Genomic DNA, 72,089 nt, shown 5'->3' with positions numbered 1-72,089 from the left:
CCTTGGACACCAGGTGGGTCAAGGAACTATCAGCCCCCTACAGGCCAAAGTGGATGCTATCCAAAAGTGGCCTGTCCCAAGGTCAAAGAAACAGGTTCAATCCTTCTTAGGCTTGGCCGGTTATTACAGACGATTTGTACCGCACTACAGCCAAATCGCTGCCCCACTGACAGACCTAACCAAAAAGAAACAGCCAAATGCTGTTCAGTGGACCGGAAAGTGTCAGAAGGCCTTTAACAAGCTTAAAGCGACACTCATGTCTGACCCTGTACTAAGGGCCCCAGACTTTGACAAACCGTTCCTAGTAACCACAGATGCATCCGAGCGTGGTGTGGGAGCAGTTTTAATGCAGAAAGGACCTGATCAAGAATTCCACCCTGTAGTGTTTCTCAGCACAAAACTGTCTGAGAGGGAAAGCAACTGGTCAGTCACTGAAAAAGAATGTTATGCCATTGTCTACGCTCTGGAAAAGCTACGCCCATATGTTTGGGGACGGCGTTTCCACCTGCAAACCGACCATGCTGCACTAAAGTGGCTTCACACCGTCAAAGAAACTAACAAAAAACTTCTTCGGTGGAGTTTAGCTCTCCAAGATTTTGATTTCGACATCCAACACATCTCAGGAGCTTCTAACAAAGTGGCTGATGCACTCTCCCGTGAAAGTTTCCCAGAATCAACTGGTTAAAATCGTCCTTGAGATGTGGAAAATATTGTTAGTCCTTATGTACTTGGTAGTATATTTAGAGATGCATGTGTCTTATTAACTCTGTTTTCCTAGAGCTCCAGGAAGAAATCCCAGCCAGTGTTTCACCCTAGCTGAGATTTGGGGGGCGTGTCATAAATATAAAGGGAAGGGTAAACCCCTTTGAAATCCCTCCTGGCCAGGGGAAAGCTCCTCTCACCTGTAAAGGGTTAAGAAGCTAAAGGTAACCTCGCTGGCACCTGACCAAAATGACCAATGAGGAGACAAGATACTTTCAAAAGCTGGGAGGAGGGAGAGAAACAAAGGGTTTGTGTGTCTGTGTCTGTCTGTAGTCGTCTTGGCCAGGGACAGAACAGGAATGGAGTCTTAGAACTTTTAGTAAGTAATCTAGCTAGGTATGTGTTAGATTATGATTTCTTTAAATGGCTGAGAAAAGAATTGTGCTGAATAGAATAACTATTTCTGACTGTGTATCTTTTTTGTAACTTAAGGTTTTGCCTAGAGGGGTTCTCTATGTTTTTGAATCTAATTACCCTGTAAGATATCTACCATCCTGATTTTACAGGGGGGATTTCTTTATTTCTATTTACTTCTATTTTTTATTAAAAGTCTTCTTGTAAAACACTGAATGCTTTTTCATTGTTCTCAGATCCAAGGGTTTGGGTCTGTGGTCACCTATGCAAATTGGTGAGGCTTTTTATCCAACATTTCCCAGGAAAGGGGGGGTGCAAGTGTTGGGAGGATTGTTCATTGTTCTTAAGATCCAAGGGTCTGGATCTGTAGTCGCCTAAGCAAATTGGTGAGGCTTTTTACCAAACCTTGTCCAGGAAGTGGGGTGCAAGGTTTTGGGAAGTATTTTGGGGGGAAGGACGCGTCCAAACAGCTCTTCTCCAGTAACCAGTATTAGTTTGGTGGTGGTAGCGGCCATTCCAAGGATAACGGGGGTAATATTTTGTACCTTGGGGAAGTTTTGACCTAAGCTGGTAAAGATAAGCTTAGGAGGTTTTTCATGCAGGTCCCCACATCTGTACCCTAGAGTTCAGAGTGGGGGAGGAACCTTGACACAAGGGTATTGGAAGAAGGGAGTTACCAAGTTCTTTATCTCATTTCTTATCTGTCATCACCATTTATTAGCCAGCAAACCTTCCCCTCTTACATTTTTTCTACATGCACCTAACTCATGCCTCAAGGAGCAGAGCTCAGAAAAAGGAAATCACAGCAGTACCAAAGATTCCAGGCAGCTGCACACCAGGTTCTAATAGCAGGAACGCCAATGCTGACCAATTCTAAATTGGGGAGGGAAGAGGTGTCCCTCGCAGAAGTTGTATGGAAAAATGGTGTGTTTATCTGGGACTGATTCTGTCGATATGGTGTAGCTCCAATGACTTCTGCGGAATTACTCCTCATGTACATCTTTTTGTGAGTCAGTCACTCTCTATCCCTGTAAGCCCCCTCCTCCCCATCTATAAAACACTGTTCAAACATAGACCAGACAGACTCTGTTTTTGATAGAACGTGTAGGGATGTATTCAAACGCAAATGATTACTTACCCTTCTGGCTTCCCACAGGAAGGGGCTAATAAAAAGAAATGTAGCAGAGAGATCACTGTGACCACAGCCACTGCAGAAGCTCCCATTAGCCTTACACAGAAGTGTTTGAATGACTCACCTCAGAGGTGTGGCAAAGTATTTTCTCCTGAACCTAAAGAGGGCCACAGTCCCAAAGATCTGGTGTTCCAAGATGAAGAGTGTGGAAGACACACCCTTTCCATTTTAGAGGGAAAACATTACTACACTATGATATTGTCCAGGCACAGCCTCCAGGAAGGGAGCATGAAGGAGGATACAGAGCACCAGCAGATGAGCCCTTGGATGAACAGATGCTTCCTGAGAGCATTAGAGCTTTCAGTCAGAGCTAGATTCTGCAACCCTTATGCATACTGATTACTTCCATACTCTTCAAATAGTCCCAGTGAGATTAGGGAAATAACTCAAGGCACAACTCAGTGTAATGATGGTGGAATCTGGCCTCTGTGTAGCTTAGTTATGGTAACTGGTCATCAAAGCATTCTTCTGGGGGGAAGGGCACTATTTGTCTTATACGCTAATTTTTCTGGACAGTGAACAGGAATTAAGCTTACCTCTTCTGGTAGCACCACGATACTCTTAAATTGGTGAGCTGATATCTTCCCTAGATGGGATGAAATATATCCTACTAAGTTCAGTCCGAGTCCCTTGCCTGAAGGCTGGCTTTATTGTCACAAAGAAAAGGGCAAAAACCACAGTAAAGCAACTCTAAACACTAGGCAACAACCACTGGTGGCCTCACCAACAAGCCAGGAGGGAAGATTGGTAGCCGCTGTTGCAATACTTTCCCCTTTCCTTTTATAGCCTTGTGCCACCTAAGTCATGCGATAGATAGAAAACCTGCTAAGACCCTTACATTGGGACATAAGGATCATCTTTCCTTCTTATCACACACTTTTTTTTTAAACTTTCATTAAATATCTTTTAACAAACTCACATATTGAATGGTTTGACCAAAGCTAAAGCAACACAAGATCATGAAGTTCCCTTAATTACCTGTTCAGAATTATTCCTATCAGTAATGAAGTGTGAACAATATAGAAATAAAATTAAGAATAAAACTGCTCTCTGCAGGTAATTGACAAATCTGTTTTATGGTAATAATTTCTGATCCGCAATGCTCAGTTCAACATTTAACTGACTGATTGTATTGACAGATAAATCTTGTTTGTTCTAAATAGTCTTTTACTCAGAGAAAAAGGTAAAAAAACCAAAACCCCAAATAAATTAAATATTCTATTTTTTTTCTAGCAGTGATGCTTGTTCACTTCCAGAGGCATACATCAGCCTTCTCCCAAGGTTAGAAGGCCAAGTGTATTACAGGAATATTAGCCTCCCACAATCGCTTACTGTTTCACCACTGAACCCACATAAAGATATTTTTTCTTTATTAAACATAACTTATATTTCATTTTTATTGACTTTCCATTTTTGAGAGAATGAAGATTATTACATTCAGATCAGTCCCCACAATGTAAACACAAGCAAAAATCAAAACAAAAAAAATACAGCAAGAAACCTTTTTTCATCTTTTACTAAGTAGCAGCACACCTGAATCTGACAAGGTACCCAACAATTCAATTCACGCTAGTCCAAAATTCTTATCATAATAATCTTTTGTTCTGTTCACCTATCAGACCAATTATTTTCTTTCAGCAAAGTTACATTTATTTGCTACATTTTTCTTCACCACTAACTTAAGGCCCAATACTGGGAACACCCACTTCCTAGCACAGGGTCCAGTCCACAGTCCCAGCTCCACTTGTGTTGCCTCAGCAGTGCAAAACAAAGAGCTGTGATTCTCTCCGACACAGAGAGAGTCAGGTCCAGCCAACCCAACGTAACTACTCAACCACCCAACTCCTCAGCATAGAGGATGGGGCAGGGAAGGGGCATGTCAGAGGGTGGGGTTGAGGCTGAGCACTAATCCTTGGCTGCTGCAGCAGCTGGCTCAGGTGGCATAACTTGAAGCAGCACCTCCCGGTGCTCTCAGTTATGCCAGTGGCCATTTTTGCCCATAATCAGCCCAGGAGCAGGGAAGTAAAAAATAACTTTCCCTCCAGAGAGTGTAAGATACCCCTGCTGTAGGGAAGTCTGTGTTTGTTGTTCAGCCACTATAGGAGCTTCTACCAATCCCCTTGCCAGCTCTGAGCAATGAGAATGACCAGTTGCCCTATGTTTGGGTGATTTCCCGGCAGCCAGAATAGCCCCAGTGGTGACTGGCAACCAGCACAACTTAGAGAATCCTTCAGGTTGCTCTAAACTCTGCCTGTGGACCAACCCAGTGCTCAGCAGCCCCAGGGCCGAGAACAGAGTTTAAATCCTTCTAAGCTGTGCAGGCATGAAAACAGAAGACCCTCATGAGCCTAGTTACAGGAAAGCAACACACTATAAAGGGTTGGTTGTGATAGGAGCTGTAATGTTCACCTAGTTATATCCATGCAAATTATTTTGTCTTTTAATTCAACTGCCACCTACTACTTAAATTTACAAACATAACTATGTTTTACCTCAGTCACCTGAGCAGAATAGCTCAATACAATCATACTCCTTAGATTGGCGGTGCAGGTTACCTGAATCTAATTTCACATCATCAGTGCACTTTTTTAAAAAAAATGTCCCCTGGGATTCAAGAGGTAAAAGCACAAAAAGATTCTAGGCAACAGTTAATAAGATAAGTATTTATTTAACTATAACATTACAGTCTAATTTGTTTTAAACTATAGCTTCTTTGAAAGCTCTCTCTCTCTCTTTTTTAAGAAACCAAATTGAAGTTGTCTAAATGTAATTAAGAATATGGTGGTGGGGTTTCTCTCCCCTTTTCAAATTAAATGTAGATGTTAAAACACTGGCTTTCTTTCAGGTCTATGTTCCTCACTGTATTTACCTCCCAAGTGCTCTCAATAAACTGTAACATGTAAGTCATAAGTACAGTTGTGCAGACACAAAACATTCACTTGCTCTCGTGTATCTTTCATCAGTCCATTTCACTTGTATTAATGAAGAAGAACTTATACAACACTAACTCAGCGGATACCATAGTAACCCCTGAATCAATCTAAGTTTTTTTTCATAGGTTCTGGTTCTGCAAAATAACTCTCTGTTAAGGGTGAAGTTGAAAGAAAATAGGCCTTGTCCAACAATGGGGATAAATTCCTATTACAGCCTTCAGTGCAAAACCCTAATCTAGTCAGCAAAGCTGCTATTTACTTTGAAGGAAGAGGCAGAGCTTGAAACTGGGGTAAACTGTACTCCTGGTGTAATCAGGATCTTCCTGATCTTGAGGCATCTAGCCCCTGCACACACTAGAGCAGGGGTTCTCAAACTTCATTGCACCACAACCCCCTTCTCACAACAAAAATTACTACATGACCCCAGGAGAGGGGACAGAAGCCTGAGCCCGCCCACACCCCACCATCCCTGGAGGGGGGCCAAAGCCCAAGTGCCTATAACCTGAGCCCCACCACTGAAGATTGAGCCCCGCCACCCAGGGCTGAAGCAAGTTTAACGGCAGCCCTGGTGACCCCATTAAAACAAGGTTGCAATCCGCTTTGGGGTCGTGACCCACCATTTGAGAACTGCTGCACTAGAGCTGCAGGGGAGTAGCTCTAACTTATGCTACACCAGTCAAGGACTAGGTATATAAGAGCTCTATTCCACCATGCCCCTTACTTGCTCCCCAAATGCCCCAGCATGCCTCCTCATGGCAGGGATGGAGGATTCAATTGGTGTATAAAGAGCCATAGCCACCTTAATCAGCGGTCTGCTATTGGGGAGCTCCCCTGGCATCTCTAACTTGGCACCAAAAGGATTTGGCAGCTTAGAACATTTGCCCTGAGGAGTTGCAGTAAAGCAGGTAAATTGGTTGGTGAAGTCAGTACAAATGTCCCTGTGTAGATGAGACCCTAGAAAAACTTCATTCAACTGAGGGCAAACTATTCTTAAAAATCCAATGAAGATTCAAACTCTGACCTTTGTGAACAGAATGGAGATCTCTTATCACCAGGTTTATGTTCACAAAAGTCTGATGCATTCTTGGACATGAATATTGCCTTTCCCATACAGATTTTTTTTACACTAGATGTTTTATTTCCTTATACACATTCTCTATGTTCATGTATAAATCATAAAACTGCAAATAGGCAGAAAACTTTCCTGCTCTGCTCCCATCTCATTTTTCTTTTGCAAAATTAACATGCTGTCAGATAAATCAAATATTTCCCCCAAGGAAAAGTTATAAATACATTTAGTTGATACTGTGAATTCACAATCATAATTGTACCCAAAGATTTCAACTGTGAAATCTTAGTACAGTACTAAGGGTCCAGTATTCAGAGGTGCTGAGCTCCCTTTGACTTCAAATGGTGTTGTGGGGGAGGGGGGGCTCTATACTTCCTAAAATCAGGCTCAAGATAGCAAAGGCATTTTCTCATCTATTCCCCTCTAATTTCTAGGGTCTAATCTTGTTTCCTCTTTGCTCTTAATCACAATTCTCTGGCCAGAAACTTTGTTTGGTTTTCAAAGCATGTATGGTTTTTATTCCTGTTTGTTTCCCTTGCAGATTTTTCCTGATACAAGCTGAAATGTAGTTGCTGATCCTTGAAGTGAACAGAAATTTTTCCTTAGCTCTAGTAGACCAAGAGGCTTTTACCGGTTAGACTATGTTAGCCAATCCTTTCCTGTGACTTCCCGTAGTGTAATTCCTTTCACTAACCCTATCCTGACATACATTTTTTTTATTCTCCTATGGTATTATCTCAGATGCTCACCTAGGACATTTGTGGCTTTGCTAAGTACACAACCCCTTTTTGGTTTCTAAACAAAGCCTCCTTGTTTCCCATTTGGACACAGAACTACTTCTCCAAAATGTTTTGCACTAACAGAGTCTTTCCCCTACGTTAAACTCCCTTTTTCTCACTACTTAGAGTATTATTTCAGAAGTAGCTTTCCGAACAGGTGTTACCAGGTCACCCAAGTGATCTTAAGTGTGTTACTTTCCTAGTCACTGGAACTTTATGGTCTGAAACCTTCCTTCCCCATGGTTATCTTTTCTTCTCTGTCTCTTCTGTTTCTCACTCGGTGTGTATTTTATATATATAGCTTTGTTAGCTGCTGGTCTTAAGGAAGTTCAGTGTTCCTTTGTTATTTGTAGCTTGGCTTTTTCTCTCTGGTGTTACATGCGGCTTTCAATTCCAGTTTCTAATTTCTAGGTTCCCTGTTTGTTGTTCATATAATGCTGCAAAACAAGAGGAAACCTGCACCTCTCAAGCACACACACATTTCAGTCTGGTCTTTGAGGGTTGTAGCTGTATGTGAATTATATTGCCAGTCTTCTAGCAGAAGATTGAAAAGGAATATGTAGCAATCTGTGACCCTGCACTAACTTCTCACAGCTGGCCCTTAAATTATCTCCACCTAGCTCTGCCCAGACAGGCAGCAAAACCTCTCAAATAAACAAATCTTGAAACAAAATCTTTACAACCAGGCATACCTGTTAGGGAGAGGGTTTTCCCCTGTGCTCCTCCACAGGTTGGAGATAGAATCAAACAGATCCATCTCATTCACCCCAGCCCAGGAAAAGCTAGCAGGCAACTAGTCCTCTCCCTGCTAGCATCTACCTTGTTATGAGGGAAGAGGAAGGTTATATGCTGGACTCCTCCCCAGAAGTTATCCTGATTAGCTGAGAGAAAGGGAAGCCCTGCCTGCCCGATTTATAATAGCTATTTTATATATTGTTGTGTCAACATTTTTAAATTAAACGTTTTACATTAAAAAAAAAAACTACAGGGTTCCTCGTCCTAGGCCCTGAAGAAAATAGTAGATGGGGGCTTTCCAGACACCAACAGTTACCCCATAGATTCATAGAGTTTAAGGCCAGAATTGGGCTATTGACCACCTACTCTGACCGCCTGTATATCACAGGCCATTAACTTACACCCAGTTATCCCTCTCTTGAGCCCAATAACTTGTGTTTGGCTAACATATATCTTCCAGGAAGGCATCTAGTCTTGATTTTAAGTCATCAAGAGATGGAGAATCCACCACTTCCCATGGTATTTTATTCCTGTGGGTAATCATCCTCACTGTTAAAAATTTGTCCCTAATTTCTAATTTGAATTTGTCTGGCTTCAGCTTCCAGCCATTGGTTCTTGATATGCCTGTCTCTTCTAGATTAAAAAGCTCTTTAATATCCTGTATTTTCTCCTATGAAGGTAATTACATACAGTAATCCAGTCACCTCTCAATCTTTTTGATAAGCTAAACAGATGGAGCTTTTTAAGTCTCTCACCATAAGGCATTTTCTCCAGCTCTGGCATCATTTTTTTGGGCTTTTTTCTGCAGCTTCTCCAACTTATCAACATCCTTTTAAAAATCTGGACACCAGAACCCTATGCAGTGTTCCAGTATTGGTCTCACCAATGCCATATACAGAGGTGAAATCACCTCCATATTCCTTCTCACTATCCCCGTTTATACATCCAAGGAGCTCATTAGCCTCTTTTGCCATGGCAAGGCACAAGGCACTCATGTCGAGTTGCTTGTGCAGTATGACCCTTAAATCATTTTCAGAATCATGCTTTCCAGGAAAGAGATTCCCATTCTATAGGTATGGCCTGCATTTCTTGTTCCTAGATGTATAAATCTGCATTTTGTTTGAGGGCCCAGTTACCATATTGCTCTGTATGACTGCCCTCTCCTCATTATTATTTACCACTTCACCAGTCTTTGTGTCAGCCACAAACCTTATCAGCTGGGATTTGATATTTACTTCCAGATCAATGATGAAAATGTTGAATAGCATCAGGCCTAGTAGTGATCTCTGCGGAACCCAACTAGAAATGCCCCCATTCAGAGATAATTCCCCACTGACAACTACTGTTTGAGAGCTGTCAGTTAGCCAGGTCTTAATCCATTTAATGTGTGCTTTATTGATATTGTATAGCGCTAGTCTTTTTATCAGAATGTCATTCAGTACTAAGTCAAATGCCTCACAAAAGTCTAAGTGTATTAAACCTATGCAGTTAACCTTTATCAGGTTTGTAATCTCATTAAAGAATGAATTCAGGTTTATTTGACAAAACCTAATTTTCCATAAAACAGTGTTGACTGGAATTAATTATATTCCTAGCCTTTAATTCTTTATCAATTGAAACCTGTCTTATTTTCATCCCTAGTCCATCATTTTGCCCAGGACAGATGTCAGGCTGGCCTAGAGTTACTTGCTTGCTCTTGAATATTGCCACAACAATAGCACTCTTCCAGTCTTCTGGGATTTCCCTAGTATTCCAAGATTTATTAAAAATTAACAGCAGGAGGGCCAGAGATCTCCTCACTCAACTCCTTCAGGATTCTTGGACACAAATTATCTAAACCTGCTGATTTAAAAATGTTTTTCCTTAGTAGATGTTGTCTAACACTCTCCGCATTCCCCTATGGACTGGAAAGTACTTCATCCTCCTCCAATTACCCCATGAGTCCATCATCCTGGTTCTTTCCTAACACGGTACAGAAATATTTATTGAATACTTCTGTGGTTTTTGCAGTGTTACACAAGAACCATTTCCTCTTTCTCTCTCTCTCTCTCAGTATATGTCTCTTTCATTCCCTAGGATGGAGTCTACCACAGAAATCCTGGAATGGCGTTGCCTGGTCTCCCATGACTTCCTCCTCTGGCCTTAAAAGGCCAGTATAGTCCATTACAGGATATAATTATTTTAAAGACATTTTAAAATTACTTTATTTTTAGTGTCACACGTAGAAAAGAAGAAAAATCAAGTGTATAGCTACATGATTGCAATAACTGAGCATTGTCCAATTACTGTAAACAATCCCATAACAATAGAAAAATTATTACAAGCGGGTGTGAAAATAGGAAAATGTCAACATACCAAAATGGGTCAATAAGGCATGAGAACTATAAGGTAGCTGCTTTGACCATATGAATATCAGCCTAATCATGAAGTGGCCTGTACTCCTCAACCCTTGGTAGTTTTCATATAGAACTGCAGGGAAGGTAATCCATACCACGAACTCATATGGTCGGATGATTTGGCGGCATCTGGTAAGTATGTGCATGCTGGTTTCCTTATGTGAATTCTGCATAGACATCATTGTTGTTCAAACCAGGAACAGAAAGAGAAAGAAGAAACCCCAGGGCAGAGAACAAGAAGATAGATGTTGAAATGATAACCTATGTGACTAAAGATAGTGAAAAGGAAATGAACAGATAAATAATCTTAAAATGTGCATTGTGAGAGAGGGCTGAGTGAACCCGGTGTTGATCACAGAAGTTGCAAGTCATATATGCTTCTGCTATAACAATTGAAAAATCCATTAAAATGTTGCAAAACCAAAACTTGGATCTTTTCGAAAGATCCAGATAAGATTCTAATTGCCCAAGAAAGAAGGGGGAAGCAGGAAAAGAGGGACGAACAAAACTGCAGACTGTAGTGCACCATAGTGAAAATAAAGAGATGAAATTCTTGGGCCAGCCTTGCTTCTCCACAAGGTCCAGAACCCAATCATTCTTCTGCAATCCAAATTGTTATGTTTCACAGCATACAAACAGAAGTAGATAAAAACATAAATACTCCTGCTGGAAGGTTGTAGCGCTACTTTATTTCTGAGAATTGAGAATAACAACACACAAGAACTCAAAAACAGAGAGAGGCCGAGAAGCACAACTCACCCCACCTTGCTTTCAACTGGCTCCTTCCAGACCTACTCTGCTCCCACACTTTTCTATAAAGCTTCCAGCCTGCAAGCTGGACCTGGAAGCCCCCTTGTTCTGAAAGGGATAGTTTGCAATTCCAACACAGTCCTCAATACGCCACACAAATCAACATGATTTTCTTTGCAAAGTAACTTGAAAATTCTTCACAAGAAAAACTTGACTCTGTAGCTGACTGGAGGCAGCACAGATTCATCAAGTTATCAACCACTTGGAACAGATCTGCATGATGAAACTTCATTAGTATTATGGCAGTGGAAAGGGAACATTTACTTGCCTCCTGAACACACAGAGCACGTGGGGTTAAATCCTGACTCTTCTGAAGTCAATTACAAAATTCTCGTTGACTTCAGCGAAGCCAGGATTTCACCCAACTTTTAACATTGTATGCTATGAGGAATCAGATTCCATTATTCTGGCACCTCAGCCATCTCCCCTCACATGTCATCTGTAAACTATGATGAACTGTATGGTCAAAGGTTGGGGAGAGGGCATTCTGGGACTACACTTTTAGTAATGGAGGAGGGCAAAAGAGTTTTGTGTGACTATTCACTGCTAAATAAAACTGAAAATTATATAAATGTCAAGAAGATGCTTTTTGTATCCTGTATTTGTGATTGTATGCCAAAAAATCAATTCAAATATTTTACAGGCAAATAAAATAAAAACACAAATCCACTTTTTCAATCTGTAAATAACTCAACATACAAGACATAGTCCCTTGTTCATATCACGTAACCTTACTTATGATTCTTCAGAAATATAAATAAGTGGCCTTGGTAAATTTCGGATGTTAGTATGCAGTGTATCTAAAGCAATACTGCAGTGATTGGTATTTCTTCTAATACCATGTAGCTGTTCTGCTACTGGAATTCAGTTTTATGCAATTCAATCTGCTGCTAACAAGGAGAAATAGTAACACACTAAGCAAATTCCGAGAGACTTACAAATCAAAATGCTCTGAGTTGTTGCAGCCGTTGTCAGGCTAGCTGCTGCATGTTTATTAGTGTCCCCTTTTCTCTACCTGCAGGATAGTAAAGAGCAGTTATTGCTGGACACTATGGCCTAACAATGTTTGCCAATTCTAATGCTTCTCATAGCAACATAATGCTTTGCACTGCTATGATACACTCCAAATTAGGATTTTAAACACTTTAAAACTATGAATTAATTTAGCCTTACAACTTTCCCCATTTTACAAGTGGGGAAACCGAGGCAAAAAAATTAAGTGATTTACTCAAAGTCACACAGGGCTCCTAAGCAGAGCAGCAATCAGAATGAAGTTCTCCTCACTCCCTGTCCTGTATATGAGCAACAAGACATAAAATAGGGTTTTTCTCTCTGAGTTTCTCAAAAATATTTGCAGTTGCCTTGAGTTAAGTTCCACCCTTTGGACCCCTTGTACCAATGATTCAATAAGCAATGTGGTTCTTTTGGAGCAAAGGCTACTCCAGGAATAGCTAGAACCCCATGAGTACAGGCAGCAGGGCTCTTCATTGCACTTCAGAATGCTACACTAGTTAATATTTTTGTTGTTTTTGTATTATTGCAATTAAAAAACATTTTTACTCTAGCAAGAACTTGTGTCGTCTGATTGACCAGAAACAGCCTTCTCATAGCCTGACCTTTGAGGATCAGATTCTGTTCTCAGTTACACCAGTGTAGAGCTAAAACAAGTCAAGTAATTTCTATGGAACTATGCTGGCTTTACACCAGTGTAATTGAGAGAGGCTAATACCCCGTGGGCCTGATTCTTCTGTCATTTAAACTGGTTTTAAATCCACATTATTGTACTGACTTCAGTGGAGTTACTCCTGATTTACACCAATGTGAGAGCAAAATCAGACCGGTTTGTCTACAAGGACAGCAAAAGTCATATGCCTGTAAAACACAAAGGGTCAATAGCTTTCTAATACCCTTGTAAATTGGAAATGGTGCTATTCAACAGTGGAAAACTAGTGTAAGTGAGAGGAAACAGGGCCCTAGAATCATGTAATGACTTGTTTTTACAGCAAAGAATGGGTCAAATTAATCCCTGGTGTAACTCCATTTGCTTCAGTGGGGTTACACTAGGAATATATTGGTCTTACTATGTTCTTCTTTTTAATATATGTTAGTTCTGATAGAAGCCACATTCATTTGTTGATAGTGACTGGAAATTTCAGCTGTTTTACAGCTTTGCTGTCATATCACTTCCATTACATCAATTCTATTAGCCTCAGACATTGCTAATATCAAGTTTTTCTGATCCTCCTGGCTAGCCACATGAAATGGATAATGAATTGTTATTTTTGGATTATGCAGTCTTAACAAAACAAACTGGCATTCCAACTTGTCATTTAGCTACCTTGCAAGTCTGACAGAGTTTTCATTATTAGTGCATTTCGATATTTATAGAAAATTGGCACTTAGATATTAAAATTGGCACTTGATATTAGCTACATATTTCTGCACAGTAATACAGTAATCAGCACTTGAAGTATTCACTCCAGATCTGAAGCACATGAGGGCCTGAATTCCTGGCTATGGCTGAGGAGCCCACAGTGCAGTTCAGGTTGGCGGTGAAGGCAAACGGGACTTCCTTGCCACAGGGCTTGTCCCCCAACTGCAGTAAGTTACGATGACAGTGAATAGCCTGAGGAGTCCAATACGGTATCCAGGAATCATCAGGCATAGGAACGCTAGGGCTACACTCCCTTTGACAGCAGCAGGGAGAGAGGAGTCTAAACACCCTGCACCAGCTTTGTGCCACTAGGGGATCCCATTAATGATCCTACTGTGGTCAATTACACTGGCTCTAAGGCCATAATCCGCAGGGACCGGGAGATGCATTAAACTCACTGCAGTGAGATGAGCAGAGTGAAGCAATAAACTCATTCCTATTCAAAATCCTGGTTAACCGTTAACAGACCTACTCCAGTTAAAGTCAAGGGTGTTGTGCCATTGATTTCAATGGGTGCAGTATAGAGCTGTGTCTCTTTAACAGGATGTATCTGAGCAATAAAAGGCAAATCCAGATCCACTGAGCCAGAGACAGTGGTTGCTGGATGTGGTGGGGCTATGCATGGGTGTGCCATGTTGTCCTGAGCTCAGATCAGTGGCACATGTAGAGCTGCATTCAGAAGGCACAGTAGGTGTGACATTGGCATGGTTGAGGGATGTAGGACTGGGGTAGACTCCACAGAGCCAATCTGTGACCAGGAACATTCCTCTCTCCATTCCTGCATCTGCCTAATATCACTCCTGGAAATTAAAATAAAAATAACAGTAAGAAATAGTCATACAATTTAGATTGTATGGACTAAATTCTGTCCTGGCATAAGTTGGCACAAATTCCATTGAAGTTAGTGGAAACTACGCCAATTATAGCTCTTGATTTTTTGTTACATATTTCATTTGGATTTTTTTTCCCCCACACAAACCAAATACAGGATACTTGACACTGCCTCTATGTTACCTTAAGAAGAAACAAGTACAAACAATATGAACCATATACTTTAAACAGATATTTGTGACCTGGCTTCATAATTAACAACTGCAATTTTTATAGAACCCTATTTTCAATAATGTCATGGGACAAGTTCACCCCATCCCCCTTTTGGGGCAGGGTAGGGGGGTGGTAGCCCCCACAGTTAAATTCACTGATCTACCCCCAGCCTCAGGACAGTGGGACCTAGTGGCCAAAGTCTATAAGGTCACCCTTCCTGGTAGGGCTATGAGGCCTGGTGGCCGAATTCAGTGTACTCTCCCTCAGGGCTGTGTGGCGCAATGGTCAGAGTCAATATAGCCACCCTCTCCTTCAGGGCTGTGTGGCCTGATGGCCAGGACCAATATGGCTGCCCCCTCCTTCAGAACTATGTGACTTAGTAGCCAGATGGGGGTGGGCCACCACCTAGGGGTGGGTTAGGACCAGGGTAGGGGGATCCGGGCCCTCCCTACTCCACCGGGTCCCAGTCCAGGGCCCTGTCGGATGTAAGCGTGTTCACCACTGAGTCAGCGGGGATCCTACCGAAACACGCTGACGTCCTTCAGCACAATGGCTAGTCCGTACTTCCTACTGTATCTCTCAAAGAAATGGGCATCTCCAGGTTTCTAGGTGTGGGTAGCTCCTAGCAATTCCAACCCCGCTCGGGCATCCACAGGCATCTGGTTATCCACCTGAGTCTTGCCATGGCTGGCTTCCACATTCTGGGGCTTCAGCAACTCCTAGACTGGAACATGCAGCGAGCATCTTCCCTCCTCAGCAGTCAGCCCAGACTGAGCCGCGCTACTCCCTTTCATACTTGTACTCCAGTTGGAGCAAACCCAGTAAGGGTGGAGAGGTGTGGCTTCCTCTGCCCAGAGTGTGGAATTAACCCCTTCTTGTCCAGTGTGGGGCAAGTACACCCATCACAAATGGGCTTATAACCAGACGTACAAAGTAAATCATTGTGGGCTGAAAATTAGCATGCAAGATTTTGGTCCTTGAAGTTGAGGGACTGGAAGTTTTTGTTTGAAGAAGACAAAGAGAACAAATTCAGTTTTGGTAGTTTCATGTCTTTTTGCTCTCTACTTATAAAAGTTATAGCTGGCATGCAAAAAAACCAAAAACTAATTTTATCAGCACTTAGTCTTTAATATATACCAGCAGCTGTTAATACTTTGGGCAAGGTGGAGGGAAATTTTAAAGAGGAAAAAATACATGAATACATATGCACATTAAGAAAGAGGATCTTAAACAATACTAAAACTAAATGTAGCTTTAAATGACCCTTTAAAACAGCTGTTGATGTTAGAGATTTAATTAAAATGTAATTAGTTGTACATTCTACCTTGAAATGAACAGGCATATTACCGCCTTCAACTACGATGAATTCCCTTTAACATTCATACCTTGCCTCTGCCAGTAAAAAGACAAGTCTTTACAATAAGTGTCATAAAGATAAGATAATTCTATGTAAAATTTTACAATCTAAGTGAACATAAAACAATTCTTTACACAATGGTTCAAAACCTTATTCATTATATTCAGGGCATTTTAATCTATTTTATAAGTGTTTTTGTATGTACATAAGAGAATAATGAATAGAGATAAATGCCTGATTCTATTACAAATAAATGATGGATTCTGATGTATGCAGTAAACTATTGTTTTTAATATCAGGACCTTAAAATAGGTCACCAAATTACAATTCAATCTCCCTCCTTTAATTTTCATTTACATGGCCCTGACACTTGACATACAAGTTCTTATCCTAAATGTATTTGTGTGTACGTGCAAATATATGGCCCTACCCTCTAGATAGGCCCTCAGCCATAGAGAAGGCTATGGATGCTCCACTGACATGCTTTGGTAGGGAACTTCAAAAGATTATTCCACTTCCCTCATGGAATTATTGCCTCCGTAATAGCCATAGAAATCTCTATTAGACATCCATGCAGAAGTAGGCATCCCATGGCTGCCAACAGGGAGGAGTGCCCAACCCAACTGGCATATAAGGGTCATGGGGAAAACACCAGGGGATGTTGCACTGAACATATCCTAATGGTGGGGAGGTCATTCTCTGTATGACTGAATGATGGCTAGCTGGGGAAGAAGTGAAACTTGAAGCAGTCTATTCTTGGCACACTGCTCTGTTGCTCAGCCAGGGAGAAAATGAAATGGGCCATTAGGCCTGAAGATCAAAAGTGGGGAAAAGGTAGTCCAGTAATACAATGGAGATATACACTGAGGTAGGAACAGAAGACCCCACTTCCAGGAACTTCTGATCTTTAAACTTGTGATGATCCTGGCCTCTAGCAGCTGTTTCCTCATCTGGAGTCAAGTTGTAACTGTATAGCAACCCTGTGACAACCCTTGGGTAGCTGACATAGATGGGCAGGACAAGCATAGACAGTAGAGCAGCATGGAAAGTGAGAGGCTCCAGTCATGTGCCGCTGTGCACCTCACTTCTGAAGGTAGGTTTGTTTGCTTTTGGATTCCACCACAAACCACCTTTTCTCTTCAGCAGGTTGACCTGCTGCAGAGCCATCCAAGAATAGTGTTACTCAGAAGGTTGAAGAAATATTTTGCTGACTGGGCCCTTAATTCAATTTAGCCATTTGTAGTATGGAAAATTGTATTTTTATGGCTTAAAAATGTTCAAATTCCTCAACTAGAAAGTGATTTAATAATTTTATATGACCGATCTTTTAGTAAATGACATATCTGGAAAAAAATAAGATGGTTGTTAGGTTTCAAACATACAATCTCTACTTGTGCAGCAATTAATTTTCCTAATGGTTTTAAATATTCCTTGTGGCCTCAATTTTCACACAAGCATGACCAACTGAGCAAATCAGACACGTGATTGGTCATGTGCATTTACCACAGTTTGTCACAATCTTGGTAATTATGCATGCAAAGTTACAAAAAATTTGGTTTATGTTGCACACTCTAGACTACATAATTATGGCAGTGACTCATACAAAAGTCCCATTGTCTACAGTAAAGCTTTTCATATTAAAAGATGCAGCATTAGGTGACCTTCAGAGCCACAACAATGTCATCTTTTCCCAAACCAAACCACAGACATGAAAGCCAAGAGCATGCCACACTGTCCCTATAAACGACTGACAGCATTATATTGCCAAAGCCTCTACCCTAACAACTTCACTTGTAATGTCAGACCTCAATCCTGCAATCCTTACTCATATAAATAGTCCCACTGAATTCGGTAGCACCAGCCATATGAGGAAGGATTATTGGATCAGGTTCTAATATTCTTCTCAATTTACTTACACTTTTACACCACCATTAAAAAACAAAACAGAGGAAATTAAATCAAAAAGTGCTGCAGTGGTATTATCTCTACAATAGCAAAAACTTCTGAACTCAAGATTCCTTGCCCTGCCCTTGGTGCAACCTGTTGGGCCTATGTGTATGATATAGCGAATGTACATTCTTCTTCGGTACTTCCAAGACCTAGCCATGCATGTCAGATACTTCATGGCTTGCACACTCAAAAGTCCCATGGAAGACAGTGGTAGTTTTAAGTGCGTAAGGAATGCAGGTTCAAGCCCAATATGATACTGTTTGTTGTATCCCAATATACAGGAAGGCTGAAATTCAATGTGGAGATGAGAATTTGGAAAACTGTTGATTGTAAGCAGCTTGTAATTATATGTTTGTTTACACTAGAGCAGTAAGATTACTGCATATTGATTAATTAGAAAACAGCAGTAACAATAGTTTCACTTACATCATGGCTTGCATCTCAGGATATGACACCACTTTAGAAACATCCAGCCTCTAAGCTTCACTATACCCCTATGAAGTAGGTATCATTAGTCCCATTTTGCAGATGGCAATACTGAAGCATAAATGAGGTTAAATGCATTACCCAAGATCTCAGAGTGAATCAACGGCAGAGGTAATAGTAATTATAAGTCCTGAAACTCAGACCCTTGTTCTAACTCCTAAAGTGGTGATGATGTATTTGCCCTTTTCAGGCAAATGGTGGAAATAGTTTCTAAATGCAATGGAAACTTTCATGACTCTCTCACAAAAGGATATTTCTAGAAAGTCATACTCTAGCTGAAATTTTCTTCTGACTAATGTAGCTTCCATGGCTCGGATTATCTCTCAAAATATAAAGAACCCTAACAATCAAATAAAAACTCCATATAGGCACAAATAAAATCTAGCATTTCCACCATTAATGCAGGTTCAAAATTAGCACCTGTAGTGATGGATAAAAGTGAATGAGACAAAAATACAAAGGGAAAGCTAAAGGACAAGATCTTCTATTCACCCATTCATGGCAGGTAGATTTACACAGGCAATTCCCATTCATGCTAATGTAAGTAGGCCACATTATTCCCCCAGATATGGGTGGCAGAAAGACCCTTACAGCTAAAAGGCAAAAGTACTTTACTGTATTTTAACTTTATCAGAGACTGAAAGGCAGTAATAGTAAATATAAAAATCTCTAATTTTTCCTCAATTTAAAGCTAACCAAGCCACTTTTCCTGGTACATTATTATAGAAGACTATAAAGATCTTCAGACAGCAAATCCATCATACCTGCAGCAGTAAAGTTACGGATACATTTAGTAAGACTTGTATTTAATTGATTTGTTTCTTCACTAATAATTACACCGTTTTTGTATTAGCAGAGACATGTAACAGTAACTCACTTACAAAAACATTTTGGGAACAAATATTATCTGTACACACTGGTTCAGGATTTATATGCAAACACCCTTTATTTGCCATAGTGAAATTTACTGAAAGGATCAAATCCTGCTCCAATGGGAATTTTGCCATTGACTTCAGTGGGACTGAAATTCAGCTATAAGGTCTAAATGATCATGAGTAGCTTCTAAGGCTCTGATCCTGATTTGTTCTCACAAAACTGCACACACAAATCCCATAATTGCATGTGCAAATCTTGGCTGAAATATTTAAAATACAGTTAAAGTAAGTAAAGAATGTTCTATATACCACACTGATTAAAATCTGAATTTTTCTTTTGTATAGTACATAAGAATATAGCTTGTTCCACAAAAATTAAGCAACCGTAACCTTTGTACTTTTAAATCAAATTTAGAAATTAGAGTCTATTAATTATTCTATTATACACAACTGCAAAAAATCATTGAAATCATTGATATTAAGCAATAAACTCTTTTATAGAGTTCAAATAGGATTTTAACATACATTTCCAAAAATCACTCTACTATCCATATTTTGCTGGACTCAGCTGAGATTTGCAAGCAGTCATCAGTCTATAATGACACACCTGTATCCATACAGTTATCTATGTGTATAGATAACTGCATACTCATGCATGTATTGCTGTAGACTTCAGAGGTCATAAACTGCTCTACCTGCATTGGAGAGAGGCATTTGGACTCATCACTGCCAGGTAGGGAGTGCCTCCTCACTTCAAAGTGATTTGAGGGCACCCAGCACCTTAACGAAAGTGCTTCACAGCTTGCAGGTTTGGGCCTTTTGTCAGTTGCCAGTTGGACTACAATAAACTTGTGAATCAGCAGTTCAAAACATTTGATCTTCTGAAGCATCAGATGTACTTTAACTGCTTTGGAGTTAAACTAGTCTTTGTTGCCTAATTAGAGCCTCTCTGTTAGGACAATGAGCACAGGAAACACTGATATGTAGAAGTAGTGTGAATAATCACGTTTTCTATTTCAAAGTGACCACTGAAATACAATACACAAGTGTAGGCAACTTGAGGATGGGGTTAGGGAGCTTTAGTTTATGCCTCTGTAATACTAGGGCATAGACCTCCTCCCAATTAATTAAACGGCAACGCTCCCATAGATTTCAATGAGAGCAGGAGCGACCTTGGTTAGGATTTCACATTCCAAAATGGAGTTTATTGAAGAAATAACCAAGGGAAAGTAAAAGAAAAAGCAATCCAATTACAATTCAATGTATATATATTTATACAGATTTTTTTGCTGTTAACTTTAGACTTTGCTGGTAAGTTTTATTTCAATTTATTGAAATATATATTTAGAGAGTAATTGGAGATTAAACTGATCATTATAATTTATAACAAAGTAATATAGTAGAAAAGACCTTTCTCCGAGGAAGCCTGCACTCGCTTTGAGGTCTGACTGATATACAAATTCTAGGGAGCACAAGATATGGACAGAGGAAAGAGTGGACCTTCATATATAATTATTACAAAGGTAAATTTCTCCTGTTTTCAAACTAATTATATGTGTACTCTCCATGTACTGTACGTTAGTAAAAACAGACAGAGGAATATGCACAGAATCCTTAATTTCTCTCTGGTTTCAGCCAACAAATTGGAACTGCCACCAAAAAGAAAAAAAAATCATTTCCCTTGGACATTAAAGGCTCAGTCCTGCCACCTGTACCTACACAAATAGCCCTTACTCTGTCATGGCTAGCCCAGATGTCTTCAGTAGAACCACTTGCCTGAGCAAGGTCTTTAAACCTTACCCACAACTCTCGGCCCCAACCACTCAGAAGCCCTTGAAAAACAAACTAATCATTGTTCTGCTAGATAAATATTGAAATATAGATTTCCAAGTACTCAATTACTATTTTATGCTTTGACATACCCCTGTACCAAACATACGGTCATATTCCAGTTTATTGTGTGTGTGTGTTTGGGGGGGGGGGGTGTCTCACTCCTCCAGGACAAATTCCTTTGGCAAATTGTCCCTCTTGGGCCAAATTCTGTGCTGATTTATAGCCCCTAAAATCCCATTGAATTAACTGGGGTATAAATCAGCACAGAATTTGGCCCAATATGCGTGGCAGTACACAGGTCATCTGCATGTCATTCTCTGCCGAATCTTTGCTAACACACAGTGGGGGCTATACTAGCCTATGAGCATGGATTTTAAACAACAAGCAGAGGATGTGTGTTTCGGGCACAAAAACTAACAAGGATCAACACATAATAGAGTGAACACTGTACATGCTATTATGCCTCAGAGACTGCCTCCACCTGTGAGTTATGCCCAGAAGCTGTTAGCAGGCATGGAGAACTGATGGTAGAACTGCTTAAGACAAGAGACTGCTGAGGCTGCCAACATAGGATGCAGAAGAGCTACTGCCTCCATAGCTCCTGCTGCTGTCAATGCACACATTTGAGAGATAGGACATCATCCCATGGCTAAATGAGGATAATCCAGACTAGTCCCTCCCCAAAATAAAGTGATTGTTGAAGAGAAATTAACACATGGTCACTGTCGGTGCTGTGGGCATTGCAAAGGGACATGATCCCTCTTCAAAATGGCACACACACATAGAACATGCAAAAACGAGGAGTCCTGGTGGCACCTCAGAGACTAACAAATTTATTTGGGCATAAGCTTTTGTGGGCTAAAACCAGCTCATCTACATCTCCAGACCCTGGAAATATTGCAAGGAAGCCAAAAAGGGGATCTTAGCCATAAACACAGGATTTCCTTTGTTTTACCTACAATAGATTTGATGAAGAAAATTACAAAATAAATCCTGCAAGGTGGATGTTGAAGGTAAGCCTGGTTACATTTAGTTAGATGGGAAGGAGAGGGAATCAAGTTAATCTGTGTTAAATGATGAGCCTGTCATACTGGCCAGGTCAGTACGAACTTCGTGACCTGCAATGCAAGTGCTGGTCATTAAAGAAAGATAAAAGTATAATTGATAAAATCATTGATTGTTGCACTGTAATATTTAAGTAAACATAGTTTTGTTTTTTAATTACTTATTTCATTTTGGTTGGAAAATTACACGGACTGATCAGATTCACTTTTCTTTATAAGCATTTTCACACTTTCTGACTCACATACACTAGCACACACAGGGCCCAAACACTGTGGAAAGGATTTTAAATCCAAACAGCAAATTGACTATTTTAAACATTTATATTATATTTTCTAAAACCTGTCATTGAGAAAACCTACACTTTGGGCCTAAACAATAATCCTTTCAAGTCTCCATTTTTCCAAAGTTTTAGAGTATTTGAAAATATACACGGGGGATGGCTCAAATACCCTGTATCCCCAAATCCTTCTCCCTGATCATTGTTTTTTACCCCAGCATAACTGTCCCGAGGAAATGTTAAAATAAACACACACGCACCAGAACCACCAAACATTTCACAGAAGAAATGGGCTGCATAAAAGAAATCAGGACAGTTATGGAATAAAAAGGTAATTATGTAAAATAAAAAGTCCAGCACATAAACTATGTTACAGGTTTTTTGCTATCCTGCTACAAAGGTGCTTTGGCCTATTTGAAAACAATCATTTAAAATGTAGCCATGTCTGCTATACAAAACATGCTCAAACATGGGTTCTGCACCAAGTTCAGGTAAACAGTTTGGATACAATCAATACAAAAATGCTGCAACGTTTACATGTCTGGCTTTGCTGATTAAGTCAGGAAACTTGTATACTTTCTTCACTCTTATGCCACAAGTTTGCATTGTTAAAAGTCAACAAACTTTACAAAGCAATAATTTGTTTATTCAAATAAACTTGTCAACACCAATTAGCCTGCACCACAATCACCAAATACCAGGAAGCAGTTTCAGGAATTTAGGAAAAGATCCTGATTTAAAACCCTTCTTCTGCTCAAGAAAATATTTTGTCATTCAGGGTCTGATCCTGGAAATACTGGAATTACTCTTAGGAGTAAGAGTTTGCAGGATTTAGCCCTTTATCAATGTATCACAACAAAGGAGTCTCTCATGTTACCTGGCTTTAGATTAGCAAATAGAAGTAAAGTTTAAGATATAAATAATTTGCATTTCCATGAATTTGCTAAATACAGCAGTTATTCTGAAATTATAAGTATTTTCATTATTAAAAAAAATAACACTTGAAAAGATACTTTTCTCCAACTTTTTGTGGATAACCTACAGACTAAAAATATAAATCAACTCTCCTCTTCAAATAAGTGGCATGAGGCATTTTCAATGGAAAGATTATTCTGGAAGCCTTCACAAAGTAAAGGTTTCCAGTAATATTAATATGACATGTTTAAAACTCTGAACTTGTTTCATTATAAGTGAGAAAAATAAATTTAAGTCCAATCTCTACTCATGCCCAATCAAATCACCACACAAGCTATTTTTTCTGTAATATTTTATTTTATTTATATAGAAATACTTAAAAAAACATGAAGTAGCACCATTACTTAAGTTTTACCTTTATTATGTAGAACTTTAAATGTCAGAAAAATAAAACTCTTGATACAATTTCAAATCTTGTCTCAGCAAATATAATATTAGTATTTGACCATGAGGTTAAAGGCCCTTTATCATAAAATAAAATATACTTTGTTTTTAAACTTTGCTCCGTAAAGTACATTTAAGCTCAAGTAACGTCACCTACATATACATAAACAAGTGGTAAACAAATGTATTAAAATAGAAATACTAAAACTATAGTGGTGCAACAGAATTTTTGTAATTTCCACTGAATTCTATTTATACAAATGTTAGAAAGCTTCAACAGTTCCTTTTGACATGTGTTTATACATTTCAATTTTTGTAATAATATAGAATAAAATATGCTTTATATCACTGAATAGAAAATATGCTGGGTGAAGCAGATTTAAAAGATTTTTTTCTGAACCTATAAAATCTCCATCCCAACAGAATACTGTTCAAAGCATTACACATTTTATGGTTTGTAATTCCGTCCACAACTGTGTGATATTAAAATAATACAGTGTTCTTTGCCATAAGGCCATACTAAAATAAAAAAGATTTAACCCAGCTACAAAAAGTTCACTGAACTTAAATTAAAATACTTGTAAACATCTTTGCAATATGAAATATAATTTTTCAAGTCAAAAAAGAATAAAATACTTCAATCTGTATTAATGCAATTTATCTTTAAAACCTTTAAACGTTTTTTTAATATATATAAGAGATATGTTACAGTTTCTTTTTACTTTGATAAAGCTGCAGTATCATGGTTTTCACAGGAACTTCTTGCCCTTTCAAGAACATTCAAAAAAGTATCCACCATAGATTTAATTATTTTGTAATAAGCATTCTAGGAACTACCAGCACGTTTTACTAACAGTCCACACACCATCATTATCATCATCATAAGCATTTTCTACTTTAAAATAAAATAAAATAAAAAAGTCTTAGAAGCTTCGTATTAAAGTACAGTGTAAAAACTAGTCTAGTACTAGAATGTAGTCGTTCGTTATTATTTATAGCATGCATCAGAGGTTACAAATATCCCCCTAACCCACCCTACGCTACAGTACACTCAATGCAAAAGTAATCCTGCAAGTTAGGTCCCTTTTCAAATGTGCGGATACTGCAGCTTTAAAAGCTAATCGGGACACCACGCAGTACAGACCCGGGCTCTGCGTTTGTGACCCTTTTTTTTTTTTTAGGAAAATATACGGATGGCCTGAGTAACTGCGCTGTGGCAGACGGGGCACTGGGGCTCCGTCTTCTCGCAGATGCGGTTGGCGCACTCCATGCAGAAGAGGTTGTGGCCGCAGGGGACCAGGGCGGCGATCACTTCGCTCTCGAAGCAGATGGAGCAGTCGCGGCTGCCTTTCCGCCTCATGCCGGAGGAAGAGCACGAGGAGCTGGAGGAAGAGCTGGACGAGGAGGAGGAGGAGGCCGAGGAGTCGGAGGGGAGGCCCGGCAGGTGCGCGCCCAGCCCGTTGGCGTACAGAGGGTAGGAGGCGGAGGAGAGCAGGCGCCCCCCTCCCCCGCCGGGGTCGCTGCGCACTCGCCGGGCCAGGGGATGCTCCGCCCCGCCCCCGCTGCCATGCAGGGGCGGGGAGAGCCGGGCCGGGGGCGGGGCCGCGCCGCCCCGCCTCTGCGTGCTCACCAGCAGCGCCAGGTTGGCGTTGGAGGGAGCCGCGGCCGGGAAGGCGGGCGAGGACGGAGGGGGGGCGGCGGCGGCGGCGGGGCCGCGCTCGAACTGGGACCAGAGCAGGGGGGCGCCGGGCGGCGGGGCGGGGGCCAGGTCGAAGCCGGGCGGGGAGTCGAAGGGCAGCTCGGCGCAGCAGTCCGGGGAGGAGAGCGCCTCCCCGCCGTACACGCTGTTGTTGTTGTTGTTGCCGTTGTGGGTGAAGCTGAGGGCCGGGCTGGGCGGGCTGTAGTCGGCCAGCCGGGCGCTGCCGCCGCCGCCGCCGCCCCCGAAGTAGGAGTCGGTGGAGGCGCTGCCCAGCGAGCTGGAGCTGTCGTTGCGGTAGCTGCAGAAGGGCTTGCGGCCCGGGCTGGGGGTGATGCTGGGCGGGGTGGGCTTGCTCCACAGGCTGCCCGGCCCGTTCAGCTCGAAGCCCACGTCCGTGCCGTTGGCGTGGAAGTCGTTCTCGTCCGTGAGCTCGATGATGCCCCCGGTGCGCATGGCGATGTGCGCCTCGATCTCCTCCCGGGCGCGGTCCACGTTCTCCGGCATGCCCGTCACCTCGAAGACCGGCTCCTTGTCCCGGCTCGGGGTCACGATGTAAGTGTGGGTCTGCTGCTGGATGCGCTTGATCGTGGCCCCCTTGGGCCCCACCACCAGCCCCACCACCCGGTAAGGCACCCGCACTTGGATGGTGGTCTGGCCGGGCAGGTTAGGGGGCCCCGGGACGGTGCCGTTCAGAGCGGTGTTCTTGTTCCTGGAGGCTCGGATCATGGAGAAATGCTCGGCCGCCGAGATGATCTCCCTCCTGGCCATGGCCACATCTTCCTTTCTGCCCGTCACAACAAAGAGCGGCTCCTCCCCGCGAACCGGGGTCTTGATGTAGGTGTTGGTCTTTGCCCGCAGAGCTTTGATTTTACAACCTGGGAACGAGAGGTGGAAGCGGAGAGAAAAGTAGGTTACAAGCCATTATGGGGGTGCAGCCAGAGAGGGAAAAAACCGCCCCCCATCAGGTTATAAATGGCATTTACTTCGCAAGCCCAGCCCTGATACACCCCCCAACACATATTGCAGTTGGCCAACAACATGTTTGCAGTGCAACTGACCAAATCCATACAACGTGCGGTTCAACTCAATAAAAACAATTCGTGTGCAGTGAAACTGGACAAGCAAAAATAAGCAGCCCCCGCCCCACAAAAATAAATTAGTAATTCCACCCTCCTGCTAAACACATTCCTCCGGGGGGGGGGGGATCATGGGTTTTTTTTTTCTTTATTCGTTAAAGAAGGTAGGAAGCAGTCGCTGTGCTGAATGAGCCAGATTCCCCAATGCGGATGCTTTATTCCAATCCTATTGTTCCACTTCCCCACTCCATTTGTTCCTTGTTTTAAAAAACCCCGTGATTTCTAAATTTGTGGGGAGATCAAGACTCCGATTTTTTCAGTGCATTTGCCACTGAGCTTTCTCTTTCGTGCAAGGAGAAAAAGACGGGTTTTATTTTTGCTGGTCGGTGAAAGTGCATCTTGAAATTGATGCATACTGCGCCTCAGAAGCACCACGTCTACTGCACTTTCTTTGTCTGTGGGGAAACCTAGTACTGGCCATAATAACACTGCAGCTTTACCGGGGACAGCCAGTGTCGCATCTCAGACACGGACCAGCCAGCATGGAGGGGAGAAAATCTTTCACACACACTCACATACAGTTACCCACCTTGCCTCCCCACTATCTCAGCGACATGCTCGGAGCTGGGCACCGGGACGCATTCTGTCATGTTCACGCTCTTTTTCCGAGGCTCGTTGTCGTAGATGGAGCTCGTCTCGTCGTTATCCAGCCCCAGCAGGGAGAGCTGATCCAGGGCTATCTGAAGGGCTCTTTGGTCATCCAGGGTCTCTCCCCCTCCACCACCTCCTCCGCCACCGCCGCTCCCGTTCCTCTCCATGTCTGCAAAAAGCGAGCTGGGCATAGTCCCGGTGTGTGTTCCACCCTCCTCCTCCTCCTGCACTCGGTTCAGTAGTAAAAGATCAGACACAAAGGAAAACCCAAGGCAGATGGCCAGCAGGAGAGGAGGAAAGGGAGGGAAGGCGAGTGCTGGAGACCGGGGATCAGTTGCCTTTTGCTTGTATATTTTGTATCTTTTTTTTTTCAGTGCAATCCGGTTTATAAGATGTTTTCAGCACCCCCCCCCACGACTCCCCCCCGAAGTTTTTTTTGGCTGGGGGTGGGGTGGGGGGAAGAACAGCGAGAGGAGCTCCGATGATTTCCCCCCCTTGAGTTCCTTGCTGGCCACAATGCCAAGCGATGGCAGCGTTTCTTTAAGGAGCCCCTCCCAGACTCCACTCCACTCACTCAGCGTTTTTTCCTCTTCTCCCCTCCTCGGTCTGACCTACTGCTGCAGCCAGACAGCACTGGAGGGGGGCGTGGGGGGGGGGGGATCAGGGAGCCGCCGCGTAAGCGGCAAGAGCTGACAGCACAATGCTACTGACACTATCGCTGTGTGAGGCGATTGGACAGGCACAGTGCAGAGGGGCCGGCATTAGGTTGGTTGACCCACTCCCTCTTCTTCCTCCGCCCCTCCAGGCAAACTCCTCTCTTTGTTGTCTAATGCAGAACAATAAAGACTCTCGACACTGGTTTGTATGGCTCAACCTTGCATGCATCACTTTCCCCACATTTCCCTTTCCTGTGTGTTAATTATTTTGTTAAAGAGACCGACTTTAGTTTTAATCGACTGTACAAAAGGCCGGCCCGGAGGTCGATTAACCTAATGGACCATCTTCCACACACCCACCTTCCAAAAAGGAACCCACGTTTTTTTTCCCGTCTGCTCATAAATCCCTTAGTTAAAGGTGCTTCTTGGTGGGGGTGGGTTATTGTACAGCAGCCAGTTGTGTGCATTGCATTGGTTGATGAAACGTTTCCCCGGGCGGAAAGCAGCCACTGAGTGAGTTTCACACTCATCAATGGCAGAGAGACTCAGGGCAAGGGGGTGTGACAGCAGAAGCTGAAAGCCAGCCACTAAGGAGAACAATGCAATCGTCCTTTACACCGTGCGCTGGCTGCTAAACGGGTACTAATCACACAACAGACTCATACTGCAATGCAACAACAACAGAGGAAAGAGACAACAGTCGATTTCACACCGGAGGGGAAATATATTGCATTGCACTCCTCCAAGCTAGTTAATAGGAACAGCCCCGGTGCGGCAACATCTCACGGTAGAAAACTCCGCTTGCAACAGGGCTGCAGCCCAAATTCCCAGGTAGGTCTGATGTTGCCGGTCGTTTCAGTACAAAGAGTCCCAGCGCGGCTGCGAATATGCCGAGCAGACAGAAGAGCGCAGCCCGCTGCCTACTCGGACCGGCTGGCTTTGCGCCTGCGCCCCCCCGCTCGGCTGGCGCTGCTCCGCCATGCGCACTGGGCTTCCACGATAGGGTTAGGGATGAGCCGACTCCTGCCGCGCTCCCCGCAGACAGCGCGAGCCGGCGGCGAGTGAGGAGCTGTCAGCGCGGCGCGGCGCGGCTCCTCCAGGGCAGCTGCTGGAGCGCGCCCCTCTCCGGGAGGGGCCCGCGCTCCCCAGGGTGGGAACAAGGCACCTCCCGCGGGATTCCCCACAGAGCGGGCGCAGCGCCTGAAGTGAGAGCCCCCAGGGAGGGATCACAGCATTTTAGGGAGATTCCAGGTTGGAGGGGCTGCGGGGCATAGCACCCTAAGAGAGATAGACCCCCCCGCCCCCCCCAGCAAGGAGGTGGAGCACCTACCAGCCACACACCCCAGGGTAGGGGAAAGCACCCACAAGAGACACACCCCTCTGCGTGGGCTTAGTACTGATAGGGCAGGAGTGCAGCGCCTCCCCTGAGACACAGCCCCCATGGAGGAGTATAGGGCCCCAAAACCCCTGGGGAGGGCAAAGGGGGAACCATGCCCAGTCACAGCCTTCCTGGGGAGGGAGTACTCCAGCCTGGGTGCCTACTGCCTACCCAGGATACCTGCTGTGAGAGCTCCCCCATCAGCCCTGGGGTGCATCGCTTTGGGAAGGGCAAAGAGCTGGCCACCTTGACGCTTGCTGGTCTGCAGACTGGACTGGTTTGCACATTACTGAGGTTCTACTGGACACTTCTTCAAAGTAGAATTTTTAAAACGGATGTTTATTTGCAGTGACCTTAGTGCGACAGAGGAGAGGAGTGCGGCGCCCACACTATGAGCCACCTGAGGAGAAGGAGATCACAGTCCTATGCCCTATGGAGGGGAAAGGGATGCAATATTTGCAGTGAGATGGCTCCTAGGAGGAGAAATGTGGCCCACACGGAGACAGACCTCACACAGGAATGGGCCACCGTGCCCGCAAAGGGCCTCTTCTCCATCCTAATGATTTGGATCATGAGGTTTAAGAACAAATGCCCCTTGGAATAGAACAGCACAACAAGCACAAAAAAATGCCCTACCGGTACAGCAGTTGGAAGGAATAGCTGCTTCTCCAAGACGCCATCCCGGCCTATCCTGACAATCTCATGGAGTTTGTGCATCTTGTACTTTATGAGATTATTGTTATACAAGTGTCAGTGTGTGCTGTATGAGTCACAAATAAAACCACGCTTTCTTCATCAATCATCCTTCTACTTGTTCATTATCATGCAGGGGTAAAGCCAATCATTTACGGTCTACAGTGTGACTGGTAAATATTTATGAAGTGGCTTGGCCCTGTAATTTTAACATTTCTATTTAATAGAATCAAACTGGAAGGAAAACACCAAACATGGCAAAATGCAAATAGGTAAAATAGTGCCTGGAAAGGCAAATTGAAAGCAAAGCATATTGTGTCTGCCTGCCCCTTGGACGATGATCTGTTGGAATTGCTAGAGACATGTTTGCATTATCTCTTTCAGTGTCTCCCTGTTTGATTTGGTTGCTTTGTGCTCAAGTCCTGCCCTAGGGTCTCACCCTGACCAGTCACTAAAGCATCATATCCACCTAGTACCTTATTAGGCTTCAAGATCTGATGGTGGATGGCCAGAAAAGTGTCACTGTTCTCAGAAAAATGCCACCATTCACTTACTTATTTTTATCCTTCAGTTTTTGTAAAATACATCTATAGGCACCCACATTTGCTCACCCAGTTTCCTTGCCAGCTGTCACGTAGCACAAGACTGACTTTTTTCTGACTTCAGGGAAATTGACTAGTAATTGTTTTCCAGTGTTGCGTTTGTTGGGCACAGACGTGTAAGTAGTGTGTCTGTTTAGCCAGCTGCCTGTACAAATAAGTGTAACAAGTCACAGGTAATTGTTTACACCTAGGGTTTATTGCAAATTGCTGTCATTTCCTCAGGATGTTTGCATGTTTTATAGCAAAGCTCCAATGGCCTGTTTTCTAGCAAGGACATACTTCGAAGATGAACCTTCTACAGTGCCTGTCCCACTCCCATGGCCTGATTGATTAACAATCAATTTTATTGACCACAGTAAAAATGAAATAATGATCAGGATCCAGGATCTTTCCCTGGGTTTCATGACATGTTCGAAACACTCCCATTCAAGAGATTGCTTATTTTACACATTTGTTATTCACTGCTATGGATACCAGTGATGGGTTTCATAGGAAAAAAAAAATGCATAGATAAAGACATTTCTTATAAGATCTCCTCAAGGTTCCCTAAACTTCTTAGCTATTTCAGTATTAGACATCTTTTTAGACACTGTGAGATAAACAGGATGAACCAGACATTTGCTAATAATGCATCCATACAATAATTTGCTAGTAATAGCAAATAAAAACAATACTTTTCTCTTCTGTAAGGCTCTTCACCCCAGGAGCTCAAAGTGCTTTACATAGATGAAAGATCAGTATCTCTGTGAGGTAGGGAAGTACTATCCCTATTTTATAGATAGCGAAACTGAAACACAAACCGAAGTACGGAGGTGAAATGATTCTCCACATATCGGGGGCTGAATAGTGGCATATACAAGGGGGTGGAACAGCAGTTAGTTCAAAAAGGTGAATTGGTATTAGCAGTGAAATCCTGCAGTGCTTTTCCTTTTCCCTGACTTTTAAGGTTTCACATAGTAGCATAAGCGAAAGGATCGCTCATAAAGAGATACTAGACTAGTGCCTGGGATGTCACCTGTTCTTTGCATTTTTATGTGATTTCTTTCATCATTGTGTAATCCTTGCATTTTTTCCAGCATGGGCTGAGCCTGCTCTCTGACTGGGCTCCTGCCCAAAGGTGAGAGAGAAATGTTTTGTTACTAGCCTTTCCTGCCCCACATAATAGGGAAAAGAAAAACAGTCAACTCTAGGCTTATCTGCCCCCTCTAAAGCGCATATTCTACTCTCAGTCAAACTAGGGTTTGAAATGGCTCTAATTTTAGTTTTTACCCTGAGTCCACAAACTCAAATTAGTTCAGCCTTCTCTGCAGAATGATTTTGATACGTCTAGTGCAGGTCATTTTCTGGGGACTAATTACGAGACAGTGTTTCTCGCCTGCCATGAATCCCAGGGAAAGATCCTGGATCTTGAGCATTATTTCTTTTATACTGTTGCAGGAAACATTTGAGAGTAATCTACTAAGGGAGAAAAAAGTTACACTGATGTGCATTTGAACATGGCTACACGGAGAGAGTGGGGAGATTCAACAGGGTTCTATGGAATCTGGAATTCATACGGTTGTGTGCTTGTATGGTAGTGACCAAAATATATAAGATTAATGTGGATCCTCATTCTTCTATGAATGCAAGGTACTGTTCAGGGTCAATTCAGTCCCTTAAAATAACCAAAGACACTAAACGAAAATATTTTTGATGTGCATATTTCATACCATAAAATGCTAAAGCACAAAAACTCTATTCATACGGAATTACTGGAAAGCACCTGCCTCTGGGGTAAATGCATCAACCAACCAGTTTACAAGAGGGGAGGATGCATTTTGGTCAAGCACGTTGGGGAGTGCGGGGGACAGAATGTCATTCTCAGCCCTTTTAGCTTCTCTGTGCTTCCATTTCCCATCTGTAAGATGAGTTAATACTTGCTTTCTCCAGCTGTTTGTCTTGTCTAGTTAGATGGTAAGCTCTTTGAGGCAGCAGTTGTCTCTTGCTGTATAAATGTACAGCATCTCACACAATGGAGCCTTAAATTCATCTGGGTAGTCCTATAAATATAAATCATTAATAACATTAGGATCTAATGTCCATTCCATTTTTTAAAGTCTCATCTGAAAGAGTACAGTACCGTATCTCAATACAGGCACTTTAACCAACAGGTATTTCAAATTCCAGATTTACACCTCTAAACCATCCCCTCTGACTCCATGTATATTAAAAAGAAAAGGAGGACTTGTGGCACCTTAGAGACTAACCAATTTATCTGAGCATGAGCTTTCGTGAGCTACAGCTCACTTGAGCTGTAGCTCACGAAAGCTTATGCTCAAATAAATTGGTTAGTCTCTAAGGTGCCACAAGTACTCCTTTTCTTTTTGCGAATACAGACTAACATGGCTGTTACTCTGAAACATGTATATTAAGACAACACTACATGTATACTGTATTTTACGCTAGTGCAATTACTGGAAAAGTTTTTGTGCAATAATCTTGCAAATGAACATCCTTAGCACTGTGGGCCAGATAGTCAAATCAATTTAAGAGTGCAGTTTTGTTCATAATTTATGTATGCAGTTCCATAACACATACAAAGGAGCTTGCAACAATTAGCAATCTGTAGCCAAACAAGTTTCGCCATTTCTTAAAATATGCAATAGTATTTATGTCAGGATTATTATTGAATGCTTATTAACCTACATTCAACAGTGAGATCACAGAATAGTATTGGGTCAGAATTTATTTTCTTTTAATGATGTCAACTCCACCCTTTGACAGTTCTAGATATTTACAAACAGCTCATCCCAGAATCTAACCAACTGTAACTGTAAATATTTATCAAATCATGTATCCATAAGTTATTCTTAGGGTTCCAGACACTTTACACTATGGTTTGTGTAGAGATTTTTCAAACTATACTGTCGTGGAAATAAACTATAAGAAAGCAACTGGAAACGCAGCAGTTGCTTCAGTTTTGTGAATTCCGTATTTATATAATTAACTTTCCTTTAATTTTCAGAACTCTTTGTCCAAATTAAAAGCAACCCTTTAGGGCAATTTCTGAAAGAGCAAAAATAATCCCCAAACCATAGAATGGCAGTGGGCTGGTAATGGTCACGCTACCACATTATCTGTTTGGAATCACATTAAACAAAATAGAGCTGTGTCTCTCATCCTCCTACTGCCATAGATATGTTATATATAAACGTCTTTAGGTTAACAGTTTTCTTGCATGGATTTGGTTTCAGAAGATTGAAGTTGAGACACACACTTTAAAAAAAATCATATACTGTATTTTCCTTTATATTCATTTTTCCATTACGCGGCTAAGAGCAATGGTCAGGGTGTTGTAATTGCCTTGTAAACTTACAGTTTTGCTTAAAATGATTATATGTGAAAATCATGAAAACCACTTCTGAAAGGATAAATGCACCTTTACAATAACACATAAACAAGCAACCCAGGTTGCCTGCTTACTTTAAATTCTCTCCAAGTTTCAAAAGGCGTCCATCATTTTACATTTTCCTCATTTTTCACTTTGAACATTGTAGTTTAAGCAGAAGAACATAGTAAATTAATGCATAGTAAATTTAAGTAAAGGAGAAAGTAACAATAATATTGGCAAGGGGTTAAAAACTAAGGGAGGGGGAATCCCCTCTGCCCCTCTTTGTATATTGTCTGTTTAGGGCCCATTCCTGCAGACCCATACTCGTGTGTGGTCCTGTTGAAATCAATGGCAGCACACATGTACATCAGGGGTGCAGGATCAGGCACTTAGCTTCCAACTTCCTTGGGCAAAGAATCTGGTTTATTCTTGGGACCCAAGAACCTCTGAATACCAACTGGCAAAGGGGTTCAGAGAGGTTACAGAAATCTCATGAGGCTGGTGTGTACATTCTAATTCACCAAAGAATGTTATGCGAGGTCTCAAAGCCAGTGTTACACTGATATTTCACAATGATATTAATGTATATACAGATACTATGTAAGGAGATACGTATATACAGAGACTGGAAATATGTTTTAAAGTCTGTATCCAGTTATTAGTCACAAACAAAGGTGAAAAACCAGTTTTTCTCAAAATAGGAAATAGAAATGTGTATCTCTATGTCAGGATGTAAATTAAGCATTGTAAGCTAACACAACAGATGCCCATTTATATACAAAGACAAATCTTAAATGTTAATGTTATAAACAAAGACAATGTTAAAGTCAAAAGGGAAGCAGCACACAGGAAAAAGCAAACCACAGGGAGTTATCCTGTCTAAGAATACAGACAGTAAACTTTGGGGGTATTTCTGGAAGCAGACACCCTGGTACACTGCACTTAGGAAGTAAATGGACAGCATGCTTGCATTCAGAAAAATGGGGTTTCCACCAGCCTTGGTTGAAAATGCTGAAGTGGACTCTGAGTAACAAACATTTTTAGATAGAAGGTTACTGTTAATTATGTTTAGTGTTGTCATAAATATAAAGGGAAGGGTAAACACCTTTAAAATCCCTCCTGGCCAGAGGAAAAACCCGTTTATCTGTAAAGGGTTAAGAAGCTAGGATAACCTCGCTGGCACCTGATCAAAATGACCAATGAGGAGACAAGATATTTTCAAAGCTGGAAGGGGGAGAAACAAAGGCTCTCTCTGTCTGTGTGATGCTTTTGCCAGGAACAGAAAAGGAATGGCGTCTTAGAACTTAGTAAGTAATCTAGCTAGATATGCGTTAGATTCTGTTCTGTTTAAATGGCTGATAAAATAGCTGTGCTGAATGGAATGTATAGTCCTGTTTTTGTGTCTTTTTGTAACTTAAGGTTTTGCCTAGAGGGATTCTCTATGTTTTGAATCTGATTACCCTGTAAGGTATTTACCATCCTGATTTTACAGAGGTGATTCTTTTATTTTTTTTCTTCAATTAAAATTCTTCCTTTTTTAAGAACCTGTTTGCTTTTTCATTGTTCTTAAGATCCAAGGGTTTGGGTCTGTGTCCACCTATGCAAATTGGTGAGGATTTTTATCAAGCCTTCCCCAGGAAAGGGGGTATAGGGTTTGGGGAGGATTTTGGGGGGAAAGACGTTTCCAAGTGGGCTCTTTCCCTGTTATATATCTGTTAGACGCTTGGTGGTGTCAGAAATAAGTCCAAGGGCAAAAGGCAAAATAGTTTGTACCTTGGGGAAGTTTTAACCTAAGCTGGTAAAAATAAGCTTAGGGGGGTTTCATGCAGGTCCCCACATCTGTACCCTAGAGTTCAGAGTGAGGAAAGAACCTTGACAAGTCTCTAGAAAGCATGTTATGATTTTGTTTTATAGGTAACCTTTAGTTTCCAATATCCTTTTTATCTCCTGCATCTGGTATTTGATGATAAACTTATTCTTGTTTTCACTATAAATATACCTCAGTGCTGTGGTGTTAAGCAAAGTGCTGGTCCTGAGCTGAATCTTACAAGCTGGTGTATATATTGTTCCTTTGGGAACTGCTGGCCTGGTGGTTCTGTGAGTGTTCAGTGATTAAGGGAATGGACAAGGAATGCTCAGAGAGGGCTCTGGGATTGGCAGGTGCCTTTCACTAACTGCATAGAGGGAGCAAGGCCTGTGAAAACCTGGAAGGCAGTACTTGTGTTGCCAGAGGCTATTGGTTTTAGGGAGCTGATCCACAGCAAGCACAGAGAAGGTTCTTTATGCTAAGGACAGGTAGTGGTGAGGTGCCTCATATCCCTGGATACCCCTGGGGAATGTCACAATTCTAAGACCCTGCTCTTGTGTTGGGAGCTGCCAGCATGAGCCCCTGTGCCATTAGAAAGTCCCACTGAAAGCCCAGGGGTTCCCCAAAAGCACGAGAGGGTCTACACTTACCTCTCCCAATGCAGGATTTGGGCCCAAATCAGTAGAGCACCTAGCATGTTCTTGGGCATTGTACAATAAATAATAATAGATTTTGCTTTAACAGGAAAAAAAAAAAATTTTCTGTGTTTTTATGCGGAGCTCAGTCTTTTCCTCAATTTTACTCTCTGGAATGGTAGGTCACAATTATGGTGATATCACATGCAAACACCTTTGTTTTCTTCCCTCGTCCCCACCACCTTTAAGAGTCTATCAAGAAATGCAGCATATAATGGTTCCTTTATTCCTGCTTAGAGAGCAAGCACTTGGCAGCAGAGAGCATCTCTTTGTTATATGTTTGTACAGTGCCTAGCTCTTTAGACACACTGCACTACTACTAATAGTAAGAGGATGCTGTAATAGAGACCCAAATTCCCTGATGGGATCTAATTCTTGCCACAGTACTGCCCTTTAGCTTGAAGTTCAGTCACATATAGATGGGGAAGGATTATGAGTTAATTGATAAGACTTGATCATCATCAGTTTTGGTGTCCACACAAAAAATTATTTTAAAAAGCCTAGGTAATGTACTGCACAATATATAATCAGGGGACGGGAGGAGGGAACCCCTGAGCCTGTGTGTATCCAACTGTAATGCCACTCTTTCTTACGATAGCATGACATCCCTCAATTCTGAATTGAGTTTCTCTCTACTGGGACTGGTCCTTCTTGACATTTTTCCAGGTCTGAAGTAGATGTGGGCCTGAACCCAAACCCTATATGTGTGCAGCCCTGAATTTAAGAGTGTTTGAAGTGTGGATCTAGGTCAGAATGCTGGATATGGGCACACGGCAGTTCTGAAGAAATATACTTCTTTTGTGAAACTCTCAATGCCCCAAAGGATTTATGGCAGCCAGAATATCATTGGAGTTAAGCAGACGGCTCAGGGGAACGATGCCATTAATAATTAATACTTCGCTAGTAGAAAATTGAGCAGTATTTCTGGGTAGTTGAAAGATAATGTTTTTCCTGTACAAAGATTCCCCCATACCTGTAACTCTTCCTACACTGGATGATTCGTTTTAGCTCTGCATAAATAACTGAAAAAGAAACCGGCACTAGATGAGATTTGCACATCTAAAATTGGACATGTACAATACATCTCTCTCTCTCTCTCTCTCTCTCTCTCTCACTGGCCCAGCAGATGCAGAGCACGTTTATATAACACAGACATTACTGTCCCAGCAGAGGCTGGAAAGTTTTGTGAGACACAGACGCTACTGTCTCCACAAATCTGTATTTTTTGGTAAAATTTTCGTACCACAGACACTACTGTCCCTACAGTTCTGCATCTGCTGGAGAGTTATTGTTCCACATACTCTTCTACCCCAGCAGATGCTGAGAGGCTGCAAGAACGACAGGCAATTTTTGTCACCACAGATCCACATCTGCAAGGAATTAAATTGCCACGAACACGCCTATCCCTGCTGATCACTAAAGCCATCCACTACTGATAGGGAGGAAACAAAATGAGTCAATGAAACAACAATGCAGAGAACCTAGAACCCCAATACCAAATCTGCCTGCTCATTAGAATCAATGGCTCTATCCTTCAGGCTATTTCAGGAAAAAAGATTTGCTTTGTTTTTAACTGCATGTTTGAAAGTTTTTAAAAACGAACATTTATTCTGAAAAGCATTGAGGGAACAAATATCTGAAGGCTTTTTTATGTGCCAAACCAGCAGAAATACAAGCTGTCCATCCCTAGTATGTTAACTTTAACCCCATGCTGCAGGTACACGTCACCTGTGCTAGCTCATTCCCAGCTTTCTTTTGAACAGATGCTTCCAATTGTGTAGGGGGTTTAGTGAGGACAATAATATTTAGGTCCAGACTCTCAAACACACCTGTACCTTTCGCACATGTCCATTTTAAGGGGACAAATACACAATGTGCCTCCTTTAATGATTTTACATGCTTAAGGTGGGAACACACAAGTGTTTCAAAATTTGGGCCTTATTGTATTTATGCACTTCAGATGAATTTGATCCTTCATTGCACTGGTGAAAGACGACAGTAATAAAGAGGAGTTATGGTTTATGTTAGCCCTACATTATCATGGCCTGCCCCCTCCCCTCATGGAGCTGGAGAGGGCTCCAGTCCTCTGTATTTTTAGTCATGGGCCTTGAGCAGATCCCCAGAGATTGATGTGGTTTGGGGGTAACATCCCCTATTCATTTTGCAAGAGGCCAGTGGGCAAACCCTACACCCCAGTACAATGATTTGAAGAAATGCTGCAAAGGGAATCTCAGAATTCTCTCTTCAGGGTGTTCTTGCCCTTAGTTCATGGGTTTTTGGTTGTTTTTTTTTAAATCTTCCTCTGAGGCATCAGGAATTTTCAACTGGGGAAGCCAGGGGAAGAATACCAGATGTAAGAGAGCAATGGTCTGATACAGCACAGCAAATCCTATGCTCCTTTGGAACTGATTGTGGGAAAGTGTTAAGATTTTGGTTATTCGGCCAAAGCAAATGACATCTTAAGCCTGGTCATATACTTGCCTGTGCTATCTTTTTCAGATCTCACGTCCTACTGGTTAGTGGCAACGGTCTCAAGTTTGATTAATTCCGTTTACTGGAAATCCGATATTCACATGCTTCGTTTAAGGTTGGTTTGTTTATTTAGCCCTATCATCCCAATGTGCACTCATCTTGTGTTGCTTGTATGTACATTATTTCATTTCAAATTTTGGAAATGATATCTTTACCAGAGTTCATTTAGAGAACAATTTCATCAATAGTGCATACTAAGGAATTGGCTCTTTCCAATGCCCACTGAACCCTTAGTATTTCCCCCCTCACTCCTGAAAAAAATAAAAACAGATGGGATTTAGAGAGAGAGATGATAATGTTGTCTTCATTCCAGGGTGTGTGGAACCCTAGGCTGGAACAGAAGCCACTGAGGAGTTTTGGAGTTAGAGTGAGTATTAAGGGTGGATTCTAGCACACATTCACTTGAGCTTTGTGCAATCCAGAGTACGTGAATCTCACCCAGAAAGAAAAATCTCTGACTTCAGAGAAGAAACAGTGTCCTTATAAAAGCTGGCCACCTATTTCCTGAACAGATCACATTGCTACATTTACTGTGGAGGTTAATATTCATTTCAGCATGAGTGATAAACCAACATAATTAGGAGAATAAACTGACTGCTAGAAGAAGTCAACTCTGCATTCTTTTCCTGATTATGAAATACGGAATAAAAATATGTGTTTTTAAATGGCATTTCTTTGTACCAACAAATGAAGGAGAAAGTTTCATTTTTACTTCCTGAAATTAGGTTCAGAATCATACAAGTTTTGATTTTCTTCCTTTATGCTGAAATGCAGGTTTTCCAAGCATTATGGAATAAGTGTTACTATGGCAGCCTGGGTGGGGTCAAGTCTTGCATAGCGGACTGTGTGTTGACATGCAAGCTATGATCACTACAGATTCCAATGCTAAAAAGTCTCATAACTGTCTGAAGATACAGTCGAATCCACTTTTCTTTCATCTCTAGCTGAAGAAAATAATGGGAAGATTTAAACAAAAGCCATACTTATGAAAAAAGAAGAGAGGCAGGTAAGCCATTTCCTTGTTAATGTTAACATGGCTTAAGTATTTCTGCAAATATTTATCACCATAACAAACTAGAAATATTGAAATTTTCTGGTCTAGGATTTTGTCCTTTTACACTCCTGCCACCTCATTGACTTTAACAGGCTCACGTGGATGTAATTGTGGACAGGAGTTTGTCCCTTTTGGTGTAATAGAGATTTGAGCACAGCAAAGTAACACAGCTTAGGGGAGGGGAAAGAAGGAAATAAAGACACTAAGTAATTAAAGATTATTTTGAAAAAAATGGTACTGACCTGTGGGCCCTGGTTATGTTTTTTGTTATATTTTAAAGCATTTTAAAGCTTGCTGGAATTGTCAGATGATTTGAATAGATATCTGTTTTAATTTCCAACCCCAGTAACAAGGAACAGCTGCTATCCTCCAGCATGGCCCAAAATAACAACTAAAGGCAGTCACTGAGAAGTGACTCTGAAAATGGCATTGGAGGCTTTCATTTTTATTGCCTTTCAATAACTCAGACTTGCTCACTTTACAGTATAAAGAGTTGAAACCTGCAAAGTACCTTCCCTCTCTCCCCCACACACACCAGTTTACACTGACTCCAACAAGAGCTGGGGGTGCTCAGCACCTCAAAGGTGAGGTTGCACAAAGATGTTTATCCTAATTGCTAGCACGGCAAATGCCCTGTGATCTAGAAGTCAGGCGAGGTTCTTTCTGGCTCATGCATCATCATCAGGACTGAAGAGTCTGTAATCAAAGCATAACTGACTTGTACTTCTCAAATCTGCCTGAACAAGGACTCCTGGTAGCCACAGTTCGAGCAGGAGAAGCTAGGAGTGGGAAATGGATTGTGTTACTCCCTATTGCTTCCTGTGCAGGGTGGTATACATTCAGAGGGCAGTGGCCTGACCTGATGGCACCCATGAAAAGACAGTGGAAGGGAACAAACAGCTGGCACCCCAAAGAGCTTAGTGGGAGGTTGGAGGTCTGAAGGTCCCCCTCCCCAAAAAAAGCAATGGTGGGTGGGGCATTTGGGAGGGAGAGTGCTGTAAACATCCGTGACATCCGGCAGAAAGACAATGCTGTGGGGAAGGTGGATATATCACAATGATATATGTTGCCATGACATTTTTGACCATTTTGGTTCAGAGCAAAGATCTACATCCAGACAAAAAATCTCAGCACCATATTCCAGTTCTGGCAGCATCCTGATGGGGACATCACTGAGTCAACCCATCTTCTCGTTTACATGCAAGGATCAGATCAAACCTACTTTTCTGACCATAATCCCACTCCAGGTTTAGTCCTAGAAGAACATCTCCTTTTTTAAAATACTGCAGTTAATTACCATGATGCTGCTTGTTGACAAGCTGTTTCTGTTACAGGAATAATGCCCTGCCTGGTTCAGATTTTACTTTCTGTACTTCGTAGAAATTTAGATGAAGTCACCATCACTCTGTCCCAGGAATATCATTAATCCAGATAGGGAGGTATGAAGTGTACTGTACATGTTGTGTCATGTCACTCTAAAGCATAATGTCTCAGATGAATTGTTAAGAACACATGTACATGTTAAACAGAGATGCTATCGCGTAAGGATAGATAATTTATTTATACACAAATAATCCGTATATTTAGCATATCCAATTTCCACGTTGCTCGTTCAACATCCCTTTCACATTTAATCATACATTGTCCTGGCTTTGTATCCTCTATTCTTCACTTTACACTATTTTTTCCTCATCACTTCCTTTTTTGGGGAAAGTTTTCCACTTCCTGTGCACCACCCAGTACTTCTTGCAAATCCCTCCTCAAAACCCACTTCTTCTGTGAAACATCTCACCTTTGATCTCATTTGTTTAATGATTAAATATATGTGTAGGCTTTTCTTTTCTATTACATCACTGTAATATCCGAGTCCCTCATGTAGATTAATGAATGGATCCTCACAATAGTTCTGTGAGATAGGAGAATCTTGTTATCCCCATTTTATAGATGAGAAATAGAAGGACAGAGAGATTAAGGCCTACATTTTCAAAAGTGGCCTCTGATTTTGGGTGCCCAACTTGAGACACTGATGGTCTTGATTTTCAGAGGCTCTGAATACCCACAATGCCTATTGTAATCAGCACGATTTATTTCCTAGCCCCACCAAATTCAATTCCACATTTCACCACAGAAACACACACACACACACAATCAATTTACACCCTGAGGGGGTAGGTTGATAACCATAGGACACCCAAGAATTATATTGGTGAAGGATGGAAAAGGCTCTGACCATATTTGACTTATGCCTTAGATGCTTATTTGTTGCCTAGAGAAGCTCAGACCTCAAATACATAGCTGGGTGGGGTCAGAAGCAGGCCACAGGCCCATGCAGTCAGATATGACATCCGTACCCTATTCTATCTACTGTTAAATTTTATTGTCAACTGAGGGCAAAATCACCATTATACCAGAAACCCAACCAATCCCAACTACAACCCCCACCCAATCTGCAGAAAAATGAAATCTGAAAAAATCCCCTAAATCAGGGACCAGAGCTCTGTCCAACATCCCCGTGAAAGTATTATATTTCAGGGACAAAATTCTGCTCTCTGTTACTGGTCTTGCATATATATGTAGTTTCAGACAAGCCAACATGTCAGGACAGGACAAAAATCTTCCCCATTGAAGACTTTAGACTACTTTTTTTCCAGTTAAGTTAATCAATATTCCTGAACTTTCCCTTTTCACTGGGATTGCAGATCACTGCGTCTAAGGGCAAGCTGCTTAAACTGAATTGGAGAGGGTTCAGAGAAGAGTCACAATGATTAAAGGATTACAAAACATGCTGTCAAGGTTTCTTCCCCACTCTGAACTCTAGGGTACAGATGTGGGGACCTGCATGAAAGACCCCCTAAGCTTATTCTTACCGGCTAAGGTTAAAAACTTCCCCACGGTACAAACTTTGCGTTGTCCTTGAACAGTATGCTGCCACCACCAAGCGTTTTAAACAAAGAACAGGGAAAGAGACCACTTGTAGATGTCTTCCCCCGAAGCCCTACACCCCCTTTCCTAGGGAAGGCTTGATAATAATTCTCACCAACTGGTACAGGTGAACACAGATCTTAAGAACAATGAAAAATCAATCAGGTTCTTAAAAGAAGAATTTTAATTAAAGAAAAGGTAAATGTAAAGGTAAAATCAGGATGGTAAATACTTTACAGGGTAATCAGATTCAAAATGGAGAATCCCTCTAGGCAAAACCTTACGTTACAAAGAGACACAAAAACAGGAATATACATTCCCTCCAGCACAGTTTATTTTACCAGCTATTAAACAAAAGAAAATCTAACACATTTTCTAGCTAGATTACTTACTAACTTAACAGGAGTTGGAAGGCTTGCATTTCTGATCTTTTCCCTGCAAAAGCATCACACAGACCGACAGAACCCTTTGTTTCCCCCCCACCCCCCAGATTTGAAAGTATCTTGTCCCCTCATTGGTCATTTTGGGTTAGGTACCAGCAAGGTTATCTTAGCTTCTTAACCCTTTACAGGTGAAAGGGTTTTGCCTCTGACTAGGATGGATTTTATATAACTGTATACAGAAAGGTGGTTACCCTTCCCTTTATATTTATGACACATGCCTTCTATATCTATTTAGTTTAACAAAGAGAAGGTTAAGGGGCGACTCAATTACAATCTGTAAGTACCTACATAGGGAACAAATATTTAATAATGTGCTCTTCAATCTAGCAGAGAAAGGTATAATACAGTCCTGTGGCTGGAAGTTGAAGCTAGACAAATTTAGACTGGAAATAAGACATACATTTTTAATGGTGAGAGTAATTAACCATTGGAACAATTTACCAAGGGTCATGGTGGATTCTCCATCACTGACTATTTTTAAATTGAGATTCGGTATTTTTCTAAAAGATCCGTTCTAGGAATTATTTGGGCCTGTGATATACAGGTGGTCAGACTAGATGATCATAATGATCCCTTACAGCCTCAGAATCTGTGAATCTATGAATGAGAGACAGAAATCTCTTCCTCAAAACTCTTCTGAGCTATGTTAACTCTACTTCTGGGAAGGCCCCAGAGCTCCACCCTCCCTCCCTCTACTTTCACTACAGCTCATGCCACTGTGGCTTGAAGTCAGTGGGGGCACAACCAGGAGTATGCCAAGAAGAGTCTAATCTGCTGAAGAAGTCTGAGTTGTGCAGGTATTCAGATTCGCAGCTGAGAGACATGTCTTCCCCTCCACCCATCTCCCTCTGGGCTAATTTGCTTCCTGTAACAGCACACAGACATACTGAAAAGAAAAACAATTAGAGAGAAACCTGGAAGGGACTGATTAAAAGCACAAGCAGCAGAAGGCCTGATTCCTCAATCATTCATGTTGGGCAGTATTTGCATAAAGTGTCCATGTGGATTCAGTGGGACTGTTTGTGTGAGTAAAAGAGCTACTCAGCCCAAGTAACAACTGCAGAATCAGGCCCCGAATAAACAAGCACGAACAAACAAGAACAGGGATGGCCCCAAATGAATCAGAGTGAACACAAGCCATGGATCGGGGAGCCTCAAATGAGAGATTGCTCCCATGCACCCCAATTAAAAAGTGTCGTTAGCAGTAATGGATTCCTCCATAAATATGCATCAAACCTATTGGTAGTCATGCCTGTCCTCTTGCTTCAGGGAACACAGACTACACCACAAAAAGAATCCCCTCCTTCCCCCCTCCTATTTTCCGGCACTGAAAAAAAAAAAAAAGAAAAAAATCTAGCAACAACCAACAAAGGCACAACTAAAGCAGTAATGGAGACTAACTGAGCTGGAACAGTTGTTTTGATGTTAGTCAGGGAAGGGTGGGGGGTCCAATCAGAGGGAAAGAGAAACATGTTCATAGGAGACCCTGTAACCTTTCACAGGGAGAAGAAAAAATGCATGACTGTTTCTGTCTGATGAGATGGGGAAACAGCAACAACTTTACAGATGTTGCTTTCAGTGAGTAACAGCACTGTGGGTGAAGGAGTGACAGATTTGACCAAGGGCCTGGTTTATAACAGATGCTCACTTCTTTTCTTCCACTATAAAGCACAATCTCTCTCTCTCTCACACACACACACACACACATACACAATCGGATTTCCAGTAGCTGTATTGTCCCATTTCCTGAGAGCTGTTGCTGCAACTCTCAACACTGCTTCTATGAGACAGAACAATTCTAAGTTTATAAATCATTAAAACAATGCATTCATTTATCAAACGTTGGCCACCCCAAAGATAAAGCCATTGTCTGGCTAGAGAGGCAAATCCAATCATTCTAATGAACGTATGTATTTGAAATCTCAGGGCTCATGCTAGTTGGATCTGTTTAAAATGTTTCCTGTTAGGTTTGTCCACAAGCTTCAAAAAGAAAATCAAAATATGCCTCTCAAAGTGATGCGATGATGCTTGTGAAACAGAACTGCTAACTCACATGAGATCAGGGACTGAATTCAAAGCTAGGATGTTTTTGAGATCATACATTAAAGATCACAGAACTGTTATAAATCACCTCAAACTTTAAACATTTGGCATTACTGACTTAAAAATGTCTCTGAAAAACACACACCACCTACTGGCAATTATGAAAATAAATTATTTATATATATGGATACACAGATACATACACACACACACAAAGGTGCATTAAAATGGATATGACCTAAAAAGCAAGCTTTATTTTTACATTATTATTTCTGTACATAAATGTATTCCTGTGCATGTGGCTTCCACATATTGTAACAAAATAGATATATTTTAAATGGAAACTTACAGAAAAATAGTATAGAGACAGGGCAGGCAAAGTAATAGCTTTCATTGGACCAACTTCTGTTGGCAAGAGAGTCTGAGCTCTTAGAACTCTGTGTAAGTTCAAAAATTGGTTCAACAAGATACGACCTCACCTACTTTGTGTCTCTAATATCCTGGGACCAACATGGCTACAACAACACTGCACAGAATAATAATAGTTTATTTTGAAGCTATTTCATGTGTGAAGGAGCCTCTTTCATTAATGGATCAGTGGAACATATAATTTACAGTTTAAAGCCATTTCTGAGTTGTGGTGAATTACTGCGCTGAACAACAGAAAGTTGGCAACAGGGTTCAGGGCCAGACATAGTGGGCTTTATACTCTCCTCCGTTCCAGCACACTTGTAGGCACAACATTTTCTCTCCACTAACTATGCAGTAACATCTGAAATAGGAAATGGCTGGCTGGAGGGGGCCAGCACATGGGAACAATCACTCTAGGCAGCACATTCCACTCTGCATGCGGTGCATGGAACACTGCTATTTGCTGCTCAATTTATTGCTGTTCCAAGAAGCACTGCATCTACCCCTGTTTCCTCTGACTCGCACAAGGTAAGATAACATGAGCATTTCTGCTGCTAAAGAACTACCGGTGGTAAAGCAACTGAGCAGGAGGTAAAGCTGCCGTCAGGAGGTGCTGTAGGGTAAGGGGCTACGTGTGGATGCCAAAGCCCTTTGACACAGTTTTCACCATCTGTGCCATCCAACTTTGACCTTGTATTTGGCTGGCCATATCCTCTGTCCCTTGGGCACCCACACTAGCTCCCAGATTCCAAGGGGATGTTGTGATACAATAGTGGCTCCTGAAAAGCCTAACAACATTTGAGGTGAGAGCTTCTTTTCCACAGTGAAACACATCTTGAGCAAACTCTCTGCAAGCTCTCTCCCTTAAGTTCAGCTTTCCAGATGGTATCAGTTCTGATCCACAATACTCTCTACTGACCCATTACTGAGCAGAGACTGCCAATCAAACCACCTTATGTGATGGTTTTGTGGTTGCAGGCTAGGGACTAAATCAGATTTCAATCTGACATTAATTCACAGCACCACCTAGTCACCTAAAATTTACATATGAAGCACATATACAAGAATATATACACTATATCCCTGTGCTCACACACAAATAAGCAAGGATTAACTAAATGTAATAAGACAAATGGTATTAAAACTTGGACCACCAATTGCAAAAATTGATTTCCAGATATGAAATCCTGCTAAAAAAGCAACCATATACGCTGTTATTATTCTACCAGCTCTAAACAATTTATCCAAAGATTTTAGCATTTTATTTTAATATTTTTATTATTACTCACCCAATTTTAAGATCTGGGTGAATAAGTCCCAATGGTATATTAATGTATGATTTTTTAAAAATGAAATATTTGCAAAATTATTTCTTTCATTATCCACCCAGCTCTTACCCTTATACAAAGATATTCTTTCTGGCAAATATTTGACTAGCTATACAGTGGTCTTCAGATGTGCTATGCTAAAGGATGACACCCAGTAGCAGACACACTGCTCTCTCTTCAATATGTGCATTACAAATAGTATTTTAATTGGGTTTGCAATTCATGAAAGCTGGAATGGGCTTATAAATCAGTTTAGAAGCTGAAATACAAAGCAATCCAATTCACAGGCTGAAAAGCTAAAGAATTTGGTGAAAAAAGGATGCAGTGTGGGTTTGTGAAAAATTGCTATCAGTGGGGGGAAAATGGGAATTTATTTCTTGTGCCTAGCTGTGTCAGTCTACAGTTGTGTTAAGGAATTATTCAGGTGAGCCTTATTGCAACTATAACATTGCCTGAAATAGGGCATGGTTCCATTCAAAAACTCCATCAAGAGAGGATGCTCTTCTTGAAAAGTTTTCTTCAGTAGGGGGTAATTACCAGCACCTTTAAATTATTGTGATCTTTAGCATAACTCTCTTTCTGGAAAGGAAAAAGAATAACATCTCATTTATTGTGTTTCAGGGATTCCATTTAATGTGCGCTCAATTTACATAGCAAAGTTTTTTTTTCTCGTTGCCAACCCTGCAAACTCAGCCTGGGAACCAAGTGTACAATGAAGTTATCTGCTTATTGCACATCAGACCAGTTAAAAGTTCTGCAGGCCCTAATCTACACATGTGCAACTCTGTTATCTTCACATCATGCTCTCAGTGTCACTTGTACAACCTCATTGCTTCCAATAGTTTTCACAGGTGTAAGTGATTGGAATTCAGTAAACTTTCTGATGCACATGGAATCTCTCTCTTTTTCTGCTATGTCAGTTGTAAACAGCAGTAAAAAACATTTTACTCACTAAAGCAACCAAATATGACTCTGAACACACAGAAGCAGCAGGGCTGTTGAGTAAGAAGGTGCCATTTTTACATAGTCACTTTTCCAAGTAGAATTGCACTTTAACATTTTTGTCTCTCTGCTCTCTATGAGAAATCCATAAAATACACAAATGAAAGACCGGTTCAGTGAAGGCAGAAAATGCCAGGGTGTTTTTCACTGTCCTGAGGCCAAGTGCCAGGGCCCTTCTGGGACATGCAGAAAGTCTAGTCACTGTATCTTATTCAAGAGAAAAGCCATCTGTCAACAAACTAATCACTGGACGGATTCAGAAACAACTGAAAATGAAAAGCCAATACAAATGTGCAGATGAGCCTTCAGTCAGATGCCAGGGATAGAAAACACGAATCCCTTCCGCACAGCATGGCATTTGGATCCAGCCATTTCCGTCTAGAGGGGGAAGCTGAGCAGTGACAATGCAAAATGAACGTCCAACTATGACCTTTTAAATCAATCAATATAATCACGGAGAGATAAGCCCAAGCCAAAGTCCTATATTCAAATACCTCCTGCATCTGCCAGCAGCAAAGCCAAGTGTGAGCGGATGTGCTACCACATGCCATTTAGAACTGGAGGAAGCTCTACCCTTTTTTAATTTAAACCCCGGCTGATACAGGAAAAATTGATGTTTAGTCCTGGTCTGACAGCAGCCTTAGAGTCCTATTGTTCTATGGATTTTCTCTGCTGAGTGGCTAACCCTCAGACTGACCACTGTGTCCAGTGCTAGCCAGAAGCTGGGAGCACCAGTTTCTTCACTCGTCCCCTCCCTTATTCCCATCTTTCCTCAATGGGAGTCTCTCTCTCTCTCTCTCTCTCTCTCTCACACACACACACGTCTACCAACTTCCTCTACAGAAAAGGAAAATTAACTTTATAGCCACTACTCCAGTCCCTAGTGCTTTGACCAGAGCAGTGAAGGTTACCATGGATGATCACATGTTTTGCATGTGTGTAGCTTCAACACAGACCCCTGGCTTAAGATGCACTCCAGCCTCCACTTGACAAAGGTAATCACAGAAACATAGGACGGGCAGGGACCCCAATAGGTCATCTAGTTCAGTCCCCTGCACTGAGACAGGACTATGTATTATCTAGACCATCCCTGACATGTGTTTGTCGAACCCGTTCCACAAACTCCCTAGGTAATTTGTTCCAATGCTTAACTGTCCTTATAGTTAGGAAGTTTTTCCTAACGTCTAATGTAAATCTCCCTTGCTGCAATTTAAGCCCATGGTGATGATTTTTTATTCGTATTACAGTAGCAGGTAAAGGCTCCAGCTGAGATTAGGGCTTCATGGTGCTGGCATGGAACAAATACACCGGGAGAGAGACTTCCTGCCTCAAAAAATTTACAATCAAAACAGATAAAAGAGACAAAGGGTTAGGGAAAGGAAATATTATTACCTACATTTAACAGATGAGAAACTGAAGAAGAGCGTGATTAAGGCCCTGATCCAGCAAAGTGCCGAAGCATGTGCTTGAAGTTAAAATGGGACTGATGTGCATGCTTAAGAGCTTTGTTGAATCAGAGGGAAGGTCACACAGGAAGACTGTAGCAGAACTGGGAATTGAACCCAGATCCTTTCTCCTATTCCAGGGCCCTAATCACAAGACTATCCTTTCTCCTGAAAGGAGAATGTGTTTTATAAAATCATCCAAAGTGCACTTTTGCCAGGTTATTCTCCCCATAAGACAGATAATGCTTTGTGAAGCAGATCCTTCAGTGAGAGAGAAAATGTGTGTGCAGTCACTTCATTTCCTGATCTTGACTTTATATTTGCAGGTGGAAGATTACTTCATTCATTTGAATTCTGCACCAACTCTGCTTTCCTAGTGGTAGAAATATTGAACATCGCTGAGAGAATCAGGATGATTCAGAACACCAGACCATGCCATGTTAAATATACAATATACCTCAATTTCAGCAACGTTTAAAGAAGAGGAATTTCAGCCTTGCACTAATTGAAATCAACCTGAAGCAGTCAGAGCTTTTTGGAGAGCTAAAATCATAATTGCATTCCCAAAGGCAGCACCCTGTGTAAAATTAAATGTACTTGAGTATTCTGAAAGCTTGACTAATGCAGTAAATGATTGGTCCTTGAGGATTGCTGTAGATATTTGTCATTCAGCATGGAATCAGGTCAGCAGCTAAAATTAACTACCCACCTCTTACCTGTACAGCATATGGAATCACTGCTTTTCGTTCTGCTCAGTTTGGGGCCTCCCAAAATGGGTTCATTCTTACTGTGAGCCTAAATTATGGATAATCAATTAATACTGACGGACACCAATCATTCCTATTGTGTTGGGAATCAGACTCTCCCTTTGACTCCAGTCTGTATTGATTGGTTCTCGGGCAGCCTGCCATTGCTGTTTGCTGCCTCCTATTCCATCCCCTGTTAATCTGCCTAAGCAAGGCCTGCAAGCCCTACATAAATGATCATTTCTCTTCATTAGTGTGATTCTGCCTGCATGAATTCGGTAACATATGGGATATTATCATAAAGCAGCCTATTTCTCCAATTCATTTTCTCCTTTATGAAGATTATTAAATGTACTGCAAGTGTATTGGACACAATAAGACAGGAGATTCTACTGTATAGTTTATCGCTGATTTCATTTATCAAATGCAAATAGCCTCCCTTTCCCCAGTAACACTGTGCTAACATATTATAAAAGCTGCTGACTCTCCCTCCTTCATTTCCTCTAATTTATTATGGGTCTGATCTGTAATGCAAGGATGAGATTTTAGTGATCAACAGAACTAGCAGATACAGTCTGATGGAAAAACTAGAAGTACAATAAATGTCTAGTCAACTCTAATCATCGCCACAATCTGACTACGCATGAACATGAAAGATAATCATTTTGACGATGGATTATGTACGTTCAAAAATGTGCTTTATACCCCTCTCCCCTTCCCCGATTTCCTGCCTATTACAAGAAAGAGCAGATAACATGAGTCTGCTGGGGTGAGTTGTTTCCATGCTACTACTGAATGAGCACTTTGCTTGGGAATGTTGTGAACGTCGGTGTAGTTCCATCTACTTGTGAGATTTATTAATTAGTAGGCGTGTCTCTCCATTTAATAAGATGTGCATGCCCTCTACTGGTGCATGTATGCATTTTAAAGAAAAAAATCACATTCTACACATCTAAATTGTTTGATAACATAAACCAGGTAAGAAACAATTCTTCAGTGCATGCAGCTGCCCATTGCTTTCTCTGAGTGCAGTACGTAATCATGTGTTTACTAACTCCACTTTGATCCAAGTTAACTGTTTTGTCATTGTTTGCGATTATTAGCTTTTTTAAGCCTGGTCACTTATGCCATTATTGCTTGGGTTTGATTTAGAGGATTAAAAACAGGTCATTGTGGTTCCACGTCACATGCATTTTTAAGAGGATTTTTTGTATGCACTGTTCCTTTAAGAGGTGCGTTGTATGAGCGGGCAGAGCAGAGCCACACAAACCTCGCGCTACTGACTACAGACTCATGGGCTGAGCTGCTCCTGAGTCTTCAGCTACAGCAGGACTTCAAGAAAAGACCTCAGCTTTCATGGATTAATCAGTTATCAAAAGCTGCACTAGCTACTGGGTAATCTGCATTAATTACCAGTAACAAAAATGCAGTAAGCCATTTTAAGCAGCAGTTTGCTCCTTAAGTTGTTTCCACCACCGATCCCAGCAAAGATGATGAGGGTTCATACATACGACGATGTAATCTGTAATCTTTACCCTGTCCCCATCTCTCAGGCCTTTTACAAACATTTTCATCGACCTATATTGGTAAGCAAAACAAAAACAAAAGTTGAATTTTAAACAGGAAAAATAGAAGAGAACGTGGTGAATCCCACTGGAATACCTCTTTGAAAAACTGGTTTCATGCCTCACTAACAGCAATAAAAACAGAGTGGGTGGTTGAGGCCAGGGCTAGAGAATTGCTCTGGTGTAAACTGATCTGTTCGTAACAGGTGCACAAAATCATTGGCACAGTTGCCACCTGCAAAAATGGAGAGAATGGGTTAACCATAGCACATCCAAAGGGAAACTCAGGAGTGAGAGTAATTGAAGGCTTTCCAGCCCAAGGCAAATTAGAAGTTGCATGAATTTTAAAAGCTTTTCATCTACAGCACTAGACTAGCAGAGCGCAATGACGACTGATGCACTGACCTGCTCCAGTGATGTTTGGGTTATCCGAGGAAATGTTTATTTAGATGTGTATCAACGAGTCCTATCTTTTTTCTTTTAGACGAAGTTACTTCCTGCCTCTGCAGAAGTGTCTGCATGCGGGCTAGAATACAACTCCTGCACAGAGGAAGAATGTCAACAGTCATTCAGTAGTAAAAGGTACCATCTTTAGGCTGCATTTCCACTGTGTCCTTGACTAGACTAGGAGAGTAGGTCAAGTTTGAAAATGTGTTAGTGAGAACAATTTTTAACATGACTTTGCACCTAGTGTAGACATATTTGAACACCTCTCAAAAAGCATTAGTTGGGCATGATCAGCACTGGAGCCAAGAGAAAGGAGCTTAGGGGCAGCCATGACCAGAAGACACATTATGAGAAGTGCTAAAATGTAACAATAGTAGGGGAAAAGTCATGTTTAAAATGGCGTTCGTTAACTCCTGTTAACCAGTATGTTTTCAAACATGACCCACTTCCCTCATCTAGATAAAGCCATGGGTAAAGTGTCATTTAACCACTGCCTCAGTGGAGTCTCTCTTTTCTGCACGTACCCATTCTCTTTTCAGATACTTGTTGCTGGCTAGACCGGCTTTTCTGGTGGAGCCATGTGACTGGCAGGGTAGCATACAGTTCCTATTAGCGTTAAACCGAAAGTGATCCCCCATGCCTTCACAGCAATGGTTGAAGTAGAACGCCTGCTTACAAATCAATTCTTGTTAGGCTTTTCCATTCCGGCAGCGCTTCCTTCTGACAATGCCCTGTCTCTCTCAGTGGTAGGGGTGTTTGATTGACCTGGTTGAGGGTGCAGGGCACATAACTTCTGGCACCAGTGCCCTCTCCCTTTCCTAAGCCCTGCCTTGAGTGCACATGAGGATCAGATATAGGCAAGGGCTGAACTCCACCTCCCCTAGCCACCCATTGGCCAAATCAGGAGGGCTGAGAGAGCTGATTAATTGCAGCAAACCACCACATCCCCTTTGTATTTTAACATTCCTGGATACATAACAACCATTCTTGCTACTGAAGGCTGCCTCATCCAATGTGTGGTGTGGGTATCAGAGCAAGGTTTGCAACTTTGCTGTGAATGTAACCCCAACATCTTATGGGGTCAGGAAGGAATTTTTCCTTCCAGGAAAGATTAGCAAGGTGTCACCTTCACACAGCATCCTAGAGGCCCGATAGGTGAGGATAGTAAAGATAAGACAAAGCATCTTAAAAATCAGCTTGGGGGCAATAAATGTCAAGAAGCGTTGTCAAGAGGCTTCCTGGGCCAGCTCCTGGGGTAAGCCTGAGCAGGGGGCCCAAGACTGGCCGCTGGACTCTCTTTGCCTGTAAGGAACAGCAAGCCTTAAGTCTTTGTAGACACAGCTCCCCATCATTACTCCCGAGATGCTGGTGGGATTTAGCAATGTGCTAAATCATTAATTGCAAGAGTTTGGGTAAAAGAGACACCCTTCATTCCCCACTTGTATGGCATAAGGCCCTTCTCCCCTTCACTGGACCCAACTAATGGCTGGCAGTTTGGGGAGACGGAGTTAGTCCCCACTCCCTTAATATTAAAGTTTATAAAGCTGGAGCCTAGTGTGTCTATATGCCGGTTTCTCCTGTGTCCCCTGCTCAAACACCATGTTTTTTATTCTTTTTAGTCTCAAGAACAAGAGACGAACTTCATTTCCTGTGAATAGATCTGGCTCAGCTAGTGGTTTTAAATCTGATCCTGAGTTTAGTATGGAACATAACACTTAACAGCACTATTGTTTGTACTACTCTCTACTAAAAGTCAGCAGCAAATCAGAACACTCATTGCAGGCATAAAGCTTGATATTTAAAAATAACGATCCCATTACTTAAAGATCAAAAATACATTTTTAAAGTGAATTTACTATACTTATTAATGGGGACAGATGGATAACCCTGGAGAATAAAATCTTCTTTATATCCACCTACCAGCTGCAATCTGAGCAGTAGGAGCTGCCTGTTTCCACCTCACTCCTGTTCCGGTATCACATCTAGGAGTGCAAAAGTAGTTTGGTATCCATGTCCATTCAATTGGTATTACAGTAACACCTAGAGCAGGGATACTCAGGGTTTCAGGAGCCAAATTAGTGATCAACATTACCCAAAAGAGCCACAGGAGTGTGAATTCACTGTTTCATTTACTATAGTTCTATATATTCCTATTTAAAACAGAATGACAGGAAATATTTAGTTTATATAATAAAATAATAATACATAATAATATGTATATATTATTCTCATAGCAAAATGACTGAAGTATTATTATTTTATCAACTACAATTGGTTAGTAACATAGTAAAAGCATCCTGATTGGTTAATAAGAAAATCACACAATGTTTTAGTATCATATGCTGCAAAGAGCCACTTGTACATCACGAGCCTCAGTCTGAGTATCACTGACCTAGAGCCTCCGACCGATTTTGAGGCCCCATTGTGATAAGCATTGTACATGCACATAGTACGAGAGAGTCCCTGCCATGAAGCACTTACAGTGTAAATAGACAAGAGCACACATTCAAGTCTTGGGCTTTTGTATGAAGCATGCCTATTAGTGCCGATGTGGATGTGTGACATGAAAATCTGTCTCCTGAGAACCAGATTTCACAGCTAGTGAGCAGCCCTCAGATAGGGACTCTCTTAGGCTACTTCTGGCCTTTTGAAGAGCAAATGTTTTAAAAGATGATGAAAGTATTAAGTGAATCATGCAGAATAGTCTGAGGAAAATAAGTTCATTTAGTCTTGCATAATGCTGCTTGTAACATGCTTAGGTATCTCTGGCCTCTGGGAGTCAAATTTTCCACTGCAATATTAGGAAGTTACTTGGTCTGGCTATTGAGTAATAGGGAAATTGTTTTCTAGTTTGTGCCAGCTTCTTAATCTTCAAGAGAACACAGACTCGTCAACAACACTGAAGAGTCTGTTGCAGTGAGATGCAGCCATAAGAGTTATGGGGACTCCTGCAGGGTGGGACGGGGATCAGGTTTGTGAGGCAGCAGTATGTAAAAAGAAAGTGAGAGGAATATGAGGAGAGGGATTTTTCAAAGAAAAAACTGATGTAGTTTTTAATGTTGGGCTAAATGAAAGAGGCATTTAGGAAACTTTAACAACAAGACTTGCAGAATGCAAGAGAATTATTCTATTGTAGGACTAGCTAGGAGAGAGACGGAGTGTGAAAAAGCCACCCAGTGAATAAGTTTGTTATTTAAAACACCAAAAGAGCTTTCAAAGCTAAAGAGCCTAATTAAAATAATCAGAAGTGTGACTTTTAACTAAGTCTTCATCTCCTTCATTGCTGCTTCAAGAAGCTTCTTATGTCAGTGCAGAATTGAAGCAAAAAAAAAGACATTGCATATGTCTTATATTAAGGTGATAAGCTTCAGGGAGAAGTGATATGGTGCAGCTTTCCATCCCCAGCTAGATGCAAAATCTAGATAATTCCAAGACACCAAGGATAGAGTTTTCAAAAGTGCTCATCATTGGCCTAACTCTGTTCACTGTTAAAACTCGCATTGACTTCTATAGGAACAGAGTTAGGCCAACACTGAGCACTTCTGAAAATCCCACCCAAAGACATTCTAGGTATGTCAAAGGAAGGATTTGAAAGTGATGGGATCAGAGGATCTAGAACAGTGGTTCTCAAACTTTTGTATTGGTGACCCCTTTCACATAGCAAGCCTCTGAGTGCGACTCCCCCCCCCCCTTATAAAAACACTTTTAAATATATTTAACACCATTATAAATGCTGGAGGCGAAGCGGGGTTTGGGGTGGAGGCTGGCAGCTCGCGACCCCCCATGCAATAACCTCATGACCCTCTGGGGGGTCCAGACCCCCAGTTTGAGAACCCCTGATCTAGAACTATGTGGATCTCCTGGCCATCTACCCCTGCAGAGCTGCACATAAATTGCAGGGGTCCTGAGCCGAAGACATCCTCTACCTCACATTTAGGATGTGTGCTGGGATCCTGAACTTGGGCCTTTACAGGACCTGCAGAGGTGTCAAGGAAACTTTTAAAAGTATTCTGTCCATAGGGAATTCTGCTGCTCATTTGCAGATTACATACTCTTCCCTTCATGAAATATTTGCATGAAAGCAGGTTGGTTTAAGTGTTCTTGTGCTCCTGCTGCCTGACATCATTCGTGATAGAATCGTGATTTAAAGCAACCAGCTGAGAGGCGACAGACAGATCATAATTACGGATGGGCCAACAAGCTTTGAAAGCTTTACAAGTTTGGTTCAACTTGGATGCTTAATCAACCTTGGAGAGAAGCCTGTGGAGTTTCCCATTTCTCTCTCTTCCAGGCCTGTGACAGGATACCTTCAGCTTGCCAGTAGGCTACCAGCCCCTCCCCCTCTCCTCTGTCCACATCAGGATGCGCTCGGTCTGCTCTGAGCTGCTGTGCTGACTCACTACATTATGGTTCACAATGCAGAGGAGGGTATAGCTAGCCAAGGCTCAGTGCTTTATAGGTCCCAATAATACCAAGCTCCAGATTACATTAGAAATATCTGGATCTGGAAATACCAGGGACCCAACACTGTATCTTTCCAGGTAGGTGAATAGGGGAGCGAGAGGCCAGCAGATAGAGCAGCCAGCCCTCAAACTCAGAAGGAGCTGAACTTGGAAGGGGAGGATCAATTGTCTGGAGAACAGGTGAGGGGGTAAATGAGAGCTGGAAGCAGACGACTGTGTGGATTGTAAAGAGGAAGCCTGAGGCCTAGTGAGGAACCAATTCCGAACCTTATAGGTCAGAGGTCCTTTTTAGAGGTCGGAGAAAAACTATGTTCAAGCTGGTTCTATTATGACGGTGTGTCCAGACCTACACAGCAGCTCTGCAAGTGAGGAATACAAACAGCAGGGTCAGATGAACTCAGAAACAAAGGTCCTGTTTTCAGCAAGTAACCCTAATAATAAGAAGCAGGGCACAGAAAATGACACCAAAGCAGAATGGTCTCTCAATGGAATGTTTTGCAGAGTTTTCCATGGGTTGTCAGCAGCTCTCTAAATAGTTCAGCACAGCCCAAAAGCCACAGTCCAACATGAATGCAAGGAAGGCAGGTTCAGCACAGAAGTCTGAAAAGGGCATCCCTGAGCAGCTGCAGATCTCTAAGAAGTCAAGTGTCTGAAGGATTAAGATTTGATTTTTGAAATATCCAGTGGTTGGGGATGCAGAGGTTGAGGGGGCAGGTGGAGGAAGGGAGCAGAACCTGGGGCTTTGTGCCAACCAGACAAGATGCACACAGGGACAGGAAAAAGGAAGCCACAAAGCTCTGCAATAAACACTGGGATTATTAGTGGGGAGGATGAGCCAGTTGAGATGAAGTAAGTGACCCAAAACTTTTTTTGCAAAATTCAGATAGGGTTTGAGTTTCAAAAACATACAATTCATTTTTTTCCTCCTATAATTTTTGCACTTTTTGGTTTTGGCTGGAACGGATGAAAAAGTGCCAAAATGCTGCAAGGAAATCTGTCTGTTCTCACAGCATTTTAGGCCCAGCCAAGAGGAGGAGGAATCAGGACTCTCATGAGAGTGTTTCCATGCCAGTTCTGCAGACTCCAGAGGTCAAGGTAAGGTGCCAGACTGTTGGGTGCTGCTGAAAACCCTGAGCCACTGGAAATTTGCTCATTGGTAGCTAAGAGGAGAGAAATTGTAAACACAAAGGGAAGAGGATATAAGGAAACAATGGTCTAACTGGTGTCACTAGAGAGGATACTGGCTTCCTGCTAGGAATGTGGAGGGTTAGTTCCTGAGGGTAAGCCAGCCTGACCAGAACTGGTAGAAACAGCCGAAAATTGAAAATAGGGATGGCACAGCTTGCTTGCTTGCATACCACAGAGATAATAATGTAGCCTCTATGCTGTAGTTCTGGGGAGCTCCACCCAGGGAAAGCCTGGAGGTGCGTAGTGGGACCGAGAGAAGAGATAAGGGAATTTGGAACATGACTGATGGCTGAATAGAGCTGCTGTGCCCAACATCTGCTCAAGCAACATTCAAGTGCCACCAGTTTTTTTATATGGATACTATGAAATCACACAATGAAAGGGTTATGATGTCACATTAGCTCCCTCACCCTACTTAGCCAAACTAAGGGGGGAACCTAGAGGACATTGTGGGGTCTCATCTAATCCATTGTACACACTTGACAAGACACACACTTTCCCCCCCTAAATTTCTGTGACAAGAATGGCACCAGGATAGGTTCATGTCTACATAGAATTGTAACGAGTGACAGCGACCACAGCATGAGCAGGCATGAGTAATCAATGCATGAGCCAAATGTCACAGAAATGCAGTTCTTTGCTTAAGACCACAGTGGTGGAGTGAGAAGGGAGCTGTAACCAATACACGAGACACGAAGGATTTTAAAAGGAGACACCACATTAAATTTAAGACAGCAGCAAAGTGTCGTTTAGTTTTACTCACACCCTTCCCCACACACCCTCAAAAAGGGAAAAGAGTATGTGTATAGGAAAAAGGGAGAAAGTAAACCTCAGTCATACTGGGCCCAATCTAAAGGTCAATGGAAAGACACCCACTGATTTCCAAAAGTGTTGGATTATGCCCCTTGTCAACCATTTCAATAAAAACAGGACGGAAGGAGTATTGAAACAGTAGCCATGACAGGATTGAAGAGTGTCAGAGACATTTGAAAGGCAACCCAGAAACACCAGAATTGCCTCAATGAAAATTTTACATTACGATCCTGATTCAAAAAGCTTTAATATTCACAAGACCAGTGGTGTCAGTAAGTGTTTGTAGGGAGCCTTTGGCTGACAGGCAAACTGGCTGTTCTAATTGTGGGTACGTATGTGACTGTGGAGTAGCTTGTGAGGAATGTAAAAGCACAATGGACCTCAGTCATTTACCCTCCTTGGTCCTTTTCATGACCCTTCCTCCTCCGCCCCAGAGACAAAAATACCTAGCCATTTCTTTGACAGAGACAGAACCACGCAAGCAGAACCATGCAATGTTTGCCTTTTGGTGAACTCCCCTCCATGATACCCCCTTTCCCAAATCCCATGCTACTTTCTTTCCCCTGTCCAGTCTCTGATTCACAACAGTGGCTCATGGGACATTGTATGCAACCCGGGGTCAGGAACTGCTCTTCACTGTGCTGTAAATCCCAGACCAAGTCACTAAATAAGAATACTTTCAGCCACCCCATTCCTGAACTCACTCCAGAATCCACCGGTCAGGTCTACTGGTTTAAGAAAAGGACATTGGGGCTATACAGCTTCTGGGGGAGCTTAGCAAGTTTAGTTAATGTAGTGGTAAACATGCCAGGAGATGCTGAAGGCTTGTCCGCAGTAGGGCCCACCACTAGTGCTAAGATCAGTGCACCTAAACCAGTGGTAGCCTTGGCAGGGATGGTTTTCTGAAGTTCCCTAGCAGGGAGAGGAGTCAGAGGGAGAGGCATGGCAGGTGCTTTGTGGGAATCAGGGAGAAAGAACAGGTGTGGACTTGTTACTGGAAGACAAGGAAACTCCCAGTGCAATCAGACAAGGAGCAGAAGCAGAGCCTCCTGGGCTGTTTCAATTTGTGTGTTTAGCTTGTTCATCTTTGCTTTCCTTTTCCCATGGTAGCGGAGCTTGCATATCAGTATCATTCTGACATTCAAATCTTGTCCTGGTATTATTTTGTCGTTGTATCTCAACTCCACAGACTAGTCCTGACAAGATCTTAAAAAACGTTATGACAATTCTAAGTGCCAATAAAGTGAATGGTGAAACAATGCTGAACCTGTCACACAAAAAGATCTGAAGAGTAGTAATTAGGGCTTCTGTAGCTATGTTTTTCCCTCACAGTTAAAAATCTCGGCCCTCTGGAATAGATTTCTTTTCTTGCAATATACCAAAGAAGCCATCCATTTAAAAACATTTGCTTAAAAAAACCACCCCAGTAAATAACTAGAGACAAGTCACAAAGCTTCCCAAATTTTAGATATTTAAAGCAATGATAATCTTTCATGGACTATAGCCTTATAGACTTTAAGGCCAGAAGGGACCATCACAATCTCTAGTCTGACCTACTTCACATCACAGGCTATAGAACCTCACTCACCCACTTCTGTACTATACTCATAGCATCTGTCTGAGTTACTGAAGTCCTCAAATCCTCATTTAAAGACTTCAGGTTACAGAAAATCCACCATTTACTCTAGTTAAAACCAGCAATTGACCCATGTCCCATGCTGCAGTAGAAGACAAAACCCTCCCCAGCATCAGGGTCTCTGCCAATTTGATCTGGAGAAAAATTCCTTCCTGACCTCAAATATGGTGATCAGTTGGATCCTTAGCATATGGGCTATACCCACCAGGCAGACACCTGGGAAAGAATTCTCTGTAGTAACTCAGAGCCCTCCTCCTCTAATGTCCCATCTCTAGCCGCTGGAGATATTTGCTAATTGCAGTCACAGAGGGGTCACATGCCATTGTAGGCAGTCTCATCATACCATCCCCTCCATAAACTTATCAATCTCATTCTTAAAACAAGTTAGGTGGTTTGTCCCCACTACTCCCCTTGGAAGGCTGTTCCAGAGCTTCACTCCTCTAATGGTTAGAAACCTCTGTCTAATTTTAAGCCTAAATGTATTTGTTCATGATCCAACATTGTCCCGTAACTTAAATAACTCCTCTCCCTCCCTGGTGTTTATCCCTCTGATGTATTTATAATGAGCAATCATATCTCCCCTCATCCTTTTTGTTAATGCTAAACAAGTCATGCACCTTAAGTCTCCTCTTATATGGTAGGATGATCAGAGGAATGGAGAACCTAGTAGCCCTTCTCTGCACCTGTTCCAGTTCAAATTCATCTTCTGTAAACATGGAGACCAGAATTGCACATGGTATTCCTGATGTGGTTTCAAACCTCTGCAATTGTCATGTTTTAATAAGAAATGTTTACAATGACAATACATTGTCAGCTCAGTCCCTTCTACTTGCCAGTGCCACTTTCATCAAGTCTCAAGGAGTGTGGAACTCATCCCATTCCTCCTTTAGTTATATAAAATCTCTTAAACAGAATGCTGAACTGATAAATGCAACAGCAGGCATGCAGCTAGCAAGAGACTGAAAAAAGGAACAAAGAGGTAGCCAGGTTAAGTTTAGCTTATGGGGTGTTATGGCAACACATAGCACATAATAAATGAATGTGAAAGAGCACCTCAGAGTGAAATGTGAAAGCATACCAATACTCCAAAGTACTTCTAAAGAGAAATAAATCCAGAATGAGTAGGGCTAAAAGAGAGCTTATGTTGAGCTATTGAGAAGCACAGGAAGAGTGGGACTCTTCTTTCAAATGTCCAAAATACGGCATGTGAAGAAACTAATAACCAATTAATTGTCAGTTTCCCGCAGAGAAACAAGCTGACATCTCATCATAAAACAAAAAGAAGATGACAACAACTACAATACAATACTAGGATATACAACTTGAATATGGATGTTATAGGAGACCCTGAATATACCTGGCATGTAAATGGTTTGGGGGATAAAAACACTGTAGGGCTATATGATAACAGGGAATGAACAGTTATTCTGGAACTTCTCTGTGCATTTCTAACATTTGGGTTTTTTAAAAGGTGTAGAATTTTTGTAACAGAAGTATGATATTGTGATAAATTATTCAGAGATGTAAGATGTCATCTAACAACTCAATTGCCAAAGATATAGAGCACTCTCCAGAAGGTGGCATCTGAAATGTTTTTGAAGATGGGTTCCTGAATCTCAGATATTGTTCAGAGTGTAGTGGGCTTATATTTCAAAACCTGTTACCTGGCCTTCATGGAAACACACGTTTCAACCTTAACTTTTTAACAAAGTTTTTTGTTTAGGAACTTCCCAGGTTTTTTGAAGAAGTGTTAAAAGTTTAAATCAGGTTGGCATATAAGATCCACAGGAAGGGGTGCTCTGCTCTGACACATCCTAAGAATCTAGGTTGGGTTCCCTTCCTCAAGTCTTTGGCAAGTCTATTGGAGGCATGTGCATGAAAGTGAGGGCACAGCCAGGATTGGGGTATAGAGGCAGTGGACAGTGACAAGGACTGGAGGTGTAGAAACATGTTTTATCAGCACTGAACATTTGGAACGCCTATCATATATAATGTTGAAAGTTTTAAGTGTTTGAAGTGTAACATGGTTCAAAACTCTGCTTTTCCCAGTTCCCTCCATGCTCATCCCGTTTGCTATACCCTCTTATATCTGTGCCCACACCCAGTCTCCTGTCCCCCATCTACGTGCCTGCTCCCCCACCTCTGTCCCACCATTCCAAAATAGTTAGCATAGCTCTATGCCACTCAGTTACCGGTCCATGTCCCTCCTGGTCTACTGCACTTTTCTCAATGCTCTCTACCCCCAGGATACCCACCTCTCCACATATTCCCTCCCTCCAATTTCCTGTCTTCCATCCCTACTTCTCCACCTCCAGCTCGCTCCAGAAGCAGCAGCAGCACAGTCTGGAGCCAGTGGGAGGGCAACGCATGTTTATAAACACATTTTAAACATGTCTACGTATGCATGTGAGAATAGCTCGGTGTGCGTTAAGGCCGCAACCTTAACTACAGGTAACAGAAAAAGGAGCAAAAGCAAAGAGAACTGAAATTATTACTACATCTTGTCAATACAAGGAATGCACAACCACCACACAGGGCATTTCTCCACCCTGGTCTAACAGCAAGTCAGAACTAGAGCTCTTCACAAGATGGTCCAAGAAAAGAGCTAAACAATGAACAAAGGATGGTTTACTTCAGCCAGAGAGAAAACAAACAATCATTAGTTTACAGAGTTTTAAGCAGTATTGACTTTCCCTTTCCCTTCTCCTCCTTACTTTCTGACCTTACTACAGACTGGGCAAATTCAAGGCCAAGCTCCTCCTGTTCCCTTTGTCCATCTTTCCTTGCCTCCTCTTTATATATCTCTGCTCTAATAAGCCTCTAGTTAATTCCCTTCCCTGTTTACAGTAGTATACGGGGTATGTGCACCGATCACAACTATATGCATTATATACATTTGCACTTCTCCCTCCACCCAATAACGTTAAAAAGGCACTTCTCCTGAGGAACATATGTGGAGTTTGTAGCCCAAGCCATCTGGGAGTTCAGGTGAGCCAAATACTCATTAGGAAAACTTTGAAAAGTCAATGACAGGAATGTATTTCAAGCACCACATCTTTTAAACCCATTTGCCGATTTTTTCTGAGCTTCCCCAAAATATTCTATCCCGGGGCGAGATGTGACATGTTCCATTTAGAGGGACTGACTTCTTTTTGAAGAAGTTGTGGAAGAGAAGTCTGAAAAATAGGTTTATCTTGGGAAGCTAGTTTCAACCTTAACCCTGGTGCACTTACCGCCATTCCGCAAATATGCGTTTCCGGTCACCAATTATGCAGAATACAGCATTACAAATATGTAACTCTTTTAGATGGTAAAGAGCATACAACTCTGAAGGCTCAAGGTTCAGTTATAAAATTATGAATCTTAGACATTTTATGTATTGCAAAAAAAAGAGTGAGGGATAATATTCATAAATGATACAGATAATGTCAGCCTGGGCTTTAATTTTTAGCTCTGCACAGATGGTGAGAGACAAGGGCACAAATGAATATTACAAAAATGCATAAACAAACATTTGATTATTTTTCCCCACTCTGAGCATAATGAATATATGGAATGGCTTTCCAAGCATGCTTGTTAAGGGAAAGTCACTGCATTCATGGCTGCTAAAATAAGGGCCAGGCCTGGAGACAGACCAAGGATAAACTATACTTAGGTGTTGTGTTCATTATGTAAGGTGTCATCTAACAACTCAATTACATTAAAGATATAGAGCACTCTCCCAAAAGTGGTACCTGACGTGTTTTTGAAGGTAGATTCCTGAATCTCAGATAATGTTCAGAGTGAGGTGAGCTCATGTTTCAAAAATGTGTTTTGTCTTTTCCCCAGACATTGGGAGGCAGTGACCATGGGATATAGGCTATAAATGACGACTCTCTTAAATGGTATTGATTATCAGGTACTTATTAGAATCATATAGATGACATACCATAGTGGAATTGTTTATTGTATTTAAGTATCCTGAGTTTTAATATTTGTAAAAAGTGTCCACAGCATCAGTTGGACACTTCTTGTTATAAATCAAATGCAGTAATAATTAATTAATATGCTGAGTGCCTTGCAGTCACTCCATAAATTCCTTGTTGCTGTAATGATTTCTGCCAGTGCATTTAAGCCTTGACCTAACGATTACCCTATAGTGGTCTGAGAGCATAGCTTATATTTATGGGGATTGAACTTTAAGGACTCCGTTGAACGCAGGCCATAATAAGACAAATAAGTAATGCAACTAACAATCCACCAGGGAACTGAATTCAAGCCACTAACACTTCAGCCAGCTATGTAGCTGAAGCAAGGCTTCAGAAGATACAAGACTAATTCCCTAAGTGCTAAACCACTCCGTCATCCTAATGTATTTCAATCAGAGATTGAATAAACATTTTGGCCACCAGCTTAATGACATAGACATCTAGGAAAGAAATAGTTAATTGACATAACAGATGATGGAGAATATTTCACCAACCTTCCTAGAATACAACGGCTGGTAGGCCTTTGACAGCAGCAGCAGCTGCAGGCTAGCTTGCAGTCTGATCCCTAGCTCAGCTGTCACATTACATACTGGGAGACAAGGAACCTCTGCTAGCCTAACAGCTGTCTCATTTAATGGATTGCCCAGTTCACTGCTTCCAGACATCATCAATTTTTTCCTACTTAAATCCTCTTTGCACACTTCAGTGTGGTTTCTAGTTCAAACCTGCCTTGGGGGATAAAGAAATGGTCAAATTCCGGACTACCTCTGCACAGGCTAGAAACAACATCCTTTTGTTCTGGCACTCAAATTTGAAATCAGATAATCCTAGAGGTGATCTTAACGGATCACAATTCAGAACTTTCAGTGAAAGCTGTTATGATTTGATAACAAGCTTCATATTAATTTCTAAATGGTAAATGTGCACAAGGAAAAGAGCGCTCTTTGCCTGAAGGACACCACAGATAGCAATCTTCCTACCCCTATTTTTGTTTCCTTCAGTGAAAACACGAAAAACTGTGGATGAGTGCTGAAGCACAAGACGAAGTCAACTGGTATGCATAAGAGTTGAGGCTCTTATCTTCACAATCTTCTAACTGTGCTAGGAGTTGGGTAAACAAAGCCAAGGTTAGAATTCTGATCTGGCTAACAATAGAAGCATGTGGTGCTTTTCAGAGGATGAATGCCAGTTTCTTACTGCAGGTGCACTTGTGGTGTGGCCACAGGAGGAAAGCAATAACTGACATCCTTTTCTAGTCAATTCACAGTCAAAAGAGTGTTTGTAATTTCGTAGTTGTCTAGCTGAAGCTCAGCACATATGGTAGCTGTTGTATGGCAAAGAGAAAAACAGTACAGTACTTAAGCAAGAAAGATGATGCAGTCTGCGTATTAACTCTGCACTTAAAGTGAGCTCCAGTGCAGTTTCTTTCTTATTTAAATCTCTGTGTTCACACTTTGGATAAGGACACAAAACCACATTTCCTGATACCACAATTTACTGTTTTCTTTTACCCATTCCTTTTGCCTCCTCTTTATTATATGAGAAATCTGGCATGTTAACTTGCATATAACCCCCTTGAGAAATGCTAAGGATTAAAAGTAAAACTAGCTGGAAGGAGATTATGTAGCCAAACACAAACTAGTTTGGTTATTTTTCCAGAGCATTCTCCCATTTTCCTGCAAATGTGGTGTTCTAAAAGCCTTCATCTTTAGCTTTACCCCTAGATGCACAAGTAGAACAAATGAAAATGGCACAGATCCTTTTATATGACCTGGGGGAAAGAGGAATACAATTTTGAATAACAATGTCTGCATTCATTAGGAAAATCTCACTCAGTTTGCTTTATAATCATTTGGGGGGTGGGGGAGAGGTCACCTACTGTTATTTCCTTAAGAATATGAAAAGAATGTTTATTATATCAAATACCACATGAAGCAGTTTTAAGCAAGGGGGTGGACAGTGAAAATGATCCTGAAGTGAATAGTGAATAACAATGATTGCAGATCTAAGTGTAGTTCTGGTTTTGAGGTATTTCAGAATAAATTAACAGATCAATTCAGTGCACACAGACTCATAGCAAAAAAAAAAAAAAAAAGTGAACTTACTTTTCTTTGATTTATTCTCTACAACTGTTCTTGAAATCCTCAATGGAACGATGGAGTGGTGGCTGAAATGAGGGAAGAGGAAAAAAAGGACAAGGAGAAAGGGGAGAAAGGACAAGATGGGAAAAGAAATCTAATTTGGTTTCAGGTTTCATTACATCCTCAAACTCAAACCAGGTTTATCAAAAGGTTCATGAAATCACTAAACTTGAAACTGATTTATGGCTTGGGAGTGAAAACCAGGCAGAACTGGGCAACTGTGATCACTTTTAACAAAAATTCTGGTGTTGAGAGTTCACGTGTACCCACACTACCAGTGCATAGTTCCAGATTAGCCAATGTGCACTCGATGCACTTACACAGGGTCCCCATCTCAGGGGTCCCCTGGCCACGAGATTTGGGTGGGTAGCAATGTGAACTGGCATATGTGGTTGCAATGCCACTCAGGTTTGGCCTGGCTGTCCTGACAGAGGGGTGACTAAGCCAAATTTCAGTGAGTGCATTGTGACCTAGTGCACGGGCTTGCAGTGCCACTCAGGTTTGGCCTGGCACAACCTTCATCATGATGGGGTGGGCAGCCAGGCCAAATTTGAGCCAAGGTGAGGGCTTCCCCGCCCCCCCTAATTTCCATAGTAAGGGATCACAACTCTTTAATCCCACACAGCCAATGCACACCAGCCCCAGAGATGGGAACTTCCACACTTCACACTGCAACATTAAAGAGCACTAGGCGAGTCCACAATTACACCATCAGTATACATACAGGCATCCGCTTACGGTATATAATCACTTCTTGCCCATTTTCCTTTCATTTTGAACAGGAACTAGATCCTGTTAATAAACTTAAAGGGATAGAAGTCAGCCTGAAATCTAGTTTAAAAAAGTTATAAACCATACACCTGCTTCTGAGTCTCTCTCTGTCAAGTTATAGCAGCTTGCAATCACATTTTCCTATTTTTTAAAATGCTTTTCTCTTCCTTGAGCATGTGAAAAAACCATAAAAACAAAACAGGAAACTGACTGAATATTCAGGGGAAACAGTGAAACTGACTACACATAAAGTGCTGTCAAATGCACAAAGTGACTTGAAAACGGAAGAGGAAAAAAAAGTTTGTTTCCTCTAATCTCTTTCAGTTATAGTAGTCTCAGTTGTTGTAACAATAGTAGGAAAAACATTTTCCGACATAAGCATGAGATGCTCAGATACTATGCTAATGAGACCCATATACATAGGTCAGTAAACAGACAACTACACAGATATTTCTAAATTGACATTGCCACTTTAAGCATTTACTGTTTAATCCCAATATATATGAGAGGCGATTTGGGGAATCTGTCTACGTACAATTTATGAATTCTGTTTGGTGTTGCAATGCTGTTTTTATGAAATTGTTACATCAGGGAATTCCTCTCTGGGGAATCCACCATTTGCTGACGGGGCTGTAGCAGATGCCTACAACCAGACCAAGGACTGGGCAATAGAGCGTCAGCGTCGTTAACCTGAACAACTGTGCTCTGACTGAATAATGGGTATACTGAAGAGGTTGACTAAACAAGGAAACCAGTTCAACCAAGTTGCTCCGCAGGGGCCTGGTGGAGTTGAGAGTGACAAATCCCTAGCAGCAGAACAAAGAAACCAGGTGTTGGCAGGGGGACAGATAAACTTGAGGGACTCACTGAGTGAGACAGGAAACTTTGAGCAGGAGAGAGAAAGAGATGGGCATGCTTTTGTAGCAGGGGGTCTTGTTTAACAGTGTGGCCAGACAAGGTCAGAGAAAGCTAATTGACCTAGAAAGGCTCCATAATTCTGAAAAACCACAACGACCTGTGGGGGAAGGATCCAGGACATCCCAGAGAACTCTGCCCAAGCCCAAAGAACTCTCCAGAATAGTGAGGAACCTGAGGCAGGGAAACACATATAAGTATGTCTATTACTCTGTATAGTTCTGTGTATTCTTCATGATATCTCAGTAAAGAGTAATTGTGTTTAGAATTGTGCACAAAGTCTGTCCATTGGCTTTTGCAGGCCCTTGAAGAGTTAAACTACAAACTTGGAGTGCCTACCTGGCTGGTGTTCTGGGAAAGGGTGTGTGTTGGCTGTGGAGAGCCTGAGGGGTCAGCAGTAGGGGGCTAGAGAGTTGGATCGTGGGATCCCAGCTCTCAGGAGGGGATGCGAGACAGAGGCTCTGCAGCCTGAGAGTGTGGCTACAGATCCCAAGCCTGGGGCAGTGCCTATGCTCTGTTCAGATGCTGAAGTTGTATGGGCTCAAAGTATGAGAGGGGCTCCAAAGACAACAGCCTGGGAAGTGTCCAGTCAGAGGGGGAGCTCTACCAGGGCTCCATGTGTGTGACAGTATGAGTTTAGCTAATATTCCAGAGGCCAATTTAAGCTCTGGTGTAACTGTTAACTTGGTTGATTTAAATGAACTTACACCCGGGATTATTTTGGGCCCTCGCGCATAAGGCATCTAATATAGTATCATAGGGCCAGCCCCAAAGGGCAAAATACAAGCACAATTTAAAATAAACAAAGAAAAGGAGCCATCAGGGAAATATTTTCTTGTTCCGACCCAGTAATTGGCTGTACACAAAACTCAGTTCTTAGGACTCTCAAAAATCATTCATCCTCAACTGCTTACTTGAGGTTTACAGAAGTCTGAGCCACATTAAATGTTCTGGAGTACAACGTGGAGGTGTGTAGGAAGGAAGTGGATATACATCATTACAGAGATCTTAAATGAACCATTTTCAAGAAACCCAACTGAAGATAAGTTATTTTAAATGAGAAAACTCTGCTGTGTTTTGTTGTAAATCCATTTTTCAGTTTACATGGAAGCCTGCTTTTTTGATGAATGCAGGGTACTGCAAGTTGCAGAAGGTAAATGGATACATTTTGAGTTCTTTGCTAGGATGGAAATTTAAAAAGTGACTCCGAATGGAAAATACTTTTTCTCTTGGGTCTTATGTTTCACACTGTGCTGATAAATCTATTTAGATCATAGAATTAAAAAAAAAAAAATCCATGTTAGAACTCCGCAAGAAGAAGATAGGAATGTTAAATGAGACTACACACCTCCCTCATTACTAGCTTCTTAAAAATGTTGCCTCAAGTGGTTAAAAATAAATAAATTGCATTGCCGTCTAACAATTTCAAACAAGCACGTTGTAGCTGCAGGCTCTATCTCTGCAGGTTTTATTAGTAAAGCAAGGAGTCAACGGTTGTGATTTACAGTCTGTAGAAAAGATGATGTCATTGTAATGTGAACAAGGTCAGAGTCCCCAGAGACACATTACCCTGACAATAGGATGAGATCATACCATATACTTGTCTGCTCCAAGGGAAAATAATCAAGCAGACTTAAATGTAAAACTGTGCTGAGCATTAGTCAAAATCCGTAGAGGCAGCATTTAGTCTAACGTAATACAGTAGAGTGCTGTAGATTTCTTTCCGAGCTTTACTCATGAAAAAGCTTGCTCAGCAAGGGCCCAATCCAACTCCGACTCAAGTCAATGAGAAGTTAATTGGAGACTTCCCGAGGAGCTGGATCATACCCTGAGGGTCTGCCACAGGATACCCGTAGCACATCATAGGATGTGGCACCTGATGCAGAGAAACTAATTTTTAATGTACGTAGTTTTTTAAAAAAAGGTAAAAATGTGAACTCAGAATTACACAACCTACACAGATTAATTACACCACATCCCTTAATACAAAATGCTGTAAAGAAGGAAAGTGTTCTCGAGCAATTCTTTGAAGTTATGAGGGTTTTGTTTTCCCAGCAGTTCACATGTAGTTAACATTATATTTACTTTTGTTAAAATATTCCAAAGACAATGTTAAGTAGAAGATCTAATTTTATCTGTGAATGTTGTGATGTGTATGGAACAGTACTAAGGGGCTTAATGGAGAATAACCTATCTATACATTATTCATATCCTACTGTAAATTTTATAGAAATGTATGTCCCAGCAATAAAATTATATAGGCTGGTTAAAAAAATTCAAACCTACAGAAAGTATAAAATGGTCTGTAAAATTCAGGTCAGGTCCTCAGCTGGCACAATTTAGCATAGCTCCATTGACTAAAATGGTGCTACAGTGTTAACTACATGTTAACTCTGGAGACTTCAACACAGCTACATGTATTTACACAAGCTGATGAAATAGGCTCATAAGGGGATTTTTTGTTGGTGGTGTGTTTTAAAAAAAGTAATTTCTATAGATCCCTATTGACTTAATCCCCATATATTCTATAGCTCCTTTCTATAAAGGGGAATAAGTTAGATTTTTTTTGGTTGAAATGGAAAAACTGTCAGTACCTAGCAGGAGATACACTGATCATCTGAAACAAGAGTGATCCAGCTAGTTTATTAATGCACTGATTCACAGATTAAAACTGAGTGTTTAAAAAGAAAGTTTTATAAAATTGGGTTTTCTATCCAAGAGATTTTGTATACCCCTTGGAAGTGGTACGTTTGAAATTATCTGAGACCAAGACAAGAAAGCTAAACAAACAAATTGCCAAAACTTGGTGCCACTGAAGTGAAAGCAAAGACCTACGTGGTGTGCTTTATAAAGAATTACAATTGTGTTTCTGCTTAAGATGACTAGCTTCCTGGATGTGGGTGTTTCATTTAAACTTTGAAGAGGACATCAAAACACATTTACATGAATATAGATCATTGCTTCCGCTGGGAGATTTAAATGTATCCAACAGCTGTGGGGAAGGATTTTCTCACTTCTCTAAACATCCTTCCTTTAGACAAAGAATTAGTAACTTATATTATAGTCTTGTTTATATACTGTGACCCTAACAGCATCCCAGTGCAAGAGGGCAACAGGCTCATTGGTATCTGGTAGCGTGTTTCAGCTGGTCGGACCAGGTCAGGGCACCCCAATTAATTTAGGTCATAAACTGCATCTGATATGTGTCATACAAGGTATTATTGGAAAACTAATAACACACTGATCATTAATATTCTTGCATGGTGTATGTATGGTAAACGCCCACAGGGCCATACAAATATGAAGGAAATATGGTGTTAGAATGTATTGACCAGACAAGTCTGAGAAGTGGGTAAACAGGTCTCTCCCAGAAAAAGAACAGGCCAATGCCTTTAGCCAGGTGTCGGAGTCAAATGTCAAGTGGCTGCTCATTTACATCAGAGAGGGCAAGGACGGATCAATTTGCATTTTATCAAACAACAGTGGAGGAAGAAACCAGCATGGAATTTCCTTCATCACGAGACTCCATGTCTCCTTCTGTCCAGCTTGAATTAACTTTACTTTGGGAGGGAACCTTCAGAATAATCCATCTCAAAGGTTCAATGGGCTATAAAAGACAGGGACAAAGAACCCCAAGTTATCATTCACCTAAGATGACAACGGAACTGAGCACTTTGGACTTTATGGGAGATCCTGAGCAAAGGCGTGGTCAGTCATGTTGCTGAAAGGTAGTGTGGTAAAAATCTTATCTTGAACCAAGACTGTAGTTTTGTTATGTCTTAGTCTCTAGAAAGCATTTTGCACTCTTATTTGCTTGTAACCATTTGTGACTCGATCCTTTATACCTGAACTCTCTTAAAATCCTATCTACTCTGGTTAATGAACTCATTTTGATTTTAATCTAAACAAACCCAGTGAT

General features: G+C 41.6%; 1 protein-coding gene and 2 long non-coding RNA genes across 4 annotated transcripts; 2 read left to right on the top strand and 1 right to left on the bottom strand.

Moving 5' to 3' along the window:
* Positions 1–23,748: 23,748 nt before the first annotated feature.
* On the bottom strand, positions 23,749–27,716 carry MEX3B (mex-3 RNA binding family member B). Its single transcript, XM_084641866.1, has 2 exons — positions 27,075–27,716; positions 23,749–26,284 (listed from the first exon to the last, which is right to left on the bottom strand). The coding sequence occupies exons 1-2, from the start codon at positions 27,325–27,327 to the stop codon at positions 24,888–24,890; spliced, it is 1,650 nt and encodes a 549-aa protein (XP_084497992.1). The 5' UTR covers positions 27,328–27,716; the 3' UTR covers positions 23,749–24,887.
* Positions 27,717–28,329: 613 nt separating this feature from the next.
* On the top strand, positions 28,330–29,969 carry LOC311527659. The gene is made up of 2 exons (XR_014713410.1): positions 28,330–28,623; positions 29,520–29,969. It is a non-coding gene; the product is annotated as an uncharacterized lncRNA (long non-coding RNA).
* A 4,509-nt stretch (positions 29,970–34,478) lies between these two features.
* Positions 34,479–39,871, top strand: LOC311527850. Of its 2 annotated transcripts, XR_014713463.1 has the most exons (4): positions 34,479–35,142; positions 38,837–38,924; positions 39,183–39,236; positions 39,814–39,871. It is a non-coding gene; the product is annotated as an uncharacterized lncRNA (long non-coding RNA). The 2 variants fall into 2 exon arrangements; XR_014713464.1 differs by lacking the exon at positions 39,814–39,871 and having other exon boundaries at positions 39,183–39,456.
* Positions 39,872–72,089: the final 32,218 nt, after the last annotated feature.

Source organism: Lepidochelys olivacea (assembly GCF_965140295.1).
Source record: "Lepidochelys olivacea isolate rLepOli2 genome assembly, chromosome: 10".
Taxonomy (NCBI): Eukaryota; Metazoa; Chordata; order Testudines; family Cheloniidae; genus Lepidochelys; species Lepidochelys olivacea.
The sequence above is the reverse complement of the archived record's forward strand: the minus strand, read 5'-3'. Positions and strand labels throughout refer to the sequence as shown.

What these genes read in the sequence shown, in the direction of transcription:
- MEX3B (XM_084641866.1), bottom strand. Translation starts at nt 27,327, where the DNA reads ATGCCCAGCTCGCTTTTTGCAGACATGGAGAGGAACGGGAGCGGCGGT. An exon ending in TGAGATAGTGGGGAGGCAAG is followed by an intron (nt 26,285 to 27,074) that starts GTGGGTAACTGT and finishes TCTCGTTCCCAG; the next exon opens with GTTGTAAAATCAAAGCTCTG.